Raw genomic sequence first — 72,089 nt, forward strand, 5'->3', positions numbered from 1 at the left:
ACAGGGAGAACAGCGCTTGGTACAGGTGGAGGACACATTGGTGGAGTGCAATAAACATGTTCATAAAACTGCTAAGGAGGGATAAGCAACGGCTAGAAAAGTTGATGATATAGAAAACCGTTTAAGACGGAACAATATACGCTTCCTGGGTTTTCCTGAAAAATCAGAGGGCTCTAATACTATAGAGTTTATTAAGAAATGGATTATACTGAATATTGGGCAAGAGACATTGTCAAGTATTTTTGCCATTGAACGTGCTCATCGTGTCCCCTCTAAATCTCCACCACCTGGGCACCCCCCACGCCCAATAATTGCTAGAATTCTTCACTACCGGGACAAAGAGGCAATTCTTAGTAAAGCTCGGGATGATCAAGAATTGAAAATTAATGGGTTCAGAATCTCCCTTTTCTCGGACTATTCCATGGAAGTTCAAAAATTGAGAGCGACTTTTAAAGATGTGAAAAAAAGATTAAGACAAGCATCTATTGCATATTCTATGATGCACCCAGCTAGATTAAGAATAGTGGTACAAGACTCTACGCATTTTTTTGATAATGCAGAGGAAGCCAGCGAGTGGCTGGATAATAAGATCCCTTGCAACCTTCCCCCCCCCCCCCGTTAAATAGGAGGTGATATGTGTATGGGAACGGGAAGAAATAGGGTGGGAGAAAGGGTCGAAGTGCAGTAGAGAATATTTTCCAATAAGTAGTGAGTCATAATAAGAAAAGTGATAGGCATAGGAATGGGGGAGAGAAAATTGCAACATAACTAATCAAAATATCGTATATGGATATATAAACAAATAAAGAATAAAAGAAATAATATGACTAGTTGCAGGCGTAGAAATAAAAGAGGGAAAAGTATAATTTATTGGGTGGAAGGGGCGTATAGTTGTATAGTTATATATTTTTTCTGTTTGATTAGATGGGAGCAGGAGGGATGGGATCGGAAGTAACCTATCCAGGTACCTATATCATCTAAGTTGGAAGGGTCAGGTAGGAATATATGCCTCCCACTCTCTTGGGGAAGAGAGATTATTGGTTGGGATAGGATGGGGGTTTTCATCAAAGGCATAATGGATAATTTGAGTTTATATAAGGTTGGGGGTGTTTTTCGTTTTTTTTCTTTTTTTTTCCTCCTCTTCCTCTCTCTCTCTCTCTCTCTCTCTCTCTCTCTCTCTCTCTCTCTCTCTCTCTCTCTCATTTTTCTCTTCTTTGCTATATCTAAATGGAGGCAGCAAAATCAATAGTAAGCTGGAACACTAGAGGAATTCTGGATAATACAAAGCAAGATGCTGTTTTTCAATATTTCTCAAAATCACAAGCTTCTATACTTTGTCTACAGGAAACCCACCTTACCCCAGGTCATCTGCATACTATACGAATGCCTCCGATACAAGCAGCGTTCCATGCAACCTTTACTAACATGTCAAGGGGGGTGAGCATAATGATACACCAGAGGGATCTTTTTTGTTGATTAAGAAATATGCAGATGACCAGGGGAGATATGTGGGGATAGTATGTTGGATTGGGTCTATGAAATTATTTATAGTTAATGTTTACATTCCTCCCCCATACTCATCTGGCGTCTTGAAAAAAATTCTGGCTATAACTCTTCTGTATCCAGAGATTCCTCTAGTGTTGGTGGGAGATTTTAATAATGTAATAAATTTGTGTATGGATAGATGCTCTCTGGAAAAAAAAGGAGTTAAATTACAGACTAACCTCATTTGGAGTACTGATTGATGAAATAGGGTGGATAGATCTCTGGAGATATAGATACCCTGACCAAAGAAAATACTCATGTTGTTCCTCTACATATTCCTCATTGTCAAGGATAGATATGGCTTTAGGGAATGATTTATTTCTTCCTTACGTGGAGGAGATTTTCTATGATGTTAGAACGATTTCAGATCATTCACCATTGCGTCTTAAATTAAAGGCACCGAGAAGAAGTGGAAGGGGAACATTCTGGAAACTAAATCCATTTTGGTTAACTAAAATAGAAAACATACAGGATATTAGAGGGATGCTAAAAGAATATTTTATATTAAATAATAATACAGCATCTATGCAGAATATCTGGGAGGCTGGGAAGGCATATATTAGAGGAATTTTTTTGAAGGCTATTGTTAGGGAAAAACGTAAAATGGCGGAGCATAATGACGTATTACATGAGGCAGTTCGGCTGGCAGAAAATCCTTCACTTGGGTTACATCAGGGGTTGGTTAGAGTACAAGCGGAACTGAGACAACATTTATTGGAGGCAGCCAATAATAGGCGTATGATGCAAAATCAAGTGTTATATGCAGAAGGAGAGGCGGCAGGATATATGTTAGCAAAAATTGTTAGAGCGCAAGAGCCACCGACTAATATAACATCTCTACTGGATGAAAACGGGAGGGAGGTTAATAATAATGACGGTATAGTAGAGGTTATGTTAAAATATTACTCAAAGTTATATATGTCTAAATTTCAGAAGGGATCTGAGCATATAAAGGCCTTTCTACAGGGTATAATTCTCCCTAAATTATCTGGAGAGGATAGGAACATGCTGGAAGCAGAACTCACTCTAGAGGAACTTGAGGCAGTAGTAAAATTGACTCCTAATAACAAGTCTCCTGGAGTGGATGGAATTCCAATAGAGGTATACAAAAAATATCCGGATGTTGTACTACCCGAATTGTTAGACCTATTTAACCAAGCGTTGGCTGATCGATCTCTCCCTCTATCAATGCGACAGGCAATTATTGTTGTCATATTGAAGAAGGGGAAAGATCCTCGATTACCTGCATCATATAGACCAATTTCATTGCTGTGCAATGATGTTAAATTACTAGCAAAAATCTTAGCAACCCGTTTGAATAAGGTAATAACTACATTGATACATAAGGATCAAACAGGCTTTATCCCGGGAAGATCGGCGTCAGAAAATATTAGACGCCTTTTTCTCAGTATACAAATTCCTCCGGACTCTCCCAGAGATAGGGCCATATTTTCACTGGATGCAGAAAAAGCATTTGATTCAGTGGAATGGCCCTGTCTCTGGGCGACTCTGGAGGAAATGGGCTTCGGCACTAAATTTATATCATGGATTCAACTTTTATATAGTAGCCCAATGGCATGTATTAGAGTAAATGGACAGGTGTCGGAAAATTTTCCTCTGTTTCGGGGAACGAGACAGGGATGCCCCCTATCTCCATTGCTGTTTGCTATTATAATGGAACCTCTGGCTGAATATATTCGTTCAGCTCCGATGATAGAGGGGTTTCAGTATGGGGCCCATGAAAATAAAATAGCTCTTTATGCAGATGATGCGTTATTGTTTTTGAATGACATGGGCCCTTCACTGAAAAATGCAATAGAGGGAATTTCTCGTTACGGTGAACTCTCGGGGATTGTAATAAATTGGGAAAAATTGTTTCTAATGCCATTAGATCGAGTAGTTACAAATATCTAAATAAATCAAAGTATAAATATTCTATGTGTAAAACAAATTAAGTATTTGTGAATAGAAATATCGCCAAATATCCAGGAGTATAGGGAGAGGAGAAAATAATTTATTACTCTCTTTAGAAAAAGGTGAATTTAGGAAAAAGAAAAGTCAACAACTTCCTACGTTTGATCTAATGCACAGGGTATGGAATACCATAAAAAAGATTAGAGGAGTTAATCAGGTTAATGAGTATACCCCAATATGGGGGAATGATACACTTAAGGAGCTAAGTAAATTGGAAGGTTTTGCAAAATGGGAGAAAGCGGGAGTCAGGATATTGGAAGACATATATAGAGGGGGAAATATACGCTCCTTTTTGGAGCTGCAGGAGGAATTTCATCTACCTCGGTATGCCTTCTTTCAATATTTACAGTTGAGGCATGCGTTTTCTGCCCAACAAAAGTATACGGATATTAAACTAAGCAAAGATGTCGCATTAGAATTTATAATAAAGGACAATAGGAAGAAAGGATTTATTTCAAAACTATACCAACTTATAGCTATAAAGGTCTGGGAAAAGCAAAACATACCAGCTTTTTATAAATGGAGAGAAGAGCAACAGTTGCCATTGGATCAATGGAATAATATCGTGAGTAGTGTACCCAATCAGGCAATGGGCGAGTGTGCAAGACTATCCCAGCTGTACATATTATATCGGGTGTATAAGACTCCAGCATTCCTGACTAAAATAGGTTATCTACAAGTGGCAAAATGCCCTTGTGTATATGCTCTAGTGCTGACCTACTTCATATGTTATGGGAATGCCCGGTTATTAAAAAATATTGGGAAGAAATTATAGAATATATCAAAGCAATATATGATGTTGATATTGATAGGAAAGTTAAAACATGTATACTGGGTTATGTGGAGGAATTACTGATAGAAGATAACATGAAGTTAGCGGTGGGCAGATTATTATATAATGCGCGTAAGTTGATAGCCCAGCGCTGGAATAACCCAAACCCACCATCCAGATTGCACTTTCTTCAAAAGATGGAAAAAATAGTGGCTTGGGAAAAAGCCATATATACTAAAAGAGGGAACTAAGATACATTTTGGTTGATATGGTGGAGATGGATTGAGAGAGGTGGGATGGGGCGAGGAGGGGGAGAGAGAGAACTATAAAAAATACTTTTAAGGAGAGAGGAAAACAAAAAGTGAAAAGAAAAGAGAGAGGCAAAATTATATAATTCTTCCTTTTTTTTTTTTGGGTGTTTTGGTCTGTTTAGGTTTATTTTGTTCCCCCTCACGGAACCCTTCTTCCATTGGGAAATTAGAAAATCTGGGGAGAATATTGTTGTTTAAATCTTCAAGAAATGTAATATGCCTTTGTAGAATTAATGTATAAATGAAAAACTGAAATAAAAATGGAAGTATTAAAAAAAAAGACTGGGCGAAACTTTAGTACCAATTGTAGGGCCTCTTTTAGACACAATGGAGATGCCATCTGATAGTATGTCTTTCAGTATTGGATCCATTTTCAACACTGGGATATACCTTTTTATAATCCTCTTAATTTGTCCGAACTGTGTACTATATGGTGTCACAAAAAATGGTTTCTTGTCTTTATATTTGGCTACCTTCCCTCCAGCATTGTACGATTCCCTTCTGTTTTGTTGTCTTCTAGAATATGATACTAACTCTTTACGCTCCAATCCCTCAATTCTCTTATGGGCTTTTTCTAATACTTTTTCACTTTAACCCCTCTCTTCAAATCTAGTGTGGAGTTCTTCAGCTGCAATTTTAAATTGTTTTTCGCAAGAGAGTTGCGTTTTGTTCTACATAATTCTCCAAATGGAATATTATCCAAGATGTGTCGTGGATGGCAGGAGGAGGCTAATAAAATAGAATTAGAAGCTGTATCTTTTCTGTAAGGAAGAATCTCAATGCCATAACCCCTGCCAACCAACGAGACGTCTAGGAAATGAATCATAGTTTTATCAAAGTGAGAGATGAAACCCAGATTTAAATTGTTATTGCCAATATATGGGACAAAATCTGAGAATTGCGCCTCCGAACCCCTCCAGATTATCAATAAATCATCTATATAGCGGCTAATCCAATGTATATTGTCTTTATACGGATTGTCGCCATTAAAGATGAAAAGCTGCTCCCAATGGAACATGTAAATGTTCGCGAAACATGGGGAGTATTTCGCCCCCATAGAAGCTCCCCTGGTCTTTAGGTAGTAATCACCATATATATAAATTTGAGTAGCTTATATGAAGGATAGCCATATGCCAAAACCTCTTATATGAAGGACAGCCTTATGCCAAGTTCTATCTTATATGAAGAATAGCCTTATTCCTACCCCTATCTTATATGAAGGAGAGCCTTATGTCTATCCCTATCTTATATAAAAGACAGACTTATGCTTAGCCCTATCTTATATAAAGGATAGCCTTATGCCTATCCCTATCATATATGAATGAAAGACTTATGCCTATCCCTATCTTATATAAAGGACAGCTTTGTGTATATCTTATATAAAGGATAGCCTTATACCTATCCCTGTCTTATATGAAGGATAACCTTATGCCTATCCCTCTTATATGAAGGACAGCCTTATTCCTACCCCTATCTTATATGAAGGAGAGTCATATGCCTATCTTACATGAAGGGAAGCCTTATGTGGTTGTCCAATTTGGACAATCCCACCTATAAAATTACAGCTTATAATCAGGTGCTATTACTGAGACAAATTGAGGAAAACATTTAACAATGGCCACTGCAGGAGAATTGTGGTACTACATGGTGCCCATTGAATTGTCACCAGTATAGTAGCTGGAATGTGTAGTGGTTCCAAACTCTTTCCCAGAGATTTCCATCTTTTTTCCCTTACTTCAGTTAAGGACCTCCATTATGTCTATATGTTCATAGGGAGTATATTGGCAAGGACTGTCATTGGAAGCTACCTCTTCAAGATTGGGGCCTTGTTAACCATTGTTCTAAGCCTAAGAGGGATGGTTAATGGTTAACATGAGCCCTAAAATGTTAGAAAAACAAAACAAAAACAGTGTTAAACCACAAGAGAAATTAGCATTTTTTTTAATTGATTGAACACACTAAACAATAACATGGGGTACACATGTATTTCTGCATACATTGACTAACCAACCTACTCTTGGTTGCTGACACGTTTCTGACAGGGGAACTCTTTGTTGGTGGACACATTTTTAAGGGCCTTTAAATGATTTGAAAAGTTTTAGATTTTGTAAAAGTATTTCTGGAACCAAAGTTAGGAATAGAAAGTATGTTGTATAGGAAATGTATGGAGGATTGTTCATAACCTCTGTCTAGATGCCAGGAACTTACCTGTCTGTTTGTTACTCTGTGCCTGGTACTGGCTTCAGTGTTATTCCCTGCATCTTCAAGTTGCCCCAAGAATCATCCCCTGTAAGGTGAAAAAGCATCGTTCAGCGTGGCACTGCTCGTATCGGTGCAAAGAAGGGAATACTGGCCAATTAGGAGGCTTGGACATAGAGCCAATAAGAGACAGTGTCGGTGTCACATTTTTCCTAATGATGTGTGTATTTAAATGGGTGTCTGCTTGCCACAGATGCCTGTGATTGGTCTTCCACAGCCTTCCATAGCGATGCCGAGTTTTCCTTTCCTTCTTAGCTCCCTGTCTTTGTCTGCCCTTTTAGACCTGGGGCTACCTTTCTGATTTGATCTCTATCTTTTTTTGTGTATCTTTATCTGGTTCTGAGGTATTTGCCCTCATTTACTATTGCAAACCCGACATGTTTTGTCGGGTTGTGCGCCAGATTCTGTCGCATTGCACCAGAATTTGCACCAGATTTGAAAAAAACCCAACTAACTCTCCATTTTGCTAAGAAAACGCAAAACAATGGGCGTGGTCACTGGGAAAAGGGGGTGTGGTCTCAGAAAATGGCTGTGTTCCCGACATTTTCACACAAAAAATAACACATTTACTAAGGTTTCCAAGTAAAATGTAGTGGATTTGAGCTGAGGAAAACCAGACAGATCAGAGCATGTGTAAAGAATGCAAAGTGTAGGAAAAGTGGAAAATGTAGGGAAACCTTAGTAAATACTAATATGTGGAAAATTAATTGTAGGGAATTAAAACCCACAAAGAAACCTACACTCCACTCTTAGTAAATAAGGGCCATTGTGTTGCTCTTTTCATTTTGACTCTTGTTTTCTGGATTACCTGTTTGTGTTCTGTTTTGTGTCCTTTCTGTGTCTGTTTAGTATTGTCTTGGCCTGATTGACCTTTTCCTGCTTGCCTGCTGGGTACTGCTGTTTAGGGTGGATCCTTCAGGTGAATAGTGATGATGACTGAGGTGAAAGCAGAGCTGCAGTGTGAAGCCTATCGTGACACTAGAAAAAGCAAAATGAGCTAGTACTTTATCAACTAGTTGAAAATTAAAATAGCTAATCAGTATAAAACAGTAATTGATTTGTGGACTTCACACATAACATAAAAAAGTTCTACAATTTCAAACATTGATTTCCCATCCTCCTGATGGCCATTAGTATCTCAACAAACACGTTTCAGATATTTGGCACCCTCTGGAGGAAAGAAAATATTATTGAATCAACTGCTTCCAGAAAGATATACAGATTTGTAAAGATTTAAAATCTTAATACTTCCTGTACTTATCAGATGCTGCACAGGAAGTTGTATAGTTCTTTTCAGTCTGACTACAGTGCTCTCTGCTGCCACCTCTGTTCATCTCAGGAACTGTTCAGAGCAGGAGAGGTTTGCTATGGGTATTTGCTACTGCTCTGGACAGGTTCTGACATGAACAGAGGTGGCAGCAGAGAGCACTGTGGTAAGACTTGAAAAAACTGCACAACTTCCTCTGGAGCATACAGCAGCCGATAACTACTGAAAGGGATAACATTTTTAAATAGAAATTATTTACAAATCTGTATCATTATTGCCATCAGTTGATTTGATCTTTTTTTTCCCCCCACCAGAGTACCCCTTAAATATGAGTTCTGGAGTTTGAACACTTCTCTTTGATACAGCACTCCAAATCCCTTTCACAAAAGCCATAAATGCAGCCAGAATTTTATGAGGTATCTTTATGGTTACACAGGGAATTTAGAGTTCCAACCACTTTACAACTAGAACTAGAATTCTGGACCTTTTTTTTTAAATAAAAACAAAAAGTGCACTCAAGTTTACTAAGCACATACAGAAAATAGTTGCAGATCTCAGGTGTTTAAACAAAAGACAAATAATCACATGGTAAAATGCATAGCCTTAATCTTTAATACAACCCAAATATGCTGTACAGTAAAATTTTAAACCACGTCCCATTAATTGCACATGAATTATCAGCTTGGTTACACACTAGTATAGGGAGGAGATATCATCCAGTCACCCTTATTCAGCAGGAATAATACATTGCTCATAGGGGATAATGTTACACCTCCAGCAATAGATGACATTATAGAGTGTTTTTGTTTTCTTTTGCCTGGTAAAGTATCAACCATCTCTCTCTTTCCTTGTCTTCATATACAAAGAATGTTAAAAAAAAAAAATAATAATTGCAACACTTATCGACCAATAGTGCAGTCCGACATTCGAAACAGACGTTAAAAGGCAAAATCTGCTACACATTTGGAAAGTAAGATGGTTTTTGTTTTGTTTATTCCAATGACACAAAACAGTTACGACCCAGTTACCTTTTACTGGGACATACTGGTTAATAGTTCAAAATATAACATACGTTATGCTACATACTGTACTCTTATAGTGCACAGGTTCACATCATTCACAAGACCCCACTGATAAGGAGTCCAAGCCCTTTGTGTACAGTCTTCCTCTTGTGTTTTCTTATTTTATCACACACTGTATTTAAAATCACAATTTCATACAACAATTCACAAACAGAACAACGATGCGTGAGATGCATTATGGGAAGCGGGTCATTCAATCAAGTCTTTCGGTTGATTTGTGTCAATGTTCTCCTGACTTTATTGTCACAGCAGAGAAAGAGTGAACACAGTCAATGTTCATGCTGTGGGGGTAGAGGGGGGGGGGTCAAGTCATAACCTAGAAATTAAAAAAAAACAAAACAAATGTATTTCTTTCTGAGAACTTATCTTCATGTACCTCAAACATATCAGATGGACATTTTTTTTTCCATAACCGATAATATTTAAAATGAAAAGAGCCATTCCAGTCAAGGTTGATATTAAATGGGTTGCCCTCTTTTAGCAATCAAGCATCCCTGCAAGATATGCTGATCATTGGGCTTGCTGCTTCTGGGGCCTCTAGCTATCATCTGTAGTCTTTGGTAAACCTGGCAGCTAGCGTTCAATTTTCCAGCAGAAGTTAAGAATTATGCAGTTCTTCTTAAAATCTATGGGCTTCCCATGTTGGGTCCTTCAGAGGGAGAGATTATTTGCTTTCTATAGTGACTCTTAATAATATATGAGGATCATTAAAAAAACAAATTGTGTAAGATGTCAAATGTATAGTAAAGCAACTTTAATATAATGTTATTAGCCATAGTGCATAGATCACTCTAGGTCAACTGTGCTCTCTCCCTTGTAAGTTGTGTCATCACTTTACAGGCTCTTTCTTCTTTGTAAGCTGTAACATCAATTCGACTCCCACACCTCCCACCTGTCAGCATGGGAGAGACCAGTGATGTTAAGGAAGGAGCTGGAATAACTGCTCATTAGATTTTTGACTTAGAATTAGATGAGGCAGCAGGAAGCCATTCACAGTCACAGTAGCTTCAGTTACAATGGGCTTCCTGCTGCCTTATCTAATGAGTTATAAAGCTAGTGAGAAGTACCAGTTCCCCACTTTGCATCACTGCTGGTCTTGTCCCAGGCTGATGGAAGGGGAATTGGTAGGTGGGAGAGGACATCTCAGGTTACAGGTTAGACAACTTAGCTGAAATTGTAGATCTCTGCACTATGGCTTAATAATAAAATATTAGTAAGTAGTTTTATTATGCTTTCTGACACAATAGGTGTTTCTTTCACCAGACAACCCCATAAGAGATGAGCCCTCTTAAAAGCCAGGGAGCCCTTTTAAAAGATGTTTTACAAAATATTAATTTATAAGTTGGAGCACAGGTTTGGTATTCTCTTAAACATGGTAGGACCTATTTCAGTGCTCGTCCCCTGCTTAGTAGTGCATGTTGTGCGACTTAAAATTAAAACTGTGAGAAGGGAATTTGTGACCCAAATAGTTGTCACATTTCCAACTTTTCCTGGCAATTTAAAAAACAAATGTTTATTCATTTCTCATCAAGTTTCTTGCTATAGATCTAAATAAAAAGGAACATTCTCTTGAAATCTGACCGGAAGGGCTCTTTACTGCTATGAGTTAAAGGAATTACATACTTCCTACTATACAAAAAGATATTTGCAATTTACAGTTATTTAAAAAAAAAAGTTGTAACTGCGCCAGATATGCCACATTTCTGTATTAAGTCATTTTAATTTCTGATGAGACATATTAAAATAGAGCACCTATATACTATTACATTATTACCCTGCATGCATATTTTTTTTTCCCTGATAATGACATTTTTCATTTAAAAAATGCCATTGACCTCAACTTTTTACCATAATGTTTTCTAAGGAAAATCTTGGCTTGTATTACAAGAAAAGGCTTATAATGTATGAAAAAAGCTTATTTATCCAAAATATTTTTCTTGATATTCAAAGTCCTTTGAAAAGAAGTCAATCTAAACAGACTATAATGGTAGAAAGTATATAATATTGTTCATTATTTTATCTATTTTCTAATATTCATCTGAGAAGCTGGAACCAATTTGTGAAAAATGGGCAACATGACTTAAAACTATCCATTAGATCTCTAAAGACTTAAAAAAAACAGCAGGATCAGAAAATAACCACTGGTCTGACAGCAGGTACTGTAATCCATGCAAAGGATTGATAAAGCAGATGTTTCTCCTTCTAGAGGTCCTCCACCAGAGGTACCCAGGACCCTAAGATCACCTGGATCTGGGAATTTCAACATAATAATAAATAATTTACTAAATGGTCCCATGGTGTACCAAAGGGAACTACTCTTAGATCCCACCATTGAGCAGCTTTGTCTCAATTTCCAATTAGTTTTATGAAAGTATTTAAAGGCCAGGAATTGTTTACCCAATAAATTGAACCCAACCTCAATAATGTCTACTTTTCCTACCCATCACCCTGTACTTCCATAATAGTAGGTGGTCACAAGTATGGGAGAACACCCTCTATACTGTTTAAAAAAAAAAAAAAAAAATTTTACCTAACAGAGCACATTGCATTTGCTTGACCAGATGGGAAAACTTCTAGAAAGGTTTATCCCAGTGGTCTCCAAACTGTGGACTTCAAGATGTTACAAAACCACAACTCCCAACATGCACGGACAGCCGACGGCTCTCCGGTCATGGCGGGAGTTGTGGTTTTGTAACATCTGGAGGTCCACAGTTTGAAGACTATTGGCTTATCTAGAGGTCCATAGTTTGAAGACTATTGGTTTATCCCAGTGTAGAAATTACGAGGAATTAATGCCCCCATTGTTTTCAATAAAAATCTTTGTCTTAGTTCACACTGTAAATTACAGCATAGATTTTTTTTCCAATACGAATTTGTAAGCCACATTGTGGAAAAAAGGTGAGTAGGTGAAAATATGTTTCTTCGATATGAGTAATCCATGTTGGGTGGCCTGGACATGGACTGGATCCACATCCAAAACCGCATAAAAAAAAAAAATCTATGGCAAAAACCCAAGGGTATGCCTTGGATACACTAGAAAAATGTGAGCATAGCCTAACAAAAAATGGCTACTTGTGAAGTTTCTCGAAGATAATTGGTTTTTGGGTGGACAAGCCATTGACCAAACATTTGGTAGAGATTTAACAGACTGTAAATTGCAAAAATCTTTCTATTTTATCATGTGAAGGTGGTGATGGTATTTTGTTTTTAGGCAAAAATTCACGTCTTATTTTTGTCTATTTTTCTATTGTTTCTTTGTTTGCTCAGTTGACAACAGAAAAAAAGGAATGTCACTGCAAGCTTCTTATTTTACATGGCAAAGAAACGTAAAAAAATTAATAAATAAATGGAAATGCTGAAGTCCGTTCAACTCAATGCTGCTAACCATCACACAACATGTGCCACTTGGCAATCTGTCTCCGAGGATGTTCGCAGATTTCCTTCCAATGTTCTCCACCTGTTCCATCTGCTGAGGCTCCAAGGATTAATCGACCGATAATCTCATTCCTGGAGCCCCTGTCTGAATCCATCACCAGGAACTCCACACTTATGTCTTCTAAGCCTTCGCAAGGAATGTCAAACACAAACAGTTCATTGAACACCGCGTTCGGGGTGCACTTCTTCACGTGAGTTTTCTTTTTGGAGATTCTTTTCTTTGCATGGTACAGGTTCACCTTCACGTACGGATCTGAAAAGCAACAAAAACACATTTGTTGAATGCCATCTCAAAGTCACTGTCTGTTAAAACTTATAAAAACTGCATTGTATGAAGTGATAAAGTCATTTTGATTCTAACAATATATTGTGAAGGTGTGAAATACCTAAGTTATCATAAATTGTATAAAAAACTTTTGGTTCATATTTAAAGGAACTTGTAATCACTATACAAAATGCCTTCTTCTAACAAACTAGTACACCAGATCTCCAGATGTTGCAAAACTACAACTCCCGGCAAGCCCAGACAGCCAATGGCTGCTTCGGCATACTGAGAGTTGTAGTTTTGCAACAGCTGAAGGGCTGTCCGGGCATACTGGAGGAACACTGGAGCAGTTGCCCATAGCAACCAATCAGATTCCAGCTTTCATTTTTAACCCGTACAGGACCTAGGGCGTATGCATACGCCTTCTGTACCTGGGTCTTAAGGACCCAGGGCGTACAGGTACGCCCGTGGGAATTCCGGTCCCTGCCGCACGCCGGGCAGGGATCGGACTGGGGTGACTGCTGATATCAATCAGCAGACACCCCGCGCAAATGCCGAGGGGGGGTCATCAGACCTCCCCATGTCGGCGATCGGCGCAAATCGCAAGTGAAATCGCATTTGCGATTTGCGCAATTCCGGGTCTTAGGGGTCACGTGTGACCCGATGACCCGGAGATACAAGGTGATCGGGGGTGTAGAATACAACTCCTATCACCTACTGTATCTATGGGGAGGTGGCGATTTCGCCACCCCCTCAAGAGAGCTGCTATTGGCTGGACGATCGTCCAGCCAATAGCAGCCGGCAGGGGAGGGGTTAAACGGCATCCTCTGCAGCGCTGACCATTAGCTGGGTTCAGTCAGCGGTCAGAGCTGCAAGAGGAGCCAGGGACCCCCCCTCTGCCCCATCGGATCGCCTCAGGAGACCCGAAGATTCCCTAGATCAGGGACAGAATCAACAGAGGGAAAGGTAGGGAAATACATGTAAATAAAGTTTAAAAAAAAAGTTAAAAAAATAAACTCCCCCCCTGACCCCCTAATAGGGCTCAAGAGTACGCCTCATCTTTTTTCAGCATGACTCGGGCCCTATTAGGGGTTCAGGGCGCTGCGATTTGCCCCCCCCCCCCTTTTTTTTGGGCCGCAGCGCTTGTTTGTTTTTTGCTCACATAACAGTGTGTGATTACTAATCACACACCGTTATACATAGTTACACCAAGCACTCACTACACACTCCCCTGCCCCCCCCCACACCCAAACCCCACCACCACCACCCCCCCTCCACTGTAGATAAAAGGCGATGGCTCGCCGGGCATTTTCGGTAGCGGAGGCATACGCTTTTCTTGCCTCCGAATCCGAATCTGCCAGTGAGGACGAGGAAGATCCAACATTCCTGTGTTCTTCCTTGTCCTCCTCATCATCTAGTAGTATTGATGAGCCCCCTGCATGGCGGCGGAGACGCCTCCAGGCGAGGCCACGCACCCCCCATGAAAGTGCCCCACTGGCTGGCACTAGTGTGAGTGGTGATGCCGCTCGTACTAGGAGTCCGACCCCCCAGGCGAATTTACCGGAGCTCCCTTCCGGTGAACCTGTCTGGAGACCCCCAGAGGGTTATCAGCCACGGGTTCCGGAGTTTGTTGGCGACTCCGGAATCCGGATTGACACGGCTGGGTTCACTGAATTTGACTATTTCAGTTATTTTTTCAGTGACAGCCTGGTCAATCTAATGGTGGAGCAGACGAGACGAATCTGTACGCCAGGCAGTTCATCGCCCACCACACAGATTCTTTTTTGGCCAGGCTCAATGAATGGTACGCTGTCAGTGCAGCAGAAATGAGGACATTTTGGGTCCTCTTGCTGCATATGGGCCTGGTCAAAAAGCCCAGTGTCAGACAGTACTGGAGCGGGGACATCCTATACCAGACCCCGCTGTACAGTATGGCCATGACACGTAAGCGGTTCGAGGCTATTTGGAAATGCCTTCATTATGCAGATAATGAGGCATGTCCACCCGAGGTGATCCCGTCCATGACCGGCTTTACAAAGTGAGGCCGGTCATCGATCACTTTGGGGCCAAATTTTTGGAGGCCTACGTACCGCTTAGGGAGCTTTCGGTTTACTGAGTCTCTTATCAGTTTTAAGGGGAGACTCATCTTCCGCCAGTATATTCCTCGAAGCGGGAACGGTATGGCGTGAAGCTATATAAACTTTTTGAGAGTACCTCCGGGTACACTCTCAAGTTTAGGGTGTATGAGGGACGAGATTCCCATATTGAACCCCCAGATTGTTCCCCGACTCTGGGTGTTAGCGGGAAAATCGTTTGGGACCTTATGTACCCATTGCTGGATAAGGGTTACCACGTGTACGTGGACAACTTTTATACCGGCATCCCTCTCTTCACATCCCTTGCCGCCAGATCGACGTCCGCTTGTGGGACCATGCGGAGAAACCAGAGAGGCCTCCCTCTAAATTTGATCCAGACACCTATTCCCAAGGGTGAGTCCCGTGCCCTTACCTATGAAAACCTGTTGCTGGTCAAGTATAAGGATAAGAGGGATGTCCTTATGCTGACCACTATTCATGGTAACGGCAGCTCACCTGTCCCTGTGCGAGGTACCACAACAACGGTCCTCAAGCCTGATTGTATTCTGGACTACAATCAATATATGGGGGGAGTTGATCTCTCAGATCAAGTCCTCAAGCCATACATGGCCAGGCGGAAAACACGTGTATGGTACAAAAAAGTTGCGGTCTACTTGGTGCAGGCTGCCATGTACAACTCTTTTGTACTGTACCGGAATGCTGGCAACACAGGGACATACCTCCAGTTCCAAGAAGAAGTCCTAAAGGTCCTGATCTTTGCTGACCAGGAAAGAGCAGGCCGGACTTCCCAAGGAACTGGAGTAATAGGTGCCAGGATCGTCCCAGGCCAACACTTTCCAGGTGAGGTCCCCCACACTGGAAAGAAGGGACGATCCCAGAAAAAATGCAGAGTGTGTAACAGGAGGGGGATACGGAAGGACACCACCACTCAGTGTGACACTTGCCCCGATCATCCGGGCCTCTGCATTAAGGACTGCTTCAGGGAGTATCACACTTCCATGGAGTACTAAATTTTCCCTCTTCATTTAAATTTTCCATAATTTGACCCCAATGTACCAAGTCCAGAGTACATTCCAAATTTTAACCAAATAAAACCACTAAATTGCCCCAAAAAACTATTTCATAAAAAAAATAAAAAAAAATGGGGGTATATTTTCAAAAAATGGGTCATGGGTCACTATCATCGGGGACTTTTTATGTTGCCTCAAATGCGCAGCGCTCTCTCTCTCCACCTGAGCGGGGTGCGCATTTGAGGCAACAGGTTAGGGACGGCCACACACGTCACATTCCCAGAATGATGATTCAGAGCATAGGGTTTGGGGTGGGCATATTTTTTTTAGTTTTGGCTATGCTCTGGGTCATCATTCTGGGAACATATCCTGTTTTATAATTTTATGTCCCACTGTACCCCTTGTTAGTTATTAGTGTACCCCATATAATGCCCCTTGAGGGGGGGTCCCACTGTTCTGGCTCCATAGGCAGCTGTCTAGAAGCTCCAGGCCCCTGACTGCCCTCCTGTTCCTCCGTGACCAGTGAGCAGAACCGATCTACGCCCAGATATGAGGTATGTCCTTACTCCAAAGAAATGTATTTACATTTTATTTATTTTTTTGCTGTTCTGGCACTAAATGTGACATGCCCCCCCCCCCCATTTCAGCAAAATGTGACTCCTTCTCTTCTGAGCATTGTAGTGCGCCAGCAGAGCCCTTGACATCCTTACATGGGGTACTTCCATACTCAGAAGCGATGGGGTTACACATTTTGGGAGACATTTTCTTCTATTACACCTTGTAAGAATGTAAAATTTTGAGAAAAACAGCATTTTAGTAAAAAAAAAAAAAAAAAAAAATTAATTTACACATCCAAAGTCGTCAAACACCTGTGGGGTGTTAAGGCTCACGGTACCCCTTGTTACGTTCCTTGAGGGGTGTAGTTTCCAAAATAGTAGCGCCAACAGAGTGCTTGACATCATCATTTGTGGTGTTTCCATACTCAGAAGAGATGGGGTTACAAATTTTGGTGGGCATTTTCTCCTATTACCCCTTGTAAAAATGTAAAATTTGGGGGGAAACTAGCATTTTAGTGAAAAAAAAATTTAAAATAATTTACACATCCAACTTTAACGAAAAGTCGTGAAACACCTGTGGCGTGTTAAGGCTCACTGTACCCCTTGTTACGTTCCTTGAGGGGTGTAGTTTTCAAAATAGTATGCCATGTTGTTTTTTTTTTTTGCTGTCCTTGCACCATAGGGGCTTCCTAAATGGGACATGCCCCCCCAAAACCATTTCAGCAAAATTAGATTTGCAAAAGCCAAATAGGAGTCCTTCTCTTCTGAGCATTGTAGTGCGCCAACAGAGTGCCTGACATCCACATATGTGGTGTTTCCATACTCAGAAGAGATGGGGTTACAAATTTTGGTGGGCATTTTCTCCTATTACCCCTTTTAAAAATGTGAAATTTGGGGAAACTAGCATTTTAGTGAAAAAAAAAATCATTTACACATTCAACTTTAACGAAAAGTCGTGAAACACCTGTGGCGTGTTAAGGCTCACTGTACCCCTTGTTACATTCCTTGAGGGGTGTAGTTTTCAAAATAGTATGCCATGTTGTTTTTTTTTTTGCTGTCCTGGCACCATAGAGGCTTCCTAAATGGGACATGCCCCCCCAAAACCATTTCAGCAAAATTTGATTTGCAAAAGCCAAATATGACTCCTTCTCTTCTGAGCATTGTAGTGCGCCCCCAGTGCACTTGACCTCCACATATGTGGTGTTTCCATACTCAGAAGAGATGGGGTTACACATTTTGGGGGCATTTTCTCCTATTAACCCTTTTAAAAATTTAAAATTTGGGGGAAAACTAGAATTTTAGTGGAAAAAAAAAAGAAAATCATTTACACATCCAACTTTAAAGAAAAGTCGTGAAACCCCTGTGGGGTGTTAAGGCTCACTGGACCCCTTGTTACATTCCTTTAGGGGTGTAGTTTCCAAAATAGTATGCCATGTGTTTTTTTTTTTTTTTTTTGCTGTCCTGACACCATAGGGGCTTCCTAAATGCAACATGTCCCTAAAAACCATTTCAGAAAAACTCACTCTCCAAAATCCCTCTGTCGCTCCTTCCCTTCTGAGCCCTCTAGTGCATCCGCCGAACACTTGACATACACATATGAGGTATTTCCTTACTCGAGATAAATTGGGTTACACATTTTAGGAAGATTTCTCTCCTTTTACCCCTTGTAAAAATTCTAAAAATGGATCTACAAGAACATGCGAGTGTAAAAAATGAAGATTTTGAATTTTCTCCTTCAATTTGCTGCTATTCCTGTGAAACACCTAAAGGGTTAACAAACCTTTTGAATGTCATTTTTTATAATGGGGTCATTTGTGGGGCATTTCGAATATAAAAGCCCTTCAAATCCACTTCAAAACAGAACTGGTCCCTGAAAAATTTCGATTTTGAAAATTTTGTGAAAAAATTGGAAAATTGCTGCTATACTTTGAAGCCCTCTGGTGTCTTCCAAAAGTAAAAACATGTCAACTTTATGATGCAATCATAAAGTAGACATGTTGTATATGTGAATCAATATATAATTTATTTGGAATATTCATTTTTCTTATAAGCAGAGAGCTTCAAAGTAAAAAAAATGCAAAATTTTCAATTTTTTCATCAAATTTTGGAATTTTTCACCAAGAAACAATGCAAGTATCAACAAAATTTTACCACTAATATAGAGTAGAATATGTCACAAAAAAACAATCTCGGAATCAGAATGAAAGGTAAAAGCATCCCAGAGTTATTAATGTTTAAAGTGAAAGTGGTCAGATGTTCAAAAAATGGCCGGGTCCTACAGTGAAAATTGGCTGGGTCCTTAAGGGGTTAAAAAAGGCCTCTGAAAAATGAAAGCTGAAATGTGATTGGTTGCTATGGGCGACTACTCTATTGTTCCTCTTCACAAAGTTGGATTAATCTCCAAAAGCAACAGGAACCACCCGTAGGAATAAAGACAAGCATTGGCGTGATGCTATTTACATGGGGCTGTATATAGTGGGGGTATAGGAGTGATGTTATTTTACATGGGACTGTATGTTGGTGGTAGGGGAGGGACATTATTTACATGGGACTGTATGTTGGTGGTAGGGGAGGGATTTTATTTACATGGGACTGTATGTTGGTGGTAGGGGAGTGATGTTATTTATAAGGGAAAGTGCTTTGGGGTGTAGGGGGGAATTCAGGGGAGCATGGAGAAGACTTACAAGTCTAGGGGGTAAAGAAGGTGGAACAAAGGAATTGGAAGGAATATTTATATTATATTCAGGGTACAGCATATAGCAGGGTTATATTTGGAGGCTACAGTGTGTGGCAGTATTTTACACAGGTGGTAAAGTGTGTACCAGTATTATATTCAGGGGGTTCAGTGTGTGGCAAAATTATTTAGAGGGTACAGTGTGTGGCAGTATTATATTCAGTGGCCCAGGGTGTGGCAGTATTATATTGAGAGGGTTCAGTGTGCGGCACTATTATATTCAGGGGCCTGGTGTGTGGCAGTATTATATTCAGGGGGTACAGTGGGTGGCATTATGATACTCGGGGTACAGTGTGTGGTAATATTATATTCAGGGGGTATGGTGTGTGGTAATAATATATTTATAGAGTACAACGTTTGGCAGGGTTATATTTAGGGGGGTACAGTGGTTGGCAGTATTATATTCAGGGGGTACAGTGGGTGGCAGTATTATATTCAAAGGGTACAGTGGGTGGCAGTATTATATTCAGTGGGTACGGTGTGTGGCAATAATATATTTACAGAGTGCAGTGCGTGGCAAGGTTATATTCAGGGGGTACATTGGTTAGCAGAATTATATTCAGGGGTTCAGTGGTTGACAGTATTATATTTAGGAGGTACAGTGGTTGGCAGTATTATATTCAGGGGGTGCAGTATTTGGCAGAAATCTAATGATTATTGTCTTCATACAGAGCATAAGGATCTGCTGACAAATTAGGAAACCAATGATGTCCGGGCGTTAGACTCTGCAGAGAAGATGTAACTGGAAGAAGTCTTGGTGTCTGGACCAGATGAGCAAGAAAAGGAAACAACAGAGAAGACGTCACTCAGGGCTGTAGTCAGTTGTAAGTTCTGTAGTTATTATGGATGACACTGTACTCCAATCTGTGGCTCTCCAGCTGTTGCAAAACTTCAACTCCCATAAATCCTGAGGCTCTTCAGACATGATAGGAGTTGCAGCTTTCCAACATCTGGAGAGCCACTTGAACAAAGGGGATTGGTGGAGGTCCCATCAGTCAGACCCCCAACTTAAAAATGGGATGCTTATTTTAAAATGCCCGGGCCTATTTTTGGTCCAATCACTGCGTGTTCCCCTGAGTGTGTCCCATCTGTGCTGTAGTCACTGATAACTTGGCTGAGGCCAAGTGAGGGGGTCGTCAGGGATTGGGAAAGCAGGTCGCCGGAGGGTTATGGGTAGGGGGACCCAGGACAATTCTTCGCATCAGGGCCCTGTGGTTTCTAGCTACGCCCCTGGTGCCACTAACAACTAATCTCCTTTAAGGGTCTATTAGTTTTCATGTCAACGTAAATTTGTAACTAAAATTCAAATCTTGGGTCATTTGACATCTTTATTTAAACGTTTTTTTTTTTTGCTTGCATCCTAAGTGAGGCTCAGATCCTATCTCATATTTTGCCTCAACCAGTCAAAAGGTTATGCTTACGTATAGCCCAACGTGTTTCTGTCATGTTCAGTGACCACACTTTTAAGTTCCACACAAAAACAGCATATTTTCAGTAAATGGATAGGCTACATTTGAACCACATTCTGGTCAAAAGACCAGTCGGTAATATGTCGGACTGCAACATTCCATTTCGACTGGTTGCCAAACTATAGTCCGACGTGGGGAATAAGATGAGATGTGAATTTAGTCTAAGCTGGTACTTTTTTAGGGTTATATTTGCATTCAAGCTGCACCCATTAGGCTACCCGCTATAATTTTAGACCTCAGCTTAGTGGAGGATAAGCCACTGCCAGACACCTTATGGGCAATTATGGAGGAGTCACCAGGTTTAGTCTACATTAATGTAATGCGTATGTCCAGCTTTACTTTTCCCGAGCCAAATATCTACTAACAGCTCTTTCACAGGGCAAAATAGAGACATCAGGTGCAGGAAATAATCCCCTAGCTCACCAGGGACTATAGATTATACTAATGAGTCAGAGTCAAGGAAAGTAAATAATGACACAAGGGGAAAGAAACATACATGAACAAGGAGGAGAACAACATTATCGCTGCATCATTGGGGGATCAGGTTACTTTACTTATCAATGCTCACTGGTACTCTAGGCAACCCTGATACACTGGCCATCAATTACTATGGGAGTTCCATATAAATCAATGGTTGGCAAATATGCACAAGTGAATGTACCCTAAAAGAGAAGACTTTAAGGTACCAACATGTGAAAAGCACATTCATGACTATAAGGGAAAACTCAATAGACATTCACCATGAAAAGGGGAAAATAAATATATTTTTTGAAACACGAGGGCTACTGCATCAGGAAGTCTGCAGGTAAAATTGGCAGCTGTCCTGACTAGAGATGAGCGAACTTACAGTAAATTTGATTTGTCACGAACTTCTCGGCTCGGCAGTTGATGACTTTTCCTGCATAAATTAGTTCAGCTTTCAGGTGCTCCCGTTGGCTGGAAAAGGTGGATACAGTCCTAGAAGACTCTTTCCTAGGACTGTATCCACCTTTTCCATCCCACCGGAGCACCTGCAAGCTGAACTAATTTATGCAGGATAAGTCATCAACTGCCGAGCCGAGAAGTTCGTGACAAATCGAATTTACTGTAAGTTCGCTCATCTCTAGTCCTGACCAATGTGGATTCACAAAAAGAGGAAAATCATTTCTTTTTTTTTTCTTGAGGCCTCAGGATGGTGATGATAACAATATCAAAACTATTTATCATTGTTTTTTACTCAATAAAGTGCCATCCCCCTCAACACTGCTACCCTAGGCACAGGCCTAATGGCAAATACAGTCCTGCCTAAGATCCTGTACTAGGGTTAATATTCCCCTGACCACATGGTCAAAAGAATTGAAAAGCAGCTGGAAATGGAATGGAAATTTGAAGAGCCATTTGTTTTGTTTGGTGATTTTTATGACTGTGCTGTAATATGTTGTCTACCTCCATCGATCTAATTGATGGTAAAGTGCTTCGAGCTTGCGGTATCAGCAGTCAGCATATGGCTCTTCAGTAATAAGGCTTTGTAAGTACATGGTTCCTTAGTGTTCACCAGGAGGGAGGGGCAGAAAAATCAATCTGCTAGCTGTGTCTGAGATAATGCTAACTCCCAATTCAATAACCTGTGGTACAGAAGTGCACTCCAGTCAAGGAAACAAGGAGGTCATACTATGAGACTTCTTCAGTAGTGAGGAGTTGTGTGGGATGGTAATAACTAAATGTGTTCTGTCTTCATCTCATTGTACCAAATGGTGCTTTTTTTATTCACACTGTATGTGGGTGCGAGTATGCAAAAAGCATCCTTCTTCCCAAATTTTGCAACTTTGCGCCATCCCACCATCATGTGTGTAGAAGAAGTGAGATGCCTAGACTTAACCACACAGACATAGCAGAGCTGAATTTATCACTTAGCAGCTTCTGCCCTATGTGATAACTTACGGATACAGTCAGGGCTCAATTCCTGCAGGAACGCATGGGAACGGAGTTCCTGCACTTTTTCCACAGCAGGAACACTGTTCCCATTAGCACGAGTCCTGCCGGACCAGTCCTTGAGTGGAAATCTTGGGTGAGTTCCCACACTTTTTTTTCCCAGGACTTGACCCCTGGATACAGTGAAGAAAAAAGTATTTGATCTCCTGCTGATTTTGTACATTTGCCCACATCCCAGCACTACACAGATGGATCTTGTCTATGATCTCAAGGCAGCTGGGACCATAATCACCAAGAAAACAATTGGTAGCACATTCCCTGCTCAAGAAAGCACATATGCAGGCCATCTGAAGTCGGCTAATTAATATCTGAATGCTTTAGGGTGCATGCACACCATGTTTTCACTCTACGGGTGCCGAATCTGGCTGGGGGAGGGGAAAACCATGCGCTCCCATACCCCAGCCGGATCATTGACTTTGATGAGCTGACCGGAGTCCCCGTTTTACTCCAGTCGGCTCATTTTTGACCCGTATCTGGTTTTCTGACCGGAACTCAAAACGTAGTATTCTCAACCTTTATATCTTTCTAATGTAATTGAAAAACTGGCCACTTGGTGACTCTGTTCTGTTCCCTGTCGCAAGTCAAACAGTTAGTGTGGTCTCCACCCGGCCTGGCACGAGACCAAACTCAGGAAGTGGGTGCGGGGCATGGCAAGGCACAGCTCTTGCAGGCTTCAGTGATGTTGCGCCTGCTGGAGAACGCCCTCTTTCTCCTGCTGGGAGCTCACACAATGTGAGAAAGGGGGGAAGGTATGATACAGAGCTTTTTAAAGCTCAGAATTTTTTTTTAAGAGCAGGAGGTTATTGAAGTGCTTAGGGAATGTAATCTGAGTTAGTTTAGAAAATATGGTTTGATAACAGGTACGCTTTAATTCTGCATGGCCGACTGATACATACTACTGCTGTTTAGATATATTGCACATTATCCCCACAGGAAGATTGCACTTTGAACATGCCGGATAATTAAGTGTGAAAACACCATAGTTATATATATATAATACCTGTGAAGAAATTAAGAGATTTGCACTGGACTATAATATGTACTACCAGAATTTTGAAAGACTTTCCAACTTTTAGACAATATTCAACTTTTTTTTAAACATTTTTTAATATTATTTTTTAATCATTTACACGCAGTAAGAGCTGATATCTAGTTTGACAAAATCCCAACTAGTCTATTAACTTGTGAGAAGTGTTTATGCACTCTGCATTATTTTATATCTTATTTATATTTTATATTATATTTAATTTTTTACCATGAGTGGTCAAAATATTTTATAAATTTATTCACATTTACCAAATCACAAGGGTATAGTTCCTAATCCTAATGTACTGTTTAATATGTTTTAAAGAAATAGGTTATTGTATTTCTAAAGCACGGTCTTTTCAATTTATTTTGTAAGCTCTACAATTTCTTTATTAAAGTGTACCTGTCACCATACAACATTTTTACTATATTACCTTATGTAATTATAAAACACTTTGCTATATATATTTACTGGTAAAATTCTAAACCTTTATATGTTTTTAATGTGATTTAAAAAACGGCCACTAGGTGGCTCTGTTCTGTTCCCTGCGCAAGTCAAACAGTTAGTTTGGTCTCCTCTCAGCCTTGCAGAAGGCCAAACTCAGGAAATGCGTGCAGGGCAAGGTGAGGCACAGATCTCACAAGCTTCAGTGATGTCACGCCTGCTGGGGAACACCCACTTTCTCCTGTGAGTGAGGGGAAGGTATGATACAGAGCTTTTTAAAGCGCAGAACATTTTTTTTAGGGGCAGGAGCGGTGTTAGGAGTAGTTAGGGAATATAATCTACTTAACGACCATGGATATAACCCCTTAACGACCATGGAAATAAATTTGGTTTGATAATCTAAAATGGAGGTCGGAGGTCCCCTCACCTGCCTCTGTCCATCTCCTTGGGTCATCTGCTCTTGTCTGAGATCGAGCAGACCAGAACAGAAGATTGATGATTAATACTGATCAGTGCTATGCCCTATGCATAGTATTAGTAATCAGATGATTGCTATAGATAGTCCCCTATGGGGACATAAAAAGTGTAAAAAAAAAAAAGTTAAAAAATGTAAAAATAAAAAGTAAAAAAAAAAATAGAAAAATCCCCTTCCCAATAAGAATGGAAATTGTCACTTTCTCCCATTTTACCCCAAAAAGCGTAAAAAAAAAAAAAAAAAAAAAAATTAACAAACATTTGTTATTGCCATGTGCATACATTTTCAAACTATCAAAATATAATGTTAAAGATCCCGTACGGTGAACGGCGTAAGCGTAATTTAAAAAAAAAAGGCGAAAAATGCTGCTTTTTGTCACATTTTATAAATTTTTTTTACAAAAAGGGATTTAAAAGTTTAATATATTAAAATGTGGTATCGATAAAAAGTAAAGATCACGCTGCAAAAAATTAGCCCTCATACCACCCCATATACAGAAAAAAAAAAGTTATAGGTTGTCAAAATAGGGGGATTTTAAAACATACTGATTTTGTACAAAAAGTTTGCTTTTTTTTTTTTAAGCGGTACAATAATAGAAAAGTGTGTAAATATGGGTATCATTTTAATCATATTGACCCACAGAATAAAGAAAACATGTCATGTACAGTGCGAAAACAAAACCCTCCAACATTTTCAAAATTGTGGTTTTCATTTAAATTGAGGTGTCATTACAAAGTACAATTGGTCATGCAAAAAAAAAAAAAAAAGCCCTTATATAAGTCTGTAGATGGAAACATAAAAGAGTTATGGATTTTAGAAGGCGAGGAGATAAAAACGAAAACGCAAAAATAAAATTGGCCTGGTCCTTAAAGGGGTACTCCACTGCACAATGTTTGAAACAAACTGTTTTCGAACGCTAGAGCCAGGGGCGGGAGCTTGTGATGTCATAGCCCAGCCCCCTCATGATGTGATACCCCGCCCCCTCAATGCAAGTCTATGGGAGGGGGAGTGGTCACCGTCACACCCCCTCCCATAGACTTGCATTGAGGGGGCGGGGTGTGACATCATGAGGGGGGGGGGGGGCTATGATGTCACAAGCTCCCGGCGCTGGCTCTAAGCATTCGGAATATTTGGTTACAAACGCTGAGCAGTGGAGTACCCTTTAAGGCCAAAATGGGGTTGGTCCTTAAGGGGTAAAAGATGTCTAGTGCTAAGAAATGTATCCCCTATCCGCAGGCTGGTCTGCTGGGTTTGATGTTTCGCAAACAGCAGGTCCGCTAGTACAAACACGCCCCCTCTATTTATCTATATGGGAGAGGTGAAGACACAAGAACGCTGTGTCCCCGCCTGTCCCATAGAGATGAACGGAGGGGCAAGTTTTTACCAGCTGATCTGCTGTGTACGAAATGCACTCTAGCAGCGCAAAGCCAACACCCCACGTGGGAGATCATGGGGGTCCCAGCGTTTGGACCAATTTCTTCTTCTTTATTAGGGTGGGTTCACACCACGTTTTTCAAGTACGTTTCCCGTATACGTTTTCATTATTGAAAATGTATGGAACCGTACTGAAAACCGTATACATAGACAAATAATTGAAAACCGTATGCACCTGGATACATCCGGTTGTGTACGGTTTGCTTGCAATACTCTTTTCTCCCTTACTCAAAATCGTGGTTGACCACGGTTTTGTCTCCGGTTTGAAAACCGTACTGCAACCGCATATGTTTTTTTTAACATGGATGTCAATGGGAAACGCACATCTATATGGTTCCATACGGGAAACCGTGTACGGTTTTTACTTTGCACATGCGCATTTGCATCCTAAAGTCCTCACCCAAGACCCCTCCCATTAAAAATTGACAACATTTTCTAAAACGCATGTTTTTTTTTTTTTTATATGAACGGACGGAACTGTATGCACTTTTAAAAACAGTATAAGGTTTACTTTTTCCCATACTGTCCCATCCGTTTTTTTTGCCATACGGTTTTCTTTAGAAAAAACGGATTGAAAACAGTATGGCAAAAACATGATGTGAATCCAGCCTTATAGATATCTTTTTGCATCAGTTCATCTCTTGACCTGGTGGCATTCTTGAGGACTGCCAATTCTGGTTTTATTTTGAAGAAGTTGTAGCTGTAGAAGGATGCGAAATGCATATTGGGGCGAGGGGATTTACCAACACAGTAGACGTGGAGTACATAGTGCAGTCTGTTTACTTCATATATCGGCTACATCTCCCTTTGATATATAAGCTTATTATACCTACCTAGGCAATGATTTATCCATTACCTTCATATCATTGCTAAACATATATTTGAGGCATTGCTCCCTGTACTTTGGGCCTCTTACCTTGTTATGATGTGACATAGTTGTTGCAATAGTCTGCTACCTCTGCACCTATAGCTATCCCATGTAACACTGACAAAAAGAATAATATGTATACAAACAATAATACTAATGATACCAGCTACTTTGAGACTTCGGGGGTCTTCCAAAAAAAAAAAACACTGCAACATGTGAAGAAGCTTTTTTTCTCTAATCTGATTATTGAATCTCATAAACACCACCACCGGCAATTGCTTCCAACTAAGAGTGTTATGTGCTCTCTGCTGACACCTCTGCCCATGTCTGGAACTGTCCAGAGCAGGAGAGGATTGCTATGGGAATTTTCTCCTACTCTGGACAGTTCCTAAGACAGACAAAGGTGTCAGCAGAGAGCACTGTTGTCAGACAGAAAAGAATAACTCAACTTCAGCAGCTGATAAGTACTGGAATTTTATTTTGCAAATCTGTTTAACTTCCTGCAGCCAGTTGATATAAAAAAAATTGTTTTTCACTGGAATACCCCTTTAACCGGCATGCACTTTGCAGTCCTGTAAGACAGTGTTTCCCAAGCAGGGTGCCTCCAACTGTTGCAAAACTACAACTCCCAGCTTGCAAGGGCAGCCTTCTGCTGTCCGGGCATGCTGAGAGTTGTAGTTTTGCAACAGCTGGAGTCACAATGCTTGAGAAACACTGCTGTAAGAGAACACATGGGCCGAGCCAGTCATGCATACTGCATACACCGATCATGGATGCAGCAAGCCATGTGTTAATGTACAGTATCTCCATTGTTGCGCACATTGCTTCCTCTGGCATCGTCTGGTTTGACTTAAGTGGGTCACACAGTGTATGTTATTAATGGCTCTCTCTGTCTATATTGTCGTTACTGGATTAGTACAGAGGGTTATTAGCTAAAGTGCCCTTAGGTGATGTAGCAGAGCTGAGTGTGTAACCTATCGCAACCTTTGGGACCTCCGGATCTTAAGGATGGGGGGCCCTGAATCTGTTTGCTGTATTTAGGTATCCCTGGCACTCCCATTGATAATGAACTAATCCCTTACTGACCACTCCAGTCAGTGGGGAGAGTCCGCTCCCAATTTTGGAGATTGGGAGAGACGATTCAAGAGGTTGGACACCCCCTATCCCATGTATAAGAAACACACACACACACACAAAAATATTATCTATAGATATATATATATATATATATATATATATATATATATATATATATTGTAAGGATTTCTCCCTGGTGATAGCTCTAGGATCATCATTGACACTGCCACAGGACACATTTCCACTTCAATCAGCAGCAAATAACAGTTCTTTATTCAAGTCTGTCTCCTTGCCAGCTTTATTAGACAGGTTGCAGGATAAATAAAAACATAAGACAGGAACAAAAAAAAACCTAGACCGTCTAGTCACTAACTAAACAATCCAGCATGCCCTGACTACCAATTGTTGGGCTTTTCTCGGCCAGTTAAACTTATGCCTCATGCAACCTTCTACTCACTGTTCACGCACAGCATTTACAACCTCTTGCTGGGTGTCTCGTCCACACCACTCTTTGGGGCCACTCACAGCTCAGGATGTGTGTTCCTCAGCAGGACCCCTGCCTCTCCCTACAGCCACCTTGGTGTCTTCTAGGGAGAGCACAGATTATTCTGTTTGATTTCCTTTTAAACACACTCTCCCTTTCTGCTACCTCATTAATTAGGCCACAGGTGGAGGTTTCTCCAGGGTTAGCTAGGGAAATACACCGTTCCCTTGCCACAGTGTCACTATATATATATATATATATATATATATATATATATATATATATATATATAAAAGGAGAGAGAGGAGAAGCACCGTGCAGCAGGATTCAAGATCCGTATGGGTGCTCTCTTCAGGAGAAGACCTACTTCCAATGTAATATTCCAAGAATGAAGTAGAAGCAGTGTCACGATGCCGGCTGGCAGGTAGTGGATCCTCTGTGCCAGAGAGGGATTGGCGTGGACCGTGCTAGAGGATCGGTTCTAAGTCACTACTGGTTTTCACCAGAGCCCGCCGCAAAGCGGGATGGTCTTGCTGCGGCGGTAGTGACCAGGTCGTATCCCCTAGCAACGGCTCAACCTCTCTGGCTGCTGAAGATAGGCGCGGTACAAGGGAGTAGACAGAAGCAAGGTCGGACGTAGCAGAAGGTCGGGGCAGGCAGCAAGGATCGTAGTCAGGGGCAACGGCAGAAGGTCTGGAATCACAGGCAAGGAACACACAAGGAACGCTTTCACTGGCACTAGGGCAACAAGATCCGGCGAGGGAGTGAAGGGGAAGTGAGGTGATATAGGGAAGTGCACAGGTGTAAACACTAATTGGAACCACTGCACCAATCAGCGGTGCAGTGGCCCTTTAAATCGCAAAGACCCGGCGCGCGCGCGCCCTAGGGAGCGGGGCCGCGCGCGCCGGGACAGAACTGACGGGGAGCGAGTAAGGTACGGGAGCCGGGGTGCGCATCGCGAGCGGGCGCTACCCGCATCGCGAATCGCATCCCGGCCGGAGGTGGTAACGCAGCGCCCCGGGTCCGTGGAACCGACCGGGGCGCTGCAGTGAGGGAAGTGTAGCGAGCGCTCCGGGGAGGAGCGGGGACCCGGAGCGCTCGGCGTAACAGTACCCCCCCCCTTGGGTCTCCCCCTCTTCTTGGGGCCTGAGAACCTGAGGATCAGACTTTTGTCCAGGATATTGTCCTCAGGTTCCCAGGACCTCTCTTCTGGACCACAACCCTCCCAATCCACTAAAAAAAAAGTTCTTCCCCTGACCTTTTTAGAGGCCAAAATCTCTTTGACAGAGAAGATGTCCGAGGAGCCGGAAACAGGAGTGGGAGGAACAGATTTAGGAGAAAAACGGTTGAGGATGAGAGGTTTAAGAAGAGAGACGTGAAAGGCATTAGGGATACGAAGAGAAGGAGGAAGAAGAAGTTTGTAAGAGACAGGATTAATTTGACACAAAACTTTAAAAGGACCAAGATAGCGTGGTCCCAACTTATAGCTCGGGACACGGAAACGGACATATTTAGCGGAGAGCCATACCTTGTCTCCAGGGGAAAAAATGGGAGGAGCTCTTCTTTTCTTATCTGCGAATCTCTTCATGCGAGAAGAAGCCTGTAAGAGAGAATTTTGGGTCTCTTTCCATATGGTGGAAAGATCACGAGAAATTTCATCCACAGCGGGCAGACCAGAGGGCAAGGGGGTAGGGAGGGGGGGAAGAGGGTGACGGCCGTACACCACGAAAAACGGAGATTTGGAGGAAGATTCAGAGATTCTGAAATTATACGAGAATTCGGCCCAAGGTAGAAGATCTGCCCAGTCATCCTGGCGGGAGGAAACAAAATGTCGTAAATAGTCACCCAAGATCTGGTTAATTCTCTCTACTTGTCCATTGGATTGAGGATGGTATGCAGAAGAAAAATTTAATTTAATCTTGAGTTGTTTACAGAGAGCCCTCCAGAATTTAGACACAAATTGGACGCCTCTATCCGAGACGATCTGTGTAGGCAACCCGTGAAGACGAAAAATGTGTACAAAAAATTGTTTAGCCAACTGAGGCGCTGAAGGAAGACCAGGAAGAGGGATGAAATGTGCCATTTTGGAGAATCGATCAACGACCACCCAAATAACAGTGTTGCCATGGGATGGGGGTAAGTCAGTAATAAAATCCATACCAATCAGAGACCAAGGTTGTTCGGGGACAGGTAGAGGATGAAGAAAACCAGCGGGCTTCTGGCGAGGAGTCTTATCCCGGGCACAGATAGTGCAGGCTCGCACAAAGTCCACCACATCAGTCTCTAGAGTCGGCCACCAATAGAAGCGAGAGATGAGTTGCACAGATTTCTTGATGCCCGCATGACCTGCGAGATGGGAGGAGTGACCCCATTTGAGGATCCCAAGGCGTTGGCGTGGAGAGACAAAGGTCTTTCCTGGAGGAGTTTGCCTGATGGAGGCTGGAGAAGTGGAAATCAGGCAGTCAGGAGGAATGATGTGTTGAGGAGAGAGTTCAATTTCAGAGGCATCTGAGGAACGAGAGAGAGCATCGGCCCTAATGTTTTTATCAGCAGGCCGAAAGTGAATTTCAAAATTAAATCGGGCAAAGAACAGAGACCACCTGGCCTGACGAGGATTCAGCCGTTGGGCAGACTGGAGGTAGGAGAGGTTCTTGTGATCGGTGTAAATAATAACTGGAAATCTTGATCCCTCCAGCAGATGCCTCCATTCCTCAAGTGCTAATTTAATGGCTAGAAGCTCTCGATCCCCGATGGAGTAGTTCCTCTCCGCCGGAGAGAAGGTCCTGGAAAAAAAACCACAAGTAACAGCATGCCCGGAAGAGTTTTTTTGTAGAAGGACAGCTCCAGCTCCCACTGAGGAGGCATCAACCTCCAATAGGAAGGGTTTAGATGGGTCAGGTCTGGAGAGCACGGGAGCCGAAGAAAAGGCAGACTTGAGTCGTTTAAAGGCGTCTTCCGCTTGAGGAGGCCAAGACTTGGGATCGGCATTTTTTTTTGTTAAAGCCACAATAGGAGCCACAATGGTAGAAAAATGTGGAATAAATTGCCTGTAATAATTGGCGAACCCCAAAAAACGTTGGATGGCACGGAGTCCGGAGGGGCGTGGCCAATCTAAGACGGCAGAGAGTTTATCTGGGTCCATTTGTAGTCCCTGGCCAGAGACCAAGTATCCTAGAAAAGGAAGAGATTGGCATTCAAACAGACATTTCTCTATTTTGGCATAGAGTTGATTATCACGAAGTCTCTGAAGAACCATACGGACATGCTGGCGGTGTTCTTCAAGATTGGCAGAAAAAATCAGGATATCGTCCAGATATACAACAACACAGGAGTATAGTAGATCACGAAAAATTTCATTAACAAAGTCTTGGAAGACGGCAGGGGCGTTGCATAGACCAAAGGGCATGACCAGATACTCAAAGTGTCCATCTCTGGTGTTAAATGCCGTTTTCCATTCATCCCCCTCTCTGATGCGGATGAGATTATAAGCACCTCTTAAGTCCAGTTTGGTAAAAATATGGGCACCTTGGAGACGATCAAAGAGTTCAGAGATGAGGGGTAGGGGGTAGCGGTTCTTAACCGTGATTTTATTAAGACCGCGGTAGTCAATGCAAGGACGTAGAGAGCCATCTTTTTTGGACACAAAGAAAAATCCGGCTCCGGCAGGAGAGGAGGATTTACGGATAAAGCCCTTTTTTAAATTTTCTTGGACGTATTCAGACATGGCAAGAGTCTCTGGGACGGACAGAGGATAGATACTGCCCCGGGGTGGAGTAGTGCCCGGGAGGAGGTCAATGGGACAATCATAAGGCCTGTGAGGAGGTAGAGTCTCAGCTTGTTTTTTGCAAAAAACGTCCGCAAAGTCCATATAGGCCTTAGGGAGACCGGTTACATGAGGAAGCACAGGGACACGGCAAGGTTTACTGGGAACCGGTTTTAAGCAGTCCTTGGAACAAGAGGGCCCCCAACTCTTGATCTCCCCAGTGGACCAATCCAGGATTGGGGAATGGAGTTGAAGCCAGGGAAGTCCAAGAAGGATTTCAGAAGTGCAATTGGGGAGGACCAACAGTTCAATCCTCTCGTGATGAGATCCGATGCACATTAGAAGGGGCTCCGTGCGGAAACGTATAGTACAGTCCAATCTTTCATTGTTTACACAATTGATGTAGAGGGGTCTGGCGAGACTGGTCACCGGGATGTTGAACCTGTTGACGAGAGAGGCTAAGATGAAATTTCCTGCAGATCCAGAGTCCAAGAAGGCCACAGCAGAGAAGGAGAAGGCAGAGGCAGACATCCGCACAGGCACAGTAAGACGTGGAGAAGCAGAGTAGACATCAAGGACTGTCTCACCTTTGTGCGGAGTCAGCGGACGTCTTTCCAGGCGGGGAGGACGGATAGGACAATCCTTCAGGAAGTGTTCGGTACTAGCACAGTACAGGCAGAGATTCTCCATGCGGCGTCGAGTCCTCTCTTGGGGTGTCAGGCGAGACCGGTCGACCTGCATAGCCTCCACGGCGGGAGGCACAGGAACAGATTGCAGGGGACCAGAGGAGAGAGGAGCCGGGGAGAAGAAACGCCTCGTGCGAACAGAGTCCATATCCTGGCGGAGCTCCTGACGCCGTTCGGAAAAACGCATGTCAATGCGAGTGGCAAGATGGATGAGTTCATGTAGGTTAGCAGGGATTTCTCGTGCGGCCAGAACATCTTTAATGTTGCTGGATAGGCCTTTTTTAAAGGTCGCGCAGAGTGCCTCATTATTCCAGGATAATTCTGAAGCAAGGGTACGGAACTGTACGGCATACTCGCCAACGGAAGAATTACCCTGGACCAGGTTCAACAGGGCAGTCTCAGCAGAAGAGGCTCGGGCAGGTTCCTCAAAGACACTTCGAATTTCCGAGAAGAAGGAGTGTACAGAGGCAGTGACGGGGTCATTGCGGTCCCAGAGCGGTGTGGCCCAAGCCAGGGCTTTTCCAGACAGCAGGCTGACTACGAAAGCCACCTTAGACCTTTCAGTGGGGAACTGGTCCGACATCATCTCCAAGTGTAATGAACATTGGGAAAGAAAGCCACGGCAAAACTTAGAGTCCCCATCAAATTTATCCGGCAAGGATAGTCGTATTCCAGAAGCGGCCACTCGCTGCGGAGGAGGTACAGGAGCTGGCGGAGGAGATGATTGCTGGAGCTGTGGTAGTAACTGTTGTAGCATAACAGTCAGTTGAGACAGCTGTTGGCCTTGTTGCGCAATCTGTTGTGACTGCTGGGCGACCACCGTGGTGAGGTCAGCGACAACTGGCAGAGGAACTTCAGCGGGATCCATGGCCGGATCTACTGTCACGATGCCGGCTGGCAGGTAGTGGATCCTCTGTGCCAGAGAGGGATTGGCGTGGACCGTGCTAGAGGATCGGTTCTAAGTCACTACTGGTTTTCACCAGAGCCCGCCGCAAAGCGGGATGGTCTTGCTGCGGCGGTAGTGACCAGGTCGTATCCCCTAGCAACGGCTCAACCTCTCTGGCTGCTGAAGATAGGCGCGGTACAAGGGAGTAGACAGAAGCAAGGTCGGACGTAGCAGAAGGTCGGGGCAGGCAGCAAGGATCGTAGTCAGGGGCAACGGCAGAAGGTCTGGAATCACAGGCAAGGAACACACAAGGAACGCTTTCACTGGCACTAGGGCAACAAGATCCGGCGAGGGAGTGAAGGGGAAGTGAGGTGATATAGGGAAGTGCACAGGTGTAAACACTAATTGGAACCACTGCACCAATCAGCGGTGCAGTGGCCCTTTAAATCGCAAAGACCCGGCGCGCGCGCGCCCTAGGGAGCGGGGCCGCGCGCGCCGGGACAGAACTGACGGGGAGCGAGTAAGGTACGGGAGCCGGGGTGCGCATCGCGAGCGGGCGCTACCCGCATCGCGAATCGCATCCCGGCCGGAGGTGGTAACGCAGCGCCCCGGGTCCGTGGAACCGACCGGGGCGCTGCAGTGAGGGAAGTGTAGCGAGCGCTCCGGGGAGGAGCGGGGACCCGGAGCGCTCGGCGTAACAAGCAGCACTCCAATGTAGAACATCAACATGGTTTATTCACGCATCATGCTTGAGAAAAGCTTTATTGATAAGCCGAAACGTCGCTGTACACAGATGAGTGAATAAACCACGTTTTATATATATATATATATATATATATATATATATGTGTGTGTGTGGTGGACCACCGGTGTATGGGTGTATGGCGGGACCACGGTTGTTGTGGTGTAGGTGGTGGGATCAGATGGTATTAACCCTTGGGGAAAGGTGTTGTTAACCCTTAGTGTTCATGACGCCAGAGTGGTTTTTGGTACCGGAACCACACAAACAGTATCTCCGCTATTCCAATGGCTAATTAAGGAAAGGAGAGTACACAACCAGTTACGGTTTAACGAAGGCTTTACTGAGGTTAAGACAAATGGTATAATGATTATATGCAGGACTTGACTACCTGTTGTGACCACAGACATAGACTTTTGAATTACTGGAATGACTGTAGCTTTATGGCCTTCCAGATGCTGGTCACTGGTAATGAGATCTCTGGTGTTTGCTGTGATCAGTAGCAGATGGAATCTGAGAGAAATTGTAATGGCCGCCCCTTTATATAGTTGGGGGCTGGACTAAAGCCTATTGGTCAAGCTATGGGTCATAGGTGAAGCTGGTGCTCTCTTGCACCACAACATGTGACAACAAATAATGTGACTGCATAGACAGACTTACAGGTCCTTGAGACTATGCATGTAACATACTATGCATGACTAGACTGTATACTAGACATTGTATACACAAATAGACTTAGAACTTTAAACTTAGACATTTTCGAATTGGATTGCCTGAGGCTCTCTGCCCAATGCCTTGGCTACTGGGGTCCCTTGGCATTTAAAACACATCTCCCCAGAACACAATTTTTAGTTTATTCTAGACATATTTATGCTAGACAACTGTTATAGATAAAATTATGACATTTCTGTCACCTGGTATTGACTACGTGCATTACTTTGGTATCAGGAGTGCTCTCTGGTCAGGAAAGTATCCTGCGCATGGACATAATGATATATGACATTAGATACATTTGACATTTGACAACAAGTAGACTGTGAAATTTTGAGTGCTACAGTACTACTGCATGTGACTGAGGTATACAATACTTATGTGTACTTTTTATGTGTACATTATGTATACTAGTTATGTGTACTTTTAGTCTTTGTATCTGGCGGGTATCTGCCCTTGCGTGGACCGTTGGGACCTATGCAGCACCATCTCTTGGGACTCAGGAACAGCAACCTCTTCAGGAGCTCTTGACTCAGCTCTACTTACAACAGGTTCCCCACTTTCAGCAGCCAAAGTAGGTGGTAATTCTGGACTGACAGGACTTGAACTTGGACTTGGAGGTTCGGTCATGGGTGAAACAGGCAATCTGGAGACTGGAGTGTATTCTTGTGCCAACGGTGACAGAGCTTGAGCCGGTGGAGTGACTAGAGTTGCACAGGCCCACAGGTTGGTATGAAACCGAAGATTTCAGCTCGGCCAGGAGGGAACATGGGAACATCCATGAATGGGTGAATTCCCTTTCCGGGTACATACTCCGTCGCAGGTTTGACTGGTGGTGAGGGAGGTAACGGAAGCAGAGGCAAGTCCTCCTTGTGATACAACTTGATTCAATTGAAATGAACGACTTATGGTTCATACCCAGACTTCTGGATTGCATACACATCTGAGACAGGATAGGGTACAGCAGTAACTGTATAGGTCTCTGTTTCTCAGATGTATTGTCACCTATTTGGAGGGGTTTGGCGGAGGCATGATGGTTGTAGTCTTGCTGCTGCTTGTGTTGAGCCTAACCCATCTTTCGGTTGACAATCTCTTTTGCTTCTTGGATCCTTCTTGATGGGCGGAGACGCATTCCATAGAAGCTTGCGGAGGGTTATTGAATGGAGCTTGAAGTCCAAAAGTGCTATCTTTTGGTAGTTGACAATGTAGGCCCATCATCAAATAGAATGGGGTGAATGGGACCAATTATACTTGACATAAACTTGAGACAATTATCTTAAGGCTTGACTATATGCAGGACTTGACTACTTGTTGTGACAGCAGACATAGACTTTTGACTTACTGGAATGACTGTAGCTTTGTGGCCGGCCAGATGCTGGTCACTGGTACTGAGATCTCTGGTGTTTACTGTGTTCAGTAGCAGATGGAATCTGAGAGAAAGTGTAATGCCCGCCCCTTTATATAGTGGGGGTCTGGACTAAAACCCATTGGTCAAGCTGCGGGTCTTAGATTAAGCTGATGTTCTCTGAGAGAACATGTGACAACAAATCATGTGACTGCATAACTTAACATGTGACAGATTTAAAGGTCCTTGAGACAACATCTCACAGGTTCTCTTCTATACATTAGGATCCTGTCTATACATTAAAGCAGTATCCACAACATTCTGGAAACAACAGGGGGAGACCATGCAGGGGAGCCCCCAGGTCACTGAGGGTCTCAACCTGACAGGGCCTAAGGGTAGTACAGGACCATGTCGAGTACTGGGACATTACATATATAGTCTAAAAATTTGTAGAGTGTCACTGTAAAAAGTGACTTATTAGCCAAAAGCGGTTGCTCAGCCAGCTATAGCCATGACCACAGGCACTCACAATCCAAGGAACCAAAAGTAAGGCAAAAAGCGGCACTCCAGCAATCCAAGATATAAAGGGATATTTATTTACCCATCCATAGGTACAACATTTCAACCCTCTCAATGGGGTCTTTTTCAAGCATATATATTCTGAAGAAATGGCTACAATGTACAGTAGTGAGTGCACAGCCTGTATAAAAGTGTGCAATGTTTTGTCCCCTCAAAATAACTCAACACACATGAATTAGCAATTTTTCTTCCCCGGTGTCATGTGACTTATTAGTTTTACAAGGTCTCAGGTGTGAGTGCAGAAAAGGTGCCATACATTTGGTGTTATCACTCTCACCCTCTCTAATGCTGGTCACTGGAAGTTCAGCATGGAACCTCATGGCAAAGAACTCTCTGAAGATCTGAAAAACAATTAATTATTATTGTTCTTCATTAAGATGGCCTGAGCTATAAGAAGTTTGCCAAGACCCTAAAACTGAGCTGCAGCATGGAGGTAAAGACCATATCGCAGTTTCACAGGACAGCTTCTACTTAGAATTGGCCACGCCACTGTCGACCATAGATGTTGAGTGCACGTGCTCAATGTTATATCCAGTGCCTGTCTTTGGGCAATAGACATATGAGTGCTGCCACCATTGATGCAGAGGCTTAAGGGGTGAGGAGTTAGCCTGTCAGTGCTAAGACCATACACCAAACATTGCATTAATTTGGTCTGCATGGCTCTTGTCCCAAAAGGAAGCCTCTTTTAAAGATGATGCACAGGAAATACCTAAACAGTTTGCTGAATACAAGCAGACTATGAACATGGATTACTGGAACCATGTCCTGTGGTCCGATGAGAACAAGATAAACTTATTTGGTTTATATTGTGGCAACCGAGTGAGAAGTACAAAGAAAAGCCTTGCCTACAGTCAAGCATGGTAGTGGGAGTGTCATGGTTTTGGGCTGCAAAAGAGCTCCCGGGACTGGAGAGCTACAGATCATTGAGGAAAGCATGAATGCCAAAATGTACTGTGACATACTGAAACAGAGAATGATCCCCTCCCTTCAGAGAATGGGCATCAGGGCAGTATTCCAACATGATAATGACCCAAAACACCACTGCCTTGCTAAAGAAGCTGAGGGTAACTCACATATGGGAGATACTGGATATATAATATAAGGGGTGGACTCTCTTATGGGAGATACTGTATATTTAATATGAGGGGTGGACTCACTTATGGGAGATACTGTATAGAATGTGAGGGATGGACTCACTTATGGGTGATACTGTATATATAATGTGAGGGGTGGACTCACTTATAAGAGATTCTGTATATATAATGTGAGGGGTGGACTCACAGGGAGATACTGTATATAATGTGAGGGGTGGACTCACTTATGGGAGATGCTGTATATATAATGTGAAGGGTGGACTCACAGGGAGATACTGTATATAATGTGAAGGGTGGACTAACTTATAGGAGATTCTGTATATATAATGTGAGGGGTGGACTCACTTATGGGAGATGCTGTATATATAATGTGAGGGGTGGACTCACAGGGAGATACTGTATATAATGTTTGGGGTGGACTCACTTATGGGAGATACTGTATATATAATGTGAGGGGTGGACTCACTTATGGGAGATATTGTATATATAATGTGAGGGGTGGACTCACTTATGGGAGATACTGTATATAATGTGAGGGGTGGACTCACTTATGGGAGATACTGTATATAATATGAGGGATGGAGTAAATTATATGAGATACTCTATATAATGTGAGGGGTGGACTCACGTATGGGAGATACTATATATAATGTGAGGGGTGGACTCACTTATGGGAGATACTGCATATAATGTGAGGGGTGGACTCACAGGGAGATAATGTATATATAATGTGAGGGGTAGACTCACTTATGGGAGATACTATATATAATGTGAGGGGTGGACTCACAGGGAGATAATTTATATAATGTGAGGAGTGGACTCACTTACGGGAGATACTGTATATATAATGTGAGGGGTAGACTCACTTATGGGAGATACTGTATATAATGTGAGGGGTGGACTCACTTATGGAAGATACTGTATATATAATGTGATGGGTGGACTCACTTATGGGAGATACTGTATATATAATGTGAGGGGTGGATTCACTTATGGAAGATACTGTACATATAATGTGAGGGGTGGACTCACTTATGGGAGATACTGTATACATAATGCGAGGGGTGGACTCATTTATGGGAGATACTGTATATAATGTGAGGGGTGGACTCAATTATGGGAGATACTGTATATATAATGTGAGGGGTGGACTCACTTATGGGAGATACTGTATATATAATGTGAGGGGTGGACTCACTTATGGGAGATACTGTATATATAATGTGAGGGGTGGACTCACTTATGGGAGATACTGTATATAATGTGAGGGGTGGGCTCACTTATGGGAAATACTGTATATAATGTGAGGGGTGGACTCACTTATGGGAGATACTGTATATATAATGTGAGGGGTGGACTCACTTATGGGAGATACTGTATATATAATGTGAGGGGTGGGGTCACTTATGGGAGATACTGTATATAATGTGAGGGGTGGACTCACTTATGGATGATACAAATATAATGTGAGTGGTGGATTCACTTATGGGAGATACTGTATATAATGTGAGGGGTGGACTCACTTATGGATGATACAAATATAATGTGAGTGGTGGATTCACTTATGGGAGATACTGCGTATATAATGTGAGGGGTGGACTCACTTATGGGAGATAATGTATATATAATGTGAGGGGCGGACTCACTTATGGAAGATACTGTATATATAATGTGATGGGTGGACTCACTTATGGGAGATACTGTATATATAATGTGAGGGGTGGATTCACTTATGGAAGATACTGTACATATAATGTGAGGGGTGGACTCACTTATGGGAGATACTGTATACATAATGCGAGGGGTGGACTCATTTATGGGAGATACTGTATATAATGTGAGGGGTGGACTCACTTATGGGAGATACTGTATATATAATGTGAGGGGTGGACTCACTTATGGGAGATACTGTATATAATGTGAGGGGTGGGCTCACTTATGGGAAATACTGTATATAATGTGAGGGGTGGACTCACTTATGGGAGATACTGTATATATAATGTGAGGGGTGGACTCACTTATGGGAGATACTGTATATATAATGTGAGGGGTGGACTCACTTATGGGAGATACTGTATATAATGTGAGGGGTGGGCTCACTTATGGGAAATACTGTATATAATGTGAGGGGTGGACTCACTTATGGGAGATACTGTATATATAATGTGAGGGGTGGACTCACTTATGGGAGATACTGTATATATAATGTGAGGGGTGGGGTCACTTATGGGAGATACTGTATATATAATGTGAGTGGTGGACTCACTTATAGGAGATACTGTATATAATGTGAGGGGTGGGGCTTGATGTAATAAGGAGGCGGGGCTATGACGTCGCAAGCTCCTGGCGCCTGCTCCAGCATCCGGAACAGTTTGTTCCAAACACTGAGTAGCGGACTACCCCTTTAAAGATCCTTGGCCACATGTAAAGACACCAGTTTTATAAATGGTGCATGGTAGTTGCCTGTTCCAGATTTTACATTTAGGGTCCAGTAGATTACATCTCTGCTATAATTCATTGAGCAGAGACCCTGTGTAGGTTCTTTCTGTACGAGAGTATGACACAGCATAACAAATAGAAGCTCTGATCCAAAACGCGTCTCCTCCCACCCACTTAGGCTGCCACAAAGGTCAGGGTATTGAGCGGCTCAGACGGGATGATGTCATCGGTGTATGTGAAGAGGCTGACTCATGCAGGAACAATAGCTTTCTATCTCTGCACTTGGGACACATAAAATAAGACTAATTGGATATGAAGGTTCTCTCCTCCTGGGATATTTATTTATTTATTATTTTAATCATTTATTTCATTTTTTTCAGCAAAAAGTGGCTTCGGTGAACAAGTTTAGTACAATATGATTTCAGTTAAACAGGCTCATGTCTGGCCAGTAGGTCTGCCATGTAAATTTTATATTTCAAGCTTGCCTGAGCGTCAGAATTAGGCAAGATGCTCCAAACAGATGTAGCAGAGCTGAATATGTGTCTTAACAGCTTCTCTTATGTGTAATAACAAATACATTCTGGAATGGCTATCTTGTAAAATAGTTACATAGTTACATAGTATGGTTGAAAAAAGACATGCGTCCATCAAGTTCACCCAGGGAATTGAAGGGAAGGGTTAAGGGGATAAGGGAAAGGGAGGTTGTTTTATAATTTTGCATAAGCATTAATGTTATTTTGTTCCAGAAATGTATCTAACCCTGTTTTAAAGCTGTTAATTGTTCCTGCTGTGACCAGTTCCTGAGGTAGACCGTTCCATAAATTCACAGTCCTCACGGTAAAGAAGGCGTGTCGCCCCTTTAGACTAAACCTTTTCTTCTCCAGACGGAGGGAGTGCCCCCTCGTCCTTTGGGGGGGTTTAACCTGGAACAGTTTTTCTCCATATTTTTGTATGGGCCATTTATATACTTATATACGTTTATCATATCCCCAGTTAAACGTCTCTTCTCAAGACTAAAGAATTGTAACTCCTTTAATCGCTCCTCGTAGCTAAAAATGTTCCATGCCCCAAATTAGTTTAATCGCTCTCTTAATCTTTGAATCAGCATTAAAAAGACATGTTTCCCGTAAGAACAATGCGCTTGATGCATTTTGACCATTAAGGTCTTAAACCATGAGCCTGATCAGGGCTCATGAAGAAGACCTCGATGGTTGAAACACTTTGAGAGTATTTTTCTTACTGGAAACATGTCTGCTTAATACAGACCAGCAAAGAGGATATTTTACAAGATACCCATTAGGTTTTCCACGGAAATACCAGGGAGGCACCCATGTGTCCGTGCGTGGGACTGCTTGAGTAAAAATCGTCTGTATTTTACAAGAAAGAGCGCCACTCTTGTGCTTAGGTCTTGTATTACAGCTCAACCCCATTTAATGCTGAAAAAAAAAGGAACATATTTCTTTTGTTATCACAGACAATGCCTTTACACTAAAAGGGGTTGTCTGGGTTTATTCACTATGCTATGGTAAACTTCAGATGGTGATATTACCGACAAATCAACTCAGCTCTGCTACACTGCGCAAATTCAGTGTTGAGTGTGACATATCTGCATTAAAATGTCTACAGTAGTGCTTCACAATTAGCCTCCAACTGTTGAAAAACTACAAATCCCAGCTTGCCTGGGCAGCCAAAGGGAGTTGTAGTTTTGCAGCAGCCTCAGGCATGTTGGTTTACAGTCAACAGACAGAGAGCCACTGGTTAGAACGTAGCAACACGATAGATTGTAGGGGATATCTAGGATTAGAAAGACATGGGTGCTTTCCTCCACAAACAGTGCCACACCTGTCATTAGGTCATGTGTGGTATTACAACCAAGGAACTGAGTTGTAATACAGCACACAAACTGAGCACGAGATTGCTGCTGTTTCCCGAATAAATCACCTATGTTTTTTATTATCCTGGTTAAAACCTCTAATTTATGATATAGAAAATGCTCAGACCCATAAAATGCCTTTCATTTACTCACTAAATACACATAGAAATTATTAATTGCCCCCTATATAGCATAAAAATGGTGCCTATGTATTGACCAATAAAACAACAAAGGGCATCAATATCCCCACCTAAAGGCCAACAGAAGTAAAATCTAAATAGCAGATGCATAGACAGATTAACAATATTATTATTAATTATTATTATTATTATTATTATTATTATTAGTAGTAGTAGTAGTAGTAGTAGTAGTAGTAGCAGCAGTAATATCTATCTCATATCTATCTATCTCATATATATCTATCTATCTATCTCATATCTATCAATCTCATATCTATCTATCTCATATCTATTTATCTAATGATGTGATTCCCAACCGGGGTTCCGTGGGCTCCGGCAGGCAATTTTTTAAATTTTATTTTAAAAAAAATCTCCTGCCCCGGCCTACATGCCTGTGAATCACGGCAACGCAGGGGGGAAGGGAAGCCTACGTGCGCATTGTGTGTATTTGTGCACTGCACACACAGCGTCCCCCTCCCCCCTGCGGCGCCTTGAGTCACAGGCATGCAGGCCGAGAAGGGGATGAACGCAATGGGGGTAGAGCGTGGATTGTTCCCGGTCCCCGGGAGGACTGTTCCCAGCCCCCAGGAGGCCCCTGGTTTCTACGCGGCCCGCCTGATTCTACCCAGCCCACCGATTCTTCCCCCCCCCCCGCAGAAGGACGGCTCAGCTCCGCTTAATTAAGGTAGTGCACTCTGTCACCCCTGTCCATTCCCCCCTTTGTCACCCCTCTGTTACCCCCTTTCCCCCTTGTCCACTTTACTGTCATCCATGTCCACCTTGTCCGTCCCTGTCACCCATGTTCACACAACCTCTGACCACCCCCCAGTCTACCCCCATCACCAATGTCCAACCCCCACTATTCACCCCTCTGTCCCTTTGTCACCCATGTTCACCTCTCTGTTACCACCTTGTAATTCCTGTCCACCCTTCTTTCACCCCCTACGCCCCCCTGTCACCCATGTACACTCTTTTTTACACCCATCTATCACCCATGTACACCCCCCTGTCACCCATGTACACTCTTTTACACCCATCTATCACCCATGTACACCCCCCTGTCACCCATGTACACTCCTCTAGACCCCTCTGTCACCCATGTACACTCCTCTAGACCCCTCTGTCACCCATGTACACTCCTCTACACCCCTCTGTCACCCATGTACACTCCTCTACACCCCTCTGTCACCCATGTACACTCCTCTACACCCCTCTGTCACCCATGTACACTCCTCTACACCCCTCTGTCACCCATGTACACTTCTCTACACCCCTCTGTCACCCATGTACACTCCTCTTTACCCCTATGTCACCCATGTACACCCCTCTACACCCCTCTGTCACCCATGTACACTCCTCTAGACCCCTCTGTCACCCATGTGCACTCCTCTACACCCCTCTGTCACCCATGTACACTGCTCTACACCCATCTGTCACCCATGTACACTCCTCCACATCCCTCTGTCATCCATGTACACTCCTCTACACCCCTCTGTCACCCATGTACACTCCTCTATACCCCTCTGTCACCCTTGTACACTCCTCCACATCCCTCTGTCACACATGTACACTCCTCTACACCCCTCTGCCACCCCTGTACACTCCTCTAGACCCCTCTGTAACCCATGTACACTCCGCTACACCCCTCTGCCACCCCTGTACACTCCTCTACACCCCTCTGTCACCCATGTACACTCCTCCACACACCTGTCACCCATGTACACTCCTCTATACCCCTCTGTCACCCATGTACACTCCTCCACACACCTGTCACCCATGTACACCTTTCTGCACCCCTCTGTTATGCCTTTACTCCTATATGCCCCTTTATTCCTCCTCCCTTATAAAAAGGGAATCTGAAGGCTGATGCTGGAAAAGTGCCTAATGGGTTTGTTTTTCAGGTTTAATGGTGAAGAATTGTGGCTGGAAAAAATTGTCATGACGGCGCGGACCAGATTGAGAAGAGAAGGGAACAACGCTGGTTTAAGAAGACATCAAATGTGAGTAGCTGTATAAACCAGCACTGTAATCTACACTACATACTGTACCCACCACAGATAAATTAAAGGAGTAGTCCGGCACGCACTTTTCTCATTTTATCCCATCCGGGCTGCAAAATAAAAGAAAACAAACTTTCTCTTACCTGCCAAAGAGCCCCCGGAGCTCCGATACACTCCGGTACAGGTGTTCTGTCCCCGGGCTGTATTCTTCTTACTTCCTGTTAGCCCGACACGTCACATGGTGCTTCAGCCTATCACTAGCCGAGGCGGGACATCGCTGCGGCCGGTGATAGGCTGAAGCTCCGTGTGACGTGCTGGGCCAAAAGGAAGTAAGAAGAATACAGCCCGGGGACAGAACACCTGTACCGGAGTGTACCGGAGCTCCGGGGGCTCGTTGGCAGGTAAGGGAAAGTTTGTTTTCTTTTATTTTGCAGCCCGGACGGGTTAAAATGAGAAAAGTGTGCGCCGGACTACTCCTTTAATATTGTGCATTGCGACTGTTTCCTTTTTTTTTTCATGCTCGTCAACTTCGGTAGGGGTTCCCCGTGAATTTTTTTCCCCGAGGGGTTCCCCAAGCTGAAAATGGTTCGAAAACACTGATCTAATGTCAATCTATCTGTCTGTCTATCTCATATCTATCAATTTATTTATCTATCTCATTTCTATCCATCTATTTATCTCATATATATCTGTCTATCTATATATGTAATGTCAATCTATCTATCTGTATATCTATCTATCTGATATCTATAAAAGAAAAAATGTAGAAAAGCAGCACAACCAGGTAAAATGAAAAAAAAGTGTCCGGTGCAGAGCAGCTTCTGAAGTCCTGACCGAAGATAATTCCACATTGGTAATAGCAAAAGGATCTCACCGCAGCACACTGTCCAGGTTAAAGTGAAAAAAATTATTTTATTCCATGGGAAAAAAAACTAGTGTTTCACGAAAAGCAGTAAAGTTTCATCTGGCTAACCCAGTCATTATCAAGCAGTACACATAAGTGATCAAACCACACATATATAAGGGTACTAATCAGGTACCAATTGTGAAAAATAAACAAATATAATCATCATAAATATTCTCATAAATAAAGTAGTGTTGGGCGCGAATATTCGCAATGCAAATATTTATTGTGAATCTTGCATATTCGCAAATTTGCGAATATAGCGCTAAATATTCGCAATTATGAATATTCCCATTCTTTTTTTCACAGTACACATCACAGTGATCATCCCTCCCTGCTTCCAGCTTGTGGTGTAAACAAGGTTCCAATACTAGTAACTGAGGGCTATAGTGTGCACACACACGTAATTAATGAATCAATCATAAAAGGAGAGGACTCAAAACAAAGACTCACCAGATGTATATAACTGCACTCCATAACCACGTTAGCATGGGGTATAATCAAGTGCGCATGCGCGCACTCAAAACGGTGCTTTGCATGACAGAGAACCGCGATCAGCCAATCGGCTTGTTTGTGTATCGGTTTTCATGGTTGCAACCTCTCCTCACATGACTTCCTGCACACAGAGACGCCTCACTAGTGACACATAGCGCCGGAGCACACTAGGCGTCTCGGTGCGCAGGAAGTCATGTGAGGAGAGGTTGCAACCATGAAAACCGATCCACAAACAAGCCAATATCTATATTTTTCTATTATCTATCTATCTATGTATCTATTATCTATTTATCTATGTATCTATCTATCTATCTATCTATCTATCTATCCATCAATCTATGTATCTATATCTTTCTATCTATCTATATATCTATCTATCTATGTATCTATCTATCCATCAATCTATGTATCTATATCTTTCTATCTATCTATCTATCTATCTATCTATCTATATATCTATCATCATAATAGCAATATTAAGTAGTAGTTAAAATAATAATCATTTTGCATTTGAAACAGAAAAGTGTAGTTCAGCTCCTAATCAGAGTAAAATCTCCTTCATTCATAGTGCATTAAGAATAGATAACCAGCAGGTCAGAAACAATATAGCATCGGCTTGACGTGTTTTGACACGGCAAGGTCTTAGTCATAAGAATTGTACCTGATAGTCCTGATATGTCGGCTTTCGGCAGATGACGCGCCTTCAGCACCACCACTGTTAAGGTGTTTGTAGTTGACTGGTAACACAGCGAGATCAGCAATTCCCCACGTCCTGCTGACTTCTGCAAGTCAATATAAGACATCCATTTATACAGGCTGAGACACTATATTGAGCGAATGTGTCACAAATGAACAAGACATTGATATAGTAACAAACTCACAGCTCCGGCATTAACACTTCTGTTTATTGTCCTAAGAGAAGATCTAAGGAATTATAAAATGATAGAATAAATATCTATTTCTTCATCAATATGTTACAGGGGGGGCTATTTTTGGTTTATTTTCCTCTTTTTTGTTATAGAGGACATTATAACCTGTTTCTAAAGAGCCCACCTTACCTGGGAGGAATAAGCTTCCTTCTCTGTCCTTTGCAGACACCTACATATTCTGCAGAGAGCTTGGGGGGTCATGGTTGAGCTGAATGGATGGTGTGTAGTCACATTACTGCAGATTTTTGAAAATAAGTGAAGGTGGACATTTTACTCTCTACACGTTTCAGGAAATAATCGGGGAGGAGGGGGGCAGACGTTTGTCTACAGGTTTCTATTGTGGAAGTAGCTACCTGTTTAGGGGACAGCACTGATCATATTCCACAGTTACCTTATTTACAGATTTCTATTAATAGTTGACGGCAGGTAACCAATTTCCCTGCAGGTTCCTGGAAATGATTGAAGGTGAGCAACTACTTCCTGCAGGCTTCTAAGAATGATTGAGGGGAGCAGTTACTTCTCGACAGGTTTCTAGAGTGAAGGGAGCTACCTGAGGAAAGTGCAACACACTTAAAGGGGTACTCCGCTGCTCAGTATTTGGAACAAACTGTTCCGAACCCTGGAGCCAGGCCGGCATCTTGTGACGTCATAGCCCCGCCCCATCAGGATGTCATGCCCCACCCCCTCAATGCAAGTCTATGGGAGGGGGCGTGTCAGTTGTCATGTGGGGGCGGGGCTATGATGTCACAAGCTCCCCATGCCGACTCCAGCGTTCGGAACATTTTGTAAAGGGGTACTCCGGTGGAAAACTTTTTTTTTTTTTTTTTTCAAATCAACTGGTTCCAGAAAGTTTTACAGATTTGTAAATTACTTCTATAAAAAAATCTTAATCCTTCTAGTACTTATCAGCTGCTACATGCTGCAGAGGCAGTTGAGTTGTTCTTGTTCATCTGACCACAGTGCTCTCTGATGACACCTCTGTCCATGTCAGAAACTGTCCAGAGTCAGAGCAAATTTCCATAACAAACCTCTCCTGCTCTGGATAGGTCCTGACATGGACAGAGGTGGCAGCAGAGAGCACTGTGGACAGACAGAAAAGAACTACACAACTTTCTCTGTAGTATATAGCAGTTGATAAGTACTGGAAGGATTAAGATTTTTCAATCATTTTTAAATCTTTACAAATCTTTCTGGCACCAGTAGATTAAAAAAAATGTTTTTCACTGGAGTACCCCTTTATCACTTGTCACTCACACCTTGGGGAAATGATTGAGGGTGGGATGGTAATTCCCTATAGGTTTTAGGAAGTAAATTGAAGGCATTCAATCACTTCTGTAGAGGAAGGAGCTACCTGCTCAAGAGAGAGCATTGTACTTGACACATATTGCCCCATCCTGGGAGAATAGGAAAGTATTGAGAATAGGCAGCCTTCTCCCTACAGGTTTCTATAAAGGAAGGAACTACCTGCTTAGAGAATGAAATACTCTTGATCTATTATTCCCTCCTAGGAAAATAGGAAATGATTGATGGTGGGCAGACAATTTCCCTGCACAGTTCTGTAAAGTATTCAAAATGGGAAACCACTTCCTGCAAGAGGATGGACAGCCATTAAAGGAGATGTCCGGTGCTCACTTTTCTTATTTAATCCGTTCTGGGCTGAAAAAGAAAACAAAACAAATTTTCTCTTACTTGCCTAGGCTTCCCCGGTGCTTCGGTACAGGTGTTCGGTCCCCGGGCTGTATTCTTCTTACTTCCTGTTAGCCCGGCACGTCACACGGAGCTTCAACCTATCACCGGCTGCAGCGATGTCCCGCCTCGGTCAGTGATAGGCTGAAGCTCCGTGTGACGTGCCGGGCTAACAGCAAGTAAGAAGAATACAGCCCGGGGACCGAACACCTGTACCGGAGCACCGGGGGAGCGTAGGCAGGCAAGAGAAAGCTTATTTTCTTTTTTTTGCAGCCCGGAACGGATACAATAAGAAAAGTGCGCACCGGACATGTCCTTTAAATTGCGGGTTTGAGGGGCAGTCCCTTCTTTGCAGGTTTCTAAAGTAGAGGAAGCCACCTGTTAAGGAAAGTGCAATCCATGTAATACGTGTGACTTACACCTAAGAAACAGGAAAACATGAGGGAGGGTGGACAACCACTTCCTTGTAAGTTTCAAAAAAATAATTTGGAGTCCACGGATACTTATGTTGGTTTCTATAATGGAACGAGCCGCCTGCTCAGGAGAGAGAATTACACTTAAAGGGGTACTCCAGTGGAAAACATTTTTTTTTCTTCAAATCAACTGGTGCCAGAAAGTTAAACAGATTTGTAAATTACTTCTATTAAAAAATCTTAATCCTTCCAGTACTTATCAGCTACTGTATGCTCCACAGGAAGTTGTGTAGTTCTTTCCAGTCTAAACATAGTGCTCTCTGCTGACATCTCTGTCCATGTCTGGAACTGTCCAGAGCAGGAGAAGTTTGGTATGGGGATTTACTTCTCCTTTGGACAGTTCCCGACATGGACAGTAGTGTCAGCAGAGAGCATTGTGGTCAGACAGAAAAGAGCAACTCAACTTCCTCTGAAGTATACAGCAGCTGATAAGTACTGGAAGGATTAAGAATTTTTAATATAACAAGATTTACAAATCTGTTTAATTTTCTGGAACTAGTTCATTTAAAAAAAAAAATAAAATAACCCTTAAACACATTTCCCTTCTGGGAAAACGGAAATGATTTAGGGTGGTAAGCATATTTCCTACAAATTTCTAGAAATAATTGAGTACTTGCAGCCACTTCTCAGTGTGGACAACCACTTTTGTACAGGTTTCTATAAAGGTGTCATTCCCACCGGGGAAAATAAAAAAATTATTGAGACTGGACAGCCACATCCCTACAGGTTCCTGGTCCTAATTGACAATGGGTAGTCATAAGTTTCTTAGAAGATCCCATACTACTCCTCTATATAAAAAAAAACAAATAAAACATAGCATGGAACCTTTAAATAATTCATGGTTGAAACCTTCAAATTATTAATGGTTGGCCAATGCATCGGATTAAAAGATGGCACCAGCAAACTCTTATGTAAACCTTAATGCATTTCTTCATAAATGGTAATGGCCATGTAGTCTTTTGGACCCAATCACTATCTTAAGCTCCATCCATGGTCCACCAACAGGTCATTGAGCGACCACGTTGAGGTATCCTTAGTTACAGTATGGAGCTCACACAATGTCATTATACGCAAAATTCTTTTGCAAAACAATGGTAAGTAAACCAAGATGTCAGGTGCGCTTACCAACGGTGGTTGTACCGTACCAAGTACAGCATTGGAAACAGCATAAACAAAACAGAGGACACAACTCTCTGCAGCCCATCCCAGAAGTGATTCAATTTGGGTAACCACAACACTTTTACCTCCAGGTGCCGGCTAGAATTACCAAGTGCTCAGAGTAGTAGTAGAAACAACGAGTTTATTTTCCCATCATGCAATGCGTTTCAGCGCTCCTGTCAGCAGGAGAGACGTAGATTTTCACAGCTGTGAAAATTTACATCCCTGAGCGGGGCTGAGATGACTGGAGCGGGCTGTGGAAATTTACGTTCCTGAGTGGGGCTGTAAAAATTAGTGTTGCTGTGAAAATCTATGTCCCTCCTACTGACAGGAGCGGAACTGTGAAAGTCTACGTCCCTCCTCTCCTCCTGAGGGAGGTGCGAGGAGGGAACTGTATACAGAGCTGAAGGAGGTGGAGAGCTATGTCCTGTCCAGCTCTGGCTTCCCCTCCCCTCCCTGTATGTTTGGAAATCTCTGGACAGCTGAGGGGAGGGGCGAACGCAGAACTGCATAGAGATGCACTTCTGCACCTCTCATCATCACCTGGAGGAAAAAGTGTTGTGGTTACAATGTCATTATGGGAAAGAAAAATCCAGTTATAATTTCAAGACCCAAATGTCAACAGATCAGTAAACAAAGCGGGGGACAATAATGAATGTAATAATTTTGCGTATTACCCTGACGTTCCTCTTATTGATCTCTCGGTTCATCAACACTCTTCCATCAGACAGCTCAATCCCAGACAGAGGGAAGTAGACTTCTCCGATGACATCATCTCGTGAGAACCTATCGAAGCTCAAGACGATGAAGTGGAGGACCAGATCTTGCACCTGGCTGTAGGGGATTCCATAGAAGGTGAAGGTCTCATCGAAGGCTGGGTCAAGGGTTTTCCGGAGGACTCTTGTCTTTACCTTGTGCTTTTTCTCCGGGAGGATGGTCATTTTTATGTAAGGATCTGAAGTCATTGACTGTTCATCCATTGCTGGAAGGGACCGGGCTTCCTTGATGTTGACCACAAATGCCTTCTTCTCAAAGTTGTACTCTAAGGAGAAGAAGAGCGATCCCAGCTTGTCTTGTTTCTCCACTGATGACAGAGACGACGTTGAGTTGATACTTTCAGGAGATACCGAATTCTTGTCTTTTTCTTGTAATTGAGGCAGCGAAAAATCCTCCAGATCCGGAGAGCTCCTTACTTTATTTGCCTTTGGGAAATTGCCATTCAAGTCTCTTTTCTCCAGGTCAAGATGAAGTGAGGTCTTTAATATGTGCGACTTGGGCGATAGTTCTGTTTTTTCGTCCGCCCCAAATTTCTTTTTGCTGTTTAGGTTTTCGGGGTATATGTTGACACCCTTCAGCACGTGGACAAATTTGTAAGGAGGAGTTTTGTTGGATTTGGTGGATTTGCGTTGGCAACAGATCCAGGCAAAGAGGGAAACTGTAAACACGAGGCCAAACACGCTCACGAGTCCAACCATCGTGGGGATCACGGCTGCCAAAATAGATATAAAAAAAGCAAAAATGAATAGGAAAAGACCAAAATTTAAGTAAACCTTAACATTACTTTTTCTTTTCTATAGACGATGCACATATTCTGTTTCAGTAGAGGTAAACGATGACATCCGCCACCTGCTGGTGACTTATAGTATGACAATAAATGTTATTTTGCTATACAGCGCCTACATACAGTAATGATAAAGTAGAGCGGAATTTCTTACTTGACTGTTTCTTTTAGGATGACAAACTACAGTGCTATAAAAATAACAATGTGTTGTGTCAGAAGACAAACTCAGCTCTACTACAGCTGTATCATTTCTGATGTTCTTCTTTATATAATGACTATAAAAGTGAATAAAACATCTAAGTATGAGTTCATTCTGTGTATATCACATTAATGCAAGCTGTGGTTAACAATATCATGTCTCACTATATTCAAGAAATGACAATACAAGAAAGTGTCGCCTCCTCTGTAATCTGAAGGCATACATTATCACATCCATTTCATATATGAGAGCCGAGTATTATTGCAGAGAAAAGCCTTCAAGTTATCACAGCTTTATGACACAATGCCTTACACCGAAGGGATCAGAATTCTGGCCATGCCGTATAAAGAAAATATAGAAATAAAACCGATACAGATGCAGCAGAGTTGAATTCTTCAAAGTAGCGGAGCAGTATTTGCCAGCTGGCACAGTGATTAATGGTTTTCACAGGTCTATAGTTATCAGGGGCAAAAAGGAAGAGCAAACCGCAACGTCAGCTCAGTTGCAACTGTTTGTAACAACCAGTATGAATACAGATGTAGCAGAGCAGAATATGTCAACACAGTAGAGATGCCTTTTGCATTTAGCACAACTTTTACAGTGCGAGACTGCTGAATTATAGCTCCTCTGCAAACACTGCTTTTTATGGAATAAACTCTACTATTGTATTTATCTATCTATCAATCTATCTATCTCATATCTATCTATCTATCTATCTATCTCATATCTATCTATATATCTATCTCATATCTATCTATCTATCTATCAATCTATGTATCTATCTGTCTATCTCACATCTATCTATCTATCTGTCTATTATCTATCTCATATCTATCTATCTTTCTCATATCTATCTATCTCATATCTATCTATCTGTCTCATATCTATCTATCTATATCTATCTATCTATCAATCAATCATCTATCTATCCATCTATTATTTATCTCAAATCTATCTATCTGTCTATTATCTATCTATATATCTCATATCTATCTATCTATCTGTCATCTATCTCATATCTATCTATATCTATCTATCTCATATCTATCTATCTCATATGCATCTATCTATCTCATATCTATCTATTTATCTCATATCCATCTATCTCATATCTATATATCTCATATCTATCTATCTCATATCTATCTATCTATCTGATATCTATCTATCTATCAATCTATCTCATATTTATCTATCTATCTATTTATCTATCTATCTCATATCTATCTATCTATCTATCTATCTTTTCCCCAATATCGCGCCACACCCCTACCCCTTAATTCCCTGGTTGAACTTGATGGACATATGTCTTTTTTCGACCATACTAACTATGTAACTATGTAACTATGTAACTATCTATCTCATATCTATCTATTTATCTATCAATCTATCTCATATCTATCTATCTATTTATCTATCTATCTCATATCTATCTATCTATCTATCTCATATCTATCTATCTATCTATCTATCTATCTATCTCCTATCTATTTATTTATTTATCTATTCTATAATACTGTGGTATGGGTGGGAGAGAGGTGTGGCATGTAACAACAATGATGGTTTCAGCTTGGTCTTTCTTTTTACAATCAGTATAACAAGTAGTTCAAAGGGCGTTTTCACTTGTGCTTTTTTGATGCAGTTTTTGAAGTCCAGTACACTATTTCTGAGCTTTTCCCTAGTGCTGTTCAGAAGAGCGTATAGCTGGAGCCAGCCTGGTGCCCGCACTGCCCACATTCCTTGGACAAGAGACAGCTTGGTAAACAGAACAGAACTGGAACACTCTCCTAGGGAGGGGGATCTGGGACTGATCCTGTGGCTCGGCTCTACACAGTCTATGCATGGTTACATAGTGATATATATATATATATATATATATATATATATATATATATATATATATATATATATATTGCATGGTCATGACTAATAAATGAAAAAAAATGTCTTTCCAGGCCTAATCAGTGGGCTCTATATATAGAGGTGCATATTGACGCTGATAATTAACATATGGCAGTGTTCCCCATCCTGGGTGCCTACAGCTGTTCCAAAACTGTCCTTGAACTGTTGTTAATATAACCATAGACCCTATAATTAAAGCCTATGTGCTGGCTCAAGGGTTAACCCTTTTGTTGATATAACCATACACTGTATAAGTACAGCCTATGTGCTAGCTCAAGGGTTTACCCTTCTGTTGGTATAACCATAGACCATATAACTTCAGCCTTTGTGCTGGCTCAAGGGTTAACCCTTCTGTTGGTATAACCATAGACCATATAACCTCAGCCTATGTGCTGGCTCAAACTTTAATTCCTTCTTGGACATAACCTATGCATATAACCACACCAGCTCATGATCATTTCTTGTCAGAGTCTCCAATATCCTCCTGAAATGATTGACATTGTCTCAATAAATAGTTCACAAACTTTTCAATGATAGAAAGGAATACAGGGACTCCTGTAGATCTAATTATATAGCATTATAAGCAGTTTACAGGTGGAGTATATAGTGCCATGATTTATTTTTTTCTTAAATGGAAAGTGTCATCTCTATGGAAGGCTATGTGTTTTACAGTCATTTAGCAGGCAAAGTAAATTCTGCAACAAAAATGTCTCCATAGATGATGCCGGTGTGTGGGTTCGACAGAACGGTACGTCTATAGAGAAAAGTGTTATCGCAGGTGCAGTGACCTTTTGTGATGCCTCTCCACCATGCTCCACCAAAGACAGCTCCACCTGTGGTTCTTTGTAGTGGTGAGGCGGCAAAATTCTTCATGTTTTTTTTTAAACAAGTTAAGAATTAATAACACAAATACAATACAGAATTAATCATACATAATTAATCCCTAACCATTAGCCGCCCCCCCCCCCCCCACCCCACCCCCATCCCAGGCCGGAGGGAGAAATAAAATCCTCATGTTAAAGAATAAGAAGTTGCTGTCTTATTAGCTGATACTATAAACCACTTCTTTCATAAAACTTCTCATCCACACATTAAGCACCCTCACACCCTCATACAACTTTAACACTTCTGTCATCCACCTTCTAATCTACATGCTCAGCACACTCAAACAACCTGACCACTTATTTAATAAACCTTCTAATGTACATATTAAGAACTCTCATTCAACCTGACCACTTCTATGACCTACCTTCTCAGCTACACATTAGCACCCTTATACAACATTATCACCTCCATCAACTATCTTCTCATCTACACATTAAACACCCTCATACAACTTGACCACTTCTATCATAAACCTTCTCATATACATATTGATCACCCTTATATAACTTTATCACCTCCATCAACTATCGTCTCAACTACACATAAAGCACCTTTATACAACATGGTCACTCATATTGTCTATCTCCTTATCTACACATTAAACACCTTCATACAACTTGACCACTTCTATTATCAACCTTCTCATTTACACAATGAGCATCTTCATCCAACTTGACCACTTATATTACCAATATCCTCATTTACACATTAAGCATCCTCATCCAAATAGAGCACGTCTATCATCGACCTTCTTATGTACACAAGCACCCTCATCCATCTTGATCACCTTTATCATCTATCTTCTCCTCTACAAATTGAGCACCCTCATACGACTTGACCACTTCTATCATCAACATCCTCATCTACATAAAGAGCACCCTCGTACAACTTGACCACTTCTATCGTCAATATCCTCATCTACATAAAGAGCCCCCTCGTACAACTTGACCACTTCTATCATCAATATCCTCATCTACATTAAGAGCACCCTCATTCGACTTGACCACTTCTATCATCAACATCCGCATCTACATAAAGAGCACCCTCTTACAACTTGACCACTTCTATCATCAACATCTTCATCTACATAAAGAGCACCCTCTTACAACTTGACCACTTCTATCATCAACATCCTCATCTACATAAAGATCACCCTCATACAACTTGACCACTTCTATCATCAATATCCTCATCTACATAAAGAGCACCCTCATACAACTTGACCACTTTTATCATCAATATCCTTATCTACATAAAGAGCACCCTCATGCAACTTGACCACTTCTATCGTCAACCTCCCCATCTACACATTGAGCACCCTCATACAACTTGATCACTTCTATCATTATCTATCATGAACCTTGTCATTTGATGCATAATATGCTTCACTCAATGGTCACACCCTGTACTCCACTTTCGCCACACCTACATCTCCAACTCACACTCATCCCCACGCCCTTTCCATTTCCAGTTTTGGCATGTATTACCTTACACAATTCCTATACCTCAGTTCATAGAGATCACAATTGAACATGAGTAACTTTACTTCCCATGGATGGTCTCTGTAGACTTCTCGACATTCCATACAGTACATTCAGCGCAGCTATTTTTAGTTGATGATAAGGAAAGACGTCATTGAGGCTGGGTGCCTTTAACACTTTACGTTTCCATGCAATGAATCACTGCTTTGGTGGTTAAATCTGAGACAAGATGAGACTTGTCCTACTGCAATGTAGTCAAAGAAGACAACCGACTTCCCTGATAGATGGAACCAAGCAAAGACCAATGTCATCTACTGCATTCTACAAAACTTCTGCTTCATATGAATAAATCATAGATTTAATAAAAAAAAAACTTCAGATTCCCAAGCACATTCTGTAAACTTGCACTCTCAGGTCTCAACATGAGATTGTCAGTCATCCGGTAGACTCCCCACACCCCTCTTGCTTCTCGAGAGATGGCGTATATAGCAATTATAAGAAGAAATAAAGACCAGTTCACCATAAGACTTTACAATAAGTAGCAGCGGAGTGTAAAGGAACAACTATTTAATCTGCAATGAAAAACATCACGTAGAATTCCACCCACTCGCTCGACTCTTTCTCCCATAGGGATATAAATACAGTTATTCCCAACGTTACTTATTAGCAGAACGCCACTTAATTAGGGCTCGCCCACCTCTCAGGACCCCCCAACTTTATAAAAAAGAGAACTTACCATAAGCCTCCCCACTGCTGGAAATGACTGGAGCCATTTTTTTCCGGCTCCGCTGTCCAAGGTGCTGAAATCTGTTCTGTGGCTTATTGCTGCTGAGCTCCTCTTTGCAACCAGCAGCTGAGAAAATGGCAGAGAGAGAATGAGAGAAAATGTGTCTGTATCCAGAGGATGTGCGAGCGAGGAGGGGCTGGATGGCTTCCCTGGGCTGACTGCAGCTCACCTCCTGCTCCGCTCCAGCTGCAGACAAGGCTGCTGGCCAAATTGACGCAATGCTGACGCTACAAGGCTGGAATCAGCACCTACCTTCCCCCACCCACCCCACACCCAAGAGATTCAGAGGATGCTTATCAATTATTTTAACAGCCAGAGATTAGCTCACAGTTCCTTGGATACAGGCAGACAGGGAGAGGAATGGTTAAAAGGCATGCTTGTCTTGTTTCAGACATAAAGAGGCATGGATCTGCAAGTGCATTACATGGCAACGCTGGCTGTAGTGCATGTATAAAAAGAGAAAACACCCAAGTCTGTAGAATGTAAAAACAACTAAAAAAAACTCTACAAATGTGTATATATATATATATATATATATATATATATATATATATATATGTGAGTGTGTGTGTCAGTTGTCTCCACTCATATGGTCAAATGTTATATATATATATATATATATATATATATATATATATATATATATATATTTGTATATATATATATATATATATATATATATATATATATATATATATGCAAAATGTAGAAAAGCAGCACATCCGAAAAAAATGACTGCAGCACACGATCCATAAAGTGGAAAAAGTGAATTTTATTCCATAAAAAGCAAGTGTTACAAAAGCGACATTTCAGCTGGCTCACCCAGCCTTTCTCAAGCAGTGCACAAAGTGATCCAACACACCTATAAATAGGAGTACGATTAGATACCAATTGTGTACCAATCAAAATTATACAAGAAATTACAAATATATAAATATATAAAAGTGCATACATATTATTCCAGCAATATCTAATGTGTTACAGTTACGTGATAAAGTGCATAAGTGCATATCAAAAAGTACTAATTCATAAAAACGATACCTCCATTTACATGTCCCACATGTGATGTAAATGGGACATGTGGCTCCTTTTGCCCTGAGGAGATGGTTACCCTGAGACATCACGTGTTTCTGGGGACCTTCTCACCTATATGTGGCCATAATACTGAGCAACACACATAAATACCAGTGCCTGTGCCAGGAGGTCTGGACAACATAAGATGTTTTTGTTTTATTTCATTTATTTAATTTAATTGTGGAACCTATGTTTATCTAACCTATACCCTCATCCAAGATGTCTGCCGTGGTTACATAGATAAGAGAGGCACCTGCGCGAAAGTATGGGGTGGCCCTATCGGTATGATGTAAGAAGAAGCACATGATCGCGCCTCTAGTGGTGATTGGGACGCCTGCGCAATGCGGCCGGCGGCCCCATGAACGTGGTGACGCGATATGTGTGACAAGATCACCATGACAATATGTATACAAATGCTTTCATTGGTAAGAGCACACTCTGATTGCGCCGCTATGAGGGCGCGCATGCGCAGTGGAAGAATACCCATGCTAACGTGGTCTTACTTAATACATAATGACATCTGGTGAGTCTTGAATTCCCCTCTCCTAATTATGATGAATATTGTTCACGTGTGTTAATAACACTAGGAGGTATTGTTTTTATCAATTAGCACTTTTTGATATGCACTTGATCACGTAACTGTAACACATTAGTTATTGCTGGAATAATACAGTATGTATGCACTTTAATATGTTTATACATTTGTAATTTCTTGTATAATTTTGATTGGTACACAATTGGTGTCTAATCGGTACCCCTATTTATATGTGTGTTGGATCACTTTGTGCACTGCTTGAGAATGGCTGGGTGAGCCAGCTGAAACGTTGCTTTTGTAACACTTATTTTTTATGGAATAAAATTCACTTTTAGCACTTTATGGATTGTGTGCTGTAGTAATATCCTTTTGCTCTCTCTCTCTCTCTCTCTCTCTCTCTCTCTCTCTCTCTCTCTCTCTCTCTCTATATATATATATATATATATTCACTTTAACCACTTAACCACGTATGGATACGACTTGACGTCCTGGTACATAAGGACCCAGGGTGTATCCATACGCCAATGGGAATTTCGGTCCCCGCCGCGCGCCGGGCGGGGACCGGATCGGGGTGAGTGCTGATATCAATCAGCAGGCACCCCGCGCAAATGCCCAGGGGGGTCATCAGACGTATGACCCCGTCAGCGATCGGCGCAAATCGCAAGTGAATTCACACTTGCGATTTGCTCCGATTCCCGGTCATACGGGTCTATGGTGACCCGGAATTTTAGGCGGATCGCGGTTGTCTAAGACACCAACGATCCCCCTGAAGGCATAGGAGTGAGGTGGCAGAGGAGCCACACCTCCTATCCCTGCTATTGGTCTGCTATTGATCGTCAGAGATGACGACCAATAGCAGATCGGGGGCGGGGGGGATTAACTTTCGTTTCCCCCATCCTGCCCACCCACAATAGGCGGGGCAGAACGGGGAAACGAAGGGGACGGAAGCCGGTAAGTTGATCTGGAGGTCCACTGTCTGAGACTGTGGTCTCTAAACTCTAGCCCTCCAGATGTTGCAAAACTAAAACTCCCAGCATGCCCAGACAGCTGTTTGGGCATGCTGGGAGTTGTAGTTTTGCAACAGCTGGAGGGCTGCAGTTTGAGACCACTATACAGTGGTCTTTAAACTATATCCCTCCAGATCTTGCAAAACTACAACTCCTAGCATGCCCACATAGCTGTTTGCTGTCTGGGCATGCTGGGATTTGTAGTTTTGCAACATCTGGAGGGTAACAGTTTGGAGATCACTGTGTACTGGTCTAAAAACTGTAGCCCTCCAGATGTTGCAAAACTGCAAATCCCAGCATGCCCAGACAGAAAACAGCTGTCTCGGCATGCTTGGAGTTGTAGTTGGGTACCTCCAGCTGTTGCATAACTACATCTCCCAGCATGCCCTTCGGTGATTAGTACATGCTGGGAGTTGCAGTTTTGCAACAGCTGGAGGCACACTGGTTGTAAAATACTGAGTTAGGTAATAGAACCTAACTGAAAGTTTTCCAACCAGTGTGCCTCCAGCTGTTGCAAAAGTACAACTCCCAGCATGCACGGTCTGTCAGTAATGCTAGGAGTTGTAGTTTTGAAACAGCTGGAGGTCCCCCCCCCCCCCCATGTGAACGTACAGGGTACATTCACACGGACAGGTTTACAGTAAATTTCCTGCTTCAAGTTTGGGCTGCGGCAAATTTTTCGCCGCAGCGCAAACTCCTAGCGGGAAACTCACCGAAACCCGACGAAAGTGCGAAAGTAACCTAAAAACACTACACTAACACATAATAAAGGGTAAAATACAACATATACTCCCCTGTACACTGTCCCCCCCAATAAAAATTTAAAACGTCTTGTACGGCAGTGGTTCCAAAACGGAGCCTCCAGCTGCTGCAAAGCAACATTTCCCAGCATTTTTGGACAGCCACGGACTGTCCAGGCATGCTGGGAGTTTAGCAACAGCTGGAGGCACCCTGTTTGGGAATCACTGGTGTAGAATACCCCTATATCCACCCCTATGCAATCCCTAATTTAGTCCTCAAATGCGCATGGTGCTCTCTCATTTCAGAGCCCTGTTGTATTTCAAGGAAACAGTTTAGGGTCACATATGGGGTATTACCGTACTCGGGAGAAATTGCACTACAAATTTTGGGGGGCTTTTTCTCCTTTTACCCCTTATGAAAAGGAAAAGTTGGGGGCCACACCAGCCTGTTAGAGTAAAAAAATAAACATTTTTACACTAACATGCTGGTGTTGCCCCATACTTTTTATTTTCACAAGCGGTAAAAGGAAAACAAGACCCCCAAAATCTCTAACGCAATTTCTTGGAAAGTACGGAAATACCCCATATGTAAGCGTAAAATGCTCTGCGGACGCACAAAAAGGATCAGGAGTGAGAGCGCACCATGTACATTTGAGGCCAAAATTGGTGATTTGCACAGGGGTGGCTGATTTTACAGCGGTTCTGACATAAACGCAAAAAAATAAATACCCACATGTGACCCCATTTTGGAAACTACACCCCTCATGGAACGTGATAAGGGGTATAATGAGCTTTAACACCCCACAGGTGTTTGACAAATTTTGGATGGGAAAATGAAAAAAAAAATTCACTAAAATGCTGGTGTTACCCTAAATTTTTTATTTTCACAAGGGAAAATAGGAAAAAAGCCCCCCACCAAATTTGTAACCCCATCTCTTCTGAGTAAGAACATACCCCATATTTGGTATTTTCTCCCATTACCCTTTGTAAAAATTGGAAATTTGGGGGAAAAAATGCACTTTAGTGAAAAAAAAATTTCCATTTACACATCTGATTTTAACGAAAAGTTGTCAAACACCTGTGGGGTGTTAGGGCTAACTGGACCCCTTGTTACATGCCTTGAGGGGTGTAGTTTCCAAAATGGTATGCCATGTGGGGTTTTCTGCTGTTCTGCCACCATAGGGGCTTTCTAAATGTGACATGCCCCCCATAAACCATTTCAGAAAAATTCACTCTCCAAAATACCCTTGTCCAAAATTTCCTTACTCGAGAGAAATTGGGTTACAAATTTTGGGGGCTTTTTCTCCTACCACTTGTAAAAATTCAAAAACTGGGTCTACAAGAACATGCGAGTGTAAAAAATGAAGATTTTGAATTGTCTCCTTCACTTTGCTGCTATTCCTGTGAAACACCTAAACGGTTAACACACTTACTGAATGTCATTTTGGATACTTTGGGGGATGCAGTTTTTATAATTGGGTCATTTGTGGGGTATTTCTAATATGAAGGCCCTTCAAATCCACTTCAAAACTGAACTGGTCCCTGAAAAATTCCGATTTTGAAAATTTTGTGAAAAATTTTAAAATTGCTGCTGAACTTTGAAGCCCTCTGATGTCTTCCAAAAGTAAAAACATGTAAACTTCATGATGCAGTCATAAAGTAGAAATATTGTATATGTGAATCAATGTATAATTTATTTGGAATATCCATTTTCCTTATAAGCAGAGAGCTTCAAAGTAAAAAAAAAAATGCAAAATTTTCAATTTTTTCATCAAATTTTGGAATTTTTCACCAAGAAATGATACAAGTATCGACAAAATGTTACACCTAACATAAAGTAGAATATGTCACGAAAAAACTATCTCGGAATCAGAATGAAAGGTAAATAGCAATAACACAATGAAAGATTTCACCAAATGAGTGTATATAATCAACAAAAACAACTTTTTATGCATTCACCATTAGTGTTGCGCGTGAATATTCGTAATGCAAATTTCTATCGTGAATATCACAACTTCACGATGTCGCAAATATTGTGAATATAGCAATATAGCGCTATATATTCGCATTACAAATATTCGTTTTTCTTTTTTCATAGTACACATCACAGTGTCACATCACAGATCATCATCCCTCCCTGCTTCCAGCTTGTGGTCTAAAGAAGCTTCCAATGCTATTTACCATGTGAGACTGGCGGGCAAATATTTGCATATGGGAATATTCGCATATTCGCAAATATCGTCACTGATCCCTCCCTTCTTTTAGCTTGTGGGCCAATGAGAATGATGCAAAAACAGTTGTCAGAGGTTAACAACATCCTTAGCAAGCAATAGGAAAGTTGCCCACCCCATCACTATATAAGATTCCTCCCAGCAGCGTTTTTATGCAGTTTCATGGGGTTGTGAGAGTAGATTGAACACTGTGCGTTCAAGTGCTTTTTTTCAAAGCAAAGCAAATTCTCCAGTGAATTTCTAGTGTTAGCTAGAGTAGGTTAGCTTAGCAGATAGGTTCTAGTGTAGGGCATAGAATTAGTTTATGTATAGTATAGTGTAGGCTTTAAGTGTGTTTTAGTTTAGTGTCTGTGTAAAAAATATTTTTTATTAGCTTTAGTTTTTAGTTCGTTTTTTTACTGTTTAGTTGGTGTAGTTGGTAGTGTCTGTGTCAGTGTCTGCATAATTGTCTTTGTCTTTGTTTTGTTAAAAAAAAAGTTTGTAGGCGTTAGTTTTAAGTGTTAGTGTCTTCGTCTGTGTATGCATCTTTTGTTAGGTAATTTTTGCCCCAGAGTCCCCATCTTAATAAAGTTTTCGCCACCGCTACTGTGAGTAGTTTACGTGGCCGTTCAGGCTGCAGGGGCAGCAGGGGTCGACTGATGCCAGCACGGGGCAGCTCCTCTAGAGGGTCGGGCACAGGTGGCAGGGGCGTCCGCCTCATTAGGGACTTTTTTGGTGGTGGCAGCTGCCCCATTTCCTCACAGGGATTCCTCTGCCCTGGCTCCGAGCAGAAGCAGCACTCCAGTTACTGTAGGACCAGCCCCCAGCCCCCAAGAATCTAGCCTTGTTCTGTTGACAACAACAGTGAGAGGGACCTCTTGGGGGTCCTCTTGCATAAGGCTGAACTGGATTTCAGTTCTGATGCTCTGGACCTTTTGGAAGGGATGGAGAAGGAGGGGGTAACGGCTGTCAGTACCCCAGTGAGATCCCTTCCAACTGGTTCAGGGGCTCCACGTCTGCTATTCCCTTCAGTCCACCACAGATTGGCCCTGGGTCTGACATATCAGGGGGCGAAGAGGAGGGTGACACAGAATGGGTGCCACCTCCCTTGTCAGTTCACAGCAGCAGTGACGAGGAAGGTAGGCACCCTAGGGAAACGGTTCACCAGATCACCAGGAGACCAGCGTCAGGTGCTCCACTGGTGATGGCAACAGGAGGAGGCAGCAGCAGCCAGCTCCACCTGTGCGCACTAAGCCTGAACAGGTGCAAGTCAGCACCACCCCATCTGACAGGAGGTCAGTGCTTCAGTCACCTGTTTGGGCTTACTTCACCCTGGTAGCAGATGATGCTGCTATAGACATTTGTCAGCTGTGCCACGCCAGGTTGAGGAGAGGGAGGTATTTGGCTCGGCTGGGTACCACTGCACTTACCCAGCACCTTAGAGTCAACCACTGAGGGAGAGGGAACAGATGCGTGGTGGTGGTAGCAGAGCCACCAGCAATGTGCAGGGGACAGCATCTCCTGCCACTGTAATACAGACACCCCAACCTCTTCCAGCCATGCATTCCCACTCCCCGGCTCCCTCTCATAGAGGTACTTCTACCGGCAGCCAGACCTCTCCCTCCACTGCACCCTCCCCTATGTCCTCCACTGCCGTCCGACGCCAGCTGACGGTTGCCAACGTGTTTGAACGCATGTCGCCCTACCCTCTCTGGGGACCAGCGCGTGAGTTCACTCAATGGGTTCCTGGCAAGTGTTATCGCCCAACATCTGCTGCCCTTCAATCTTGTGGACAGCAATCCATTCAGACAGATGTTGGAGCAGGCCCAACCCAGATGCTGTGTACCCAGCCGCCATTTTTTTCACCAGGACTGATGTCCCTGCCCTACATCATCATATTGTGCAGAATGTATCCCTGTCGCTGGATTTCACTGACAGCGACAGGGTGCATCTGACAATGGATGCTTGGACCAGCAGACATGGGCAGGGACGATATTTTGGTTTTACTGCCCACTGGGTTTCCCTCCGAGTCGCCGGGAAGAGATTGTCAACATCTGAGTTTGTGGTGCCGCCCAGCGTGTCCATTGGAGAACTGCTGCTCTCCCACAGGCCACTGTCTCCATGGCTGCTGAGCCCCCCAGCAAGCGTCCCCATAGCTATGCAAGTGTGGGGCAGGCCGTGGGGAAAGGAGACACACTGGACCTGATGTTCCGGCCGCACTACAGGGTCAGGTCCAGAAGTGTCTGACACCATGTAGGCTAGAAGCAGGTATGGTGGTCTGTGACAATGGCAGCAACCTACTCAACTACTGCCCTCCATGCTGGCAGTCTTACCTACGTGCCCTGCCTGGCACATGTCCTCAACCTTGTGGTACAGAAGTTCCTGCGCACATATCCAAGGTTGAGTGACATGGTGCAAAGGGTATGGAGGATTGCCTGTCACTTCCGATGCTTCCAAACAGCCGCCATGTCCCTGTTCAAACTGCAGTGGAACAACACCCTGCCCCCTCACAGGCTAATTGTGGACAGTGTGATGCGGTGAAACTCCACCCTCCACATGCTGGAGCGGTTGTGGGAGCAGTGATGGGAAGTGACGGAGTACCTGATTGAACAAGGAACTCCAGGGCTATCACACCAACTCCCCTACATCACTAATTTGAGTGCAGATAAAGCAGGTCTGCCACGCGTTGGCCCCATTCGAGCAGGTGACCAAGATGGTCAGTGGGGAGCATGTTGGCCTCAATGACGTGCTCCCCATAGTGTTCCTACTGGACAGGACACTAGATCACCTGCTCGAGGCTGGGGAGAGTGTCTTGGTGGAACAAGAGGAGGCAGCTCTGCTCCACCAAGACCAGGTCCAGGACAAGGAGTAGGAGGAAGAGTCAGTTGATGTCCTTGAGTCTGGGCCTGGTCAGGAGGGAGAGCCAGTGTTGGGTGCACCGTTAGTCCGGGGGTGGGGCAGCTCCCACAGGAAGCAGCAGCGACAGCAAGAGGAGGACAAAGAGGTCATGGTCCCGGGCATGAAGAGTCACAGCAGGCTGTCCTCTTCCCCATGGCTGCCCACATGCTGCGATGCCTCAGGAGGGATCAGGGACATTAAGGAGAGGGATGAGTGTTGGTTGACCACCCTTTTAGACCCTTGCTGCAAAGGTAAACTGGAGCAATTCATCCTAGCCATCTGGAGGCAGGACCGGATGGATGAATTGCAATCCTGTCTCACCAGCCGGTTGGAGCAGGCAATTCCCCGAACTCCAGTTCTCTCCTCCCATCTCCCCTGCAGGTGGCTGGTCCCAGCAACACAGCCGAGCAGGTGACCTTATGGGTGAGATGAGGCTGTTCTACCAGCCTGTGTGACCCAGTAGAAGCAGCAGCAGGTGCTTCTGACAGCATGAGCACCGATAACCCCATGGAGTACTGGGTTGCCAGGCTGGACACCTGCTGCGAGCTCGCTCAATATGCACTGGAGTGTCATGGCGAGCGCTCCGGTCCCGCACCCCAGCCGTGAGCACCCGCCAACTCCGGCTCCCACTGGGACCGCGATTCACATCGCGGCACGTGGCCACATGTGAATCACAACCCGTTGCTTACCTCCTGCTGCCCGGCTCTCTGCTTCCCCACGTGCAGGCCCCTGTCTCCTAGGGCAAGCGTGGACCCTTCTCTAGATTTAAAGGGCCAGTGCACCACTAATTGGTGTCTGGTCCATCCCATATGTTATTTATGCCAGCTCCTCCCCCACTTCCCTGCTGGATCTTCAGTGCCCCTAGCCTGAGATTAAGCATTCCTTTTGCCTGTTTGCCTCTTCCTGTGTATCCAGACCTTCCTGCTACATTACTTGACTTTGCACCTATGCCGCCTGCCTTGACCTCCTGCTAAGTTTGACTACGCTTCTGCCTCATCCGCTGGTACCTTGTCTTACCCAGCTACCTGTGTGGTCGAGCCGTGTCGGGGGGGGGGGGGGTGTCATCTGCGGCAGCAAGACCATCCTGCCTTGCGGCGGGCTCTGGTGAAGACCAGTGGCACCTTAGACTCTGCTCCCCGATACGGTCCGAGTCATCGCCACACAGGTTAGTAGGATCCACATCCAGCATCATAACAGCAAGATCTGGCCATGGATCCCGCTGAGGTTCCTCTGCTAGATAATCCAGATCTCGCTTCTATCATGGCGCTCCGCCATGATGCAGCAGTTGCTAACTGCTCAACAACAGCCGCAACAGCCTCAGCCTCCCCCTCCCACTGCTGCAGTCTCTTCCGGAATGAAACTCTGCTTGTTGCTTCCAGAGAAATATGAGGGGTATCCCAAGTCCTGTTGTGGTTTTGTGACTCCATGCACATTGGACTCATGGCGGAACAGTTCCCTACGGAATGGGCAAAGGTGGCCTTCGTCATTGGTCTCCTAACTGGGAGGGCTTTTCCCAGGCTTTGGGACCACAGTGATGCTCTCACAACCAATCTCCAGGCTTTCCTGATGGAATTTCGGGGTGTCTTTTAAGAACCAGCCCGAGCCTCCTCCGCTGAGACGGCACTGCTTAGTCTTTTAACTCCTCTGTGGGCGAGTACGCCATTCAATTCCCTACCCTGGCATCTGAATTATCTTGGAACAATGAAGCTCTATGTGCCACTTTCAAGAGAGGACTTTCTAGGATGTCCTTGCCACCCGGGAATTGCCCGCTACCCTGAATTAACTCATACAGTTGGCGTCTCGGATAGATATCCGTTTCTCTGAATGATGTGAGAACTTTGATAAGAAAGGGAGTCTGCACGACCTCGGCACTTTCCTCGTCTGGCACCCGTCTTCCAGCAACCACTGTAACCTTCTACCATGCCTCCCGCTGTGGGGGCTATGCAGGTGGATCGTTCTCGCCTAACCCTGCAGGAAAGAATCCCCCGACGAGCTGAGAACCTCTACCTATACTGCGCGAGTGCAGATAATTTCCTCAGAGATTGTCCTCTGCATCCACAGTCACAGGGAAATGCTCGTACCTAGGGTTTGTAGGAGAGGCCGCCCTAGGTGTGAATACATCCTCTCCACGCTTGAATTTGACAGTCCAGCTGTCTCTACCCTCCAAAGAGACTATCTCCGTTCTGGCCTTCCTGGACTCTGGTTCTGGAGGGAACTTTATCGATGCCTCAATAGTACATGGGTATCGTCTGCCAGTAACCCGCCTTCTGAAGCCTTTGTACATCTCTTTGGTCAACAGAGAAAATCTGGACTGCACAATCTTATTTTGCACAGAACCCTTGTCTATGCCAGTTGGAGTTCTGCATAAGGAAAAATTGGCCTTCTTTGTACTTCCGCATTGTACCTCCACTCTTCTACTAGGCCTTCCCTGGTTACAACTACATGCCCGCATCTTGACTGGAAGACTGGAGAAGTACTTAGTTGGGGAACTTACTGCAATAACAACTGTTTCCATACCCTTCCGGTCAAGTTGGTGTCTCCTTCCACCCCTCTGCCAGGTCTGCCGTCTTTTCTTCAGGATTTTGCTGACGTCTTCAGCGAGAAACAAGCTGAAGTTTTACTTCCACATCATCCTTATGATTGTCCTATCGACTTATTGCCTAGAACCACACCTCCTCGGGGCAGAATTTACCCCTTTTCTGTTCCAGAAACTCAGGCCATGTCTAACTTTATAAATGAAAATTTAAAGAAAGGTTTTATCAGAAAGTCATCCTCCCCTGCTGGAGCCGAATTCTTCTTCATGGAGAGAAAATATGGGTCTTTATGACCTTGCATCGACTATCACAGCCTGAATAAAATCCACTTCCATTGATCTCTGAGTTATTTGATCGTCTATGTGGTGCTAGGCTCTTCAATAAACTCGACCTACGAGTAGCCTATAATTTGATTCACATCCGTGAAGGGGATGAATTGAAGATTGTGTTCAATACTCGCGATGGACATTTCGAGTATCTTGTGATGTCCCTCTGGCTTTGTAATGCTCCAGCAGTCTTCCAAGAGTTCGTTAATGACATTTTTCGGGACCTTCTATACTCCTGTGTCGTTGTCTACTTGGACGACATACTCATATATTTGCGCAATGTCCAGTCTCATCGCCTTCATCTCTGCCAAGTGTTACAGTGTCTCCAAGAAAATAATCTCTATGCTAAACTTGAGAAGTGTACCTTTGGAAAAAAACAGCCTTCCATTCCTGGGGTATATTGTCACCAGTCAAGGTCTTCAAATGTATCCCAACAAGTTGTCCGCAGTTCTGGATTGGACACTCCCCACTGGTTTGAAAGCTATTTAGCGCTTCCTTGGCTTTGCTAATTACTATCGGCAGTTTATTCCTCACTACTCCACCTTGGTTGCTCCCATTGTTTCAATTTCCAAGAAGACAGCAAACCCTAGGGTCTCGACTCCAGAGGTTGAAGAAGCTTTCAAACAGTTAAAGTCCACCTTCGCTTTTGGTCCTGTTTTATCTAGACCCGATCCCAGCAAGCCATTTATCTTAGAAGTAGATGCTTCTTCGGTTGGAGCAGGTGCAGTATTAATGCAAAAATCTTCTAAGGGAAGAACTGTAACCTGCGGATTCTTCTCAAAGACCTTCTCCCCTGCGGAGAGAAATTTTGAGCTCTTGGCCATAAAGTTGGCCTTAGAAGAATGGCGTCACCTTTTGGTAGGTTCTGTACATCCACTAATTATCTATTCAGACCACAAGAACTTGCTCTATCTCCAGTTAGCCCATTGTGTCAACCCCGATAGGCTCGTTGGTCTCTGTACTTCTCCAGATTTGATTTCTTTATCCACTTTAGCCCTGCTGAGAAGAATCTTCGTGCTGATGCTCTGTCCAGATCCTCAGATGTACAAGGAGTCCCATCCTCAACATATTATTCCTCCTGATCATCTCATCTCTGCAGCGCCAGCATGTCTTCAGCACTTTCCTCCTGGGAAGACTTACGTACCTCCTCGTTTAAGACTCCATGTCCTGAAATGGGGTCATTCCTCTCTTCTAGCTGGTCATGCCGAAATACGTAAATCCTTGCAGCTCCTCTCCCGACAGTACTGATGGCCCACTTGAAAGCAGGATGTCGTTGATTTTGTCCGTTCTTGATCAATCTGTGCCCGGGACAAGACCCCTCGTTTCAAGCCTGCTGGTCTTCTACAGCCTTTGCCAGTGCCACTGCAGACTTGGACCGATTTTGCTATGGACTTTATTACTGACCTTCCTTCTTCTTGCGGCAATACGGTCATTTGGGTTGTAGTGAACCGATTCTCTAAAATGGCAAATTTTGTGCCTCTACCAGGTTTACCATCAGCACCGCAGCTTGCCAAGCTATTCCTTTGCCATATTTTCTGCCTTCATGGATTACCTTCTCATATGGTCTCCGACCGAGGTGTTCAATTCATCTCCAAGTTTTGGAGAGCTCTCTGCTCTCATCTCCAAGTTAAATTGGATTTTTCCTCAGCATACCATCCCCAAGCCAATGGACAGGTCGAGAGGGTGAATGAGGTTTTAGGAGATTATGTCTGTCATTTCATTTCTTTTCCTCAAGATGACTGGGTAGATCAACTCCCTTGGGCAGAGTTCTCATAGAATCATAGGGACTCTGAATCATCTGGGTCATCACCGTTCTTTGTGGTTTCTGGGCTTCATCCTCGTCCTCCTCTTCATATGGAGTTCCTGTGGTTGATGAGCAAGTGCGGAATTTCTCTACCATCTGTCAGAAGACTCGCCAATCTCTATTGTATGCCACTTCACGTATGAAGTCTCAAGCGGACAAGAAAAGGTGACAAGAAAAGGTAAACTGGGCCCTCGCTATCTGGGTCCTTTAAAGATCAAGAAACGTCTAAACCCTGTGGCCTATTCTCTCCATCTGCCGTCCTCATTCCGGATCACAAATTCTTACCATGTCTCCCTCTCGAAACCTTTCATCCACAACCACTTTTCAAATAAAAACATCTCACCTATTCCCATCTCATGTACCTCTGATGTTTATGTTGTTAAAGAAATTTTGGACTCTAAGTTTATCAGAAGTACATGCTTTTTCCTAACTGATTGGGAATGATTTGGCCCAGAGGAAAGGTCTTGGGAGCCACAGGACAATATTTTAGACCATGACCTTATCCACAATTTTTTGTCTTCAAAAAAGAGGGGGAGACCAAAAGGGGGGGGGGGGGAAGAGTACTGTCACGGCAAGTGGTCCGGTCCCGCACCCCGGCATGCGAATCGTGGCCCGTTGCTTACCTCCTGCTGCCTGGTCTCTGCTTCTCCACGCGCACACCCCTGCCTCCTAGGGCATGCGTCACAGTCTCTAGTTTTAAAGGGCCAGCGCACCACTAATTGGTGTCTGGTCCATCCCATACGTTAGTTATTTATCACATTTGAACAAAAAGAAATATTTATAACATGAATATTAAAAAATAAAAATAAAAACACGCCTCTAGGGCAACTCCGTCAGCTGTTTTTGGAGGTCCAGGAGCTTCTGCATCCCCTTTTTGTTATCCTCCTCCAGCTTACTGATCTTCTTATCCAGAAGCCGCTGGTGTTTTTTTTAATGTCCTGCATTTTGGTCCTGCTGCATCTGGATAATGTGATTTTTTAATTCAGAGTAAATGCTGCTGCCGTCTCAAGCCTGTGTCATTCTGCCACTATCTGGTCTACTCTTGCTGCTGCCACCTCAAGCATATGTCATTCTGCCACTATATGGTCTACTCATGCTGCTGCCACCTCAAGCTTGAGTGATTCTGCCACTATATGGTCTCCTAATGTTGCTGCCACCTCAAGCCTGAGTGATTCTGCCACTATATGGTCTCCAAATGCTGCTGCCACCTCAAGCCTGTGTCATTCTGCCACTATATGATCTACTCATACTCCTGCCACCTCAAGCCTGAGTGATTCTGCAACTATATGGTCTACTCATGCTGCTGCCACCTCAAGCCTGAGTGATTCTGCCACTATATGGTCTCCTAATGATGCTGCCATCTCAAGCCTTTGTCATTCTGCCACTATATGGTCCCCTAATGCCGCTGCCACCTAAAGCCTGTGTCATTCTGCCACTATATGGTCCCCTAATGCTGCTGCCACCTCAAGCCTGAGTGATTCTGCCTCTATTTGATCTACTCATGCTGCTGCCACCTCAAGCCTGATTCGGATCAAATCAAATTTATGCTGCTGCCACCTCAAGCCTGAGTGATTCTGCCACTATATGGTCTACTCATGCTGCTGCCACCTCAAGCCTGATTCGGATCGAACCAATTTTTTCCAGAATATTC

At 43.1% G+C, this 72,089-nt stretch overlaps 1 protein-coding gene across 1 annotated transcript; it reads right to left on the reverse strand.

The window, feature by feature from the left end:
- Positions 1-11,731: 11,731 nt before the first annotated feature.
- Positions 11,732-57,524, reverse strand: SYT4 (synaptotagmin 4). The gene is made up of 4 exons (XM_056542995.1): positions 57,260-57,524; positions 51,173-51,984; positions 46,911-47,031; positions 11,732-12,898 (listed from the first exon to the last, which is right to left on the reverse strand). Exons 1-4 carry the CDS (start codon positions 57,294-57,296, stop codon positions 12,591-12,593), a joined length of 1,278 nt encoding a protein of 425 aa, XP_056398970.1. The 5' UTR covers positions 57,297-57,524; the 3' UTR covers positions 11,732-12,590.
- Positions 57,525-72,089: the final 14,565 nt, after the last annotated feature.

The sequence above is a fragment of the Hyla sarda genome, chromosome 1 (genome assembly GCF_029499605.1).
Source record: "Hyla sarda isolate aHylSar1 chromosome 1, aHylSar1.hap1, whole genome shotgun sequence".
NCBI classification, from domain to species: Eukaryota; Metazoa; Chordata; class Amphibia; order Anura; family Hylidae; genus Hyla; species Hyla sarda.

Bases quoted from the DNA above. Each gene is read 5' to 3' on its own strand.
- SYT4 (XM_056542995.1), bottom strand. From the start codon at position 57,296: ATGGCTCCAGTCATTTCCAGCAGTGGGGAGGCTTATG. The intron at 47,032-51,172 runs GTAATACGCAAA...ATTGACTTGCAG, and splicing joins TCAATAAGAGGAACGTCAGG to AAGTCAGCAGGACGTGGGGA. The intron at 12,899-46,910 runs GTACAATTCTTA...GTTGCTTTTCAG, and splicing joins CGACATATCAGGACTATCAG to ATCCGTACGTGAAGGTGAAC.